Raw genomic sequence first — 70,782 nt, forward strand, 5'->3', positions numbered from 1 at the left:
GCATCTGTAAACTTTATTTAGGTACAAGTATTGTTCTAGCGCTTGTGTTTATTATTTTTGTAAAAATAAGATTTATTGATCTCATTAAATTGAGGTTTTATGTTCACATGAAATTCTAACTGAATTTGCTATTCAGCTGACAATTCCAACAATTTTTTGTATTGTATTTGCATGTAGAGAGCTGTCTACGCAACGGCCAGGGGGCATATGCTTCTCCTAGCACTAAGACCTCCATCCTATTTGAGCCAGAATGGCTTTGGTGCCCTCTCTCGCTCATGGTGAGGCCGTGCATGCTTGCCATGTTGTGGCTACGAAATCTCAGACTGAGTCGCTTCGGTCGGGCACTATTCAGGTACAACTCACTTTCCTCCACCATTGTTGGTTGCTGTGCATCACAGGCTTGACGAAATTTCATTGATGGTGTCGATCTTGCTCTTGCTAGACCCTCCTTGTTATAAATCATTATTGGATTCTAGCTAGGGCCTTAGGAATTGATAATTTCTTGATTGTATCGGTGAAAATGTAGTTCTTACAAGATTCTCATTGCCAAATTGTTATGGCAGCATGAGTGAAAATATGTTCCTTTTAAATGCTTAGATTCTATAGAGACCTCTGATGTATATCCTAAATTACTGTATTGTGTGCTTTTGTAAAATAAACTGTATTGATTCAATTTATATATTTAGTACAATGGTTTTGCTCACATCACAAATATCTAACAACAAGAGTGATTACTGAAAGCATAAAATATATTTCAATTTCTAGGCCGCTACATTATTTTGAAACATGAGCTTTTTTAAAACTGAGTGTTTGACGTAGCTTGTTATTGTCAAAATGAAATAGCGAGTATATATTTGTTGCTTTTTGTTTAGGAAAGTGAAAAAAACAAGATGCCGTTTGTATGCCAGGAATGGCATATGTGAACGACTCAAGTGGTAGTTTTTAGGGTAGGGGCAAGGGGCATTTTTTATAAACTGCCATGGCAGTTCTTTAATTTAGTGCAATTTTTTGAGAAACAGCCATCCACAGGATCTTGATTGTGCGGTTCTGTGTGTGTTCACTGGGACCTCATCACCAGCGAACGTTCGCCGGGTATTGTTCAACATGGCTCTAATGATTCAATCAAATTTCATTGCAAAGTATACTGGACCAGGCTTTCCTTCTTTCTAATGCGGTGTTAGTTGGCATTAAGTTGTGAAATCCAAATCCATACATTTACAGTTCTTGTTGTTCTAATTACACAAGTATTTTTACTTTTTTTTGTTAACTAATCTTCACACCGAACACCATCTCAGTAACCAGACCTGATATAGTACTTAGTTTTGGCATTAGACACAACAACTTTGACATTGACAATTTCCTCATATATTTAGTAGGACAATAAACTTGTCTAGCATTTCATTATGAGTTGCAGGCTCTGAAAATAAATGTATGTGCCCCCTAAATGATCAAACGTGTGGTTTTGGAATTATGCATGCTGACATGCATTGGCAATCATTATTTAACAGTATTCCTTTTCACTGAAATATAACCATGTAATGCTTACGATTTAATCTGGTTATCTAGACAACTAAATGGGTTAATGTTATGCTTAGTATCTTTTGGCATATGTAATGCATGGAAGGAAACCAGTGTCTTTTGATAGGGATTTCTGGAGGTAACACGCCTCTGACTGTATGCACTGAATTTCAGATGCTCTGTTTAGAAGATGTCTTCTTCAGTAGTATTACATATTTTTATGATTTCCTGTAACTTGCTGATATGGCACTGGTTTGCCGCATGGTGTGCTACAACTACACTCCAGGGGAATATTTGTTCAGAATCTTCAGTCTTGTAATTTTCTCCTTGATGACAATGACCATGCTGTGCTGGGGGATTTGGGATTCCATCCTTGCTGTTTGGACTTCCGCTGCCAAATCCAGATCTTATCCAAAGACTTGGGACTCCAAATTACATGCCCCAGAACATTGGCGACCAAACATCAGAGGCCCAATTAGTTACGAGACTGACTCATTGGGGTTTCGCTTGGAGCTTTCTTGAGATGTTCAGTGGCGTTCAGACTTGGTGTGCCAAATCACCAGATGAGATTTATCAGTCAGTTGTCCTGAAGAAAGAGAAACCGATGTTCCTGTACAATTTACCTACGGAGGTCGCTAATGTCCTCTCTGGCTGCTATGAGTATGAATTTCGGGATCACTCCTTGATGTTAGATATCTTACAGTCATTTGAAATGTAACATGCTAAAACTCTGTTTCTGCTTCTGCCTTGTTAACTTACATAATTTGGTTAAACTGCCATGGATGGGTGATTTTACCATATTTCATTTTCATATTTGCTTATATTATATTGTACAAACTACTAAGCATTATTGAAGTTTGTCACATGAAAGCATGGAACTGCTTTCTTAGCTGTGTCGTTTATAGTCATATATGGTCAATGCAGGTTTATTTTCCTCCAGAGTTTACTTTTACTATGTCCTGGTACTGGTTTTCTCTGCAGGTTTCTCTACATTAGCTTTGTGTATTCAAATTTTTTGTTCCTGACAAGAAGTGCATTGCACATGCACACTTATATGAACAAGCCTTACATGATTTGCTCTTTTACTGATGGACTGAGGAGGTCAGAGATGTATAACAGCCGTATTGATCCAAATGACAAGTACGGCAGTGCTAACCTGCTTACCTAGAATTTTACCACATCCTAAGACTTGCAAATCTGTATAATAGGAATGGCTAGCTGTTTTCTGGTCTACAACCGTGACATCTGGTGGCATCTCTCACCATGTCTGCACATAGTGTTTAGTCATGATTCTTGCATACTGTCGAGACTCGAGAAGGGCGTGACATTTTTTCCTGAACTGATTTCTAATTTTTTTTGCTTACCGGTTGAGCTCGGTTTCAACTCTTACCTGAGTAGTTGATAGGAAAGCCTGATGCAGGTGTATGGAAATTATGCAATTCCATGAGGTTTGGAGTTGTCCAGTATACTACTGAGGCCTACATATTTTGCTGATGCAGGTTGGAGGTGACACATGAACGCTGGCAACGCAAAATAGCAGATATAAAATAACTGCAGCTCAGGCCATGTAGTTCTACAACAACCAAGGAAGAAGTCCGTTTTTTAAGCCGACCTTGGCCAAGCATTTAAGCTTATATGGTTGCTCTCTATTTTTCAGAGGTGCGTGTACTGAGGACGCCCATGATTTAGGGCCAAAAATCTAGACAAAGTGACAAAACTTTGTACGAGACTTACTTGAAGCCAAGGAGGTCAGGGGAGGAGGACAACAAGGCTGGGGAGCGGAGGCGGAGACCGACGGGGAAGAGAATGATCAAGCATGTAAATCTAGAGCACAAGCTCGTGATTTATCAAGGGAGTGGTGCTGCCGCCGGATTAGAAAATCATATCTCACGTTAAGGTGTTTTTGTCTTTTGTTTCTGTACAAATTTGGTGCAGGCAAGTTTTTGATGATATATATAAGATGACTAGCATTATCTTTTTATTGAGTGCATGTTCTGGTAGCATTATCTACTTAGAAAAAATTGCTATATGCGTGTAGTGAATAATATCTGTAGGCGGTTTCCCACCTTGTCCCTTGCTAACTGTCATGCCGGTGTTGAAAACTGGCTCACTTAGAACGGGAGTCAGTGGACTTTGTGATCAAAGTGAGGGTTGAGAGTGAGCACGGGTTGGGGTTGGGATTTGCAACAGGAGCAACACAGGTACTATGGGGTACTATGGATTATGGTCACTTTTGTAAGTACTCTCAACAATGCTAGAAGCACTACTCCATGATTACAGCAGCACATTTACTATGATATAAAGTAAGATCAAAATGTAGCTGACCAATGTAGGCTCAGGAAGAAGTTTGTATTATACTTGCTTAAATATCGTGTGAATGAAGCTAAAAACACCATTTTCTAATATTGTGTGAGAATTGCGTAAACACAACAAGGAACAATAGATATTAATTTGTAATAGAATTTTAATTGGATCATCGCTCTATATGTATACATTGTTAATTTATCTCTTTTATCAATTTTACAAGTGAATTGGACTTCAATAAATACCCCGATTGTGCCCGTGCTATCTTGTCTCTGCATGCAAAATTGGACATGCGTTGTGTTTACATAATTTTAGCAAAATATTTTCGTAACACGTGACAAAGCACCAACATTCCCGTACTATCTTATCTCTATATGTGAAAATTTACATCCATTATGTTTATACAACTCAACAAAAATATTTTAAAAGCCCGTGGCAACGCACGGGCGTTCTATTAGTTGAGACTAAAATTCAACTTCTCGTGCCTAATCCCCTATTACACTCCAACGTGTAAACTCCCATTCCCTTTCCTCATTCTGGCCAAACAAACACTTGGTACTGGAATTGATATAGTGTAAATTAAACTAGTTTTCAGATATCAAACTACCAATCACATTTTACCTATCATGCGGTTGTGAGCAATACACAATCTCTACTTCTAATGAAGCAGTTGGTAGTCTTGCTTTCAGGTTTTTTTTCGTCCCACCACTTTCGTCCGGTTTTTTTCGTAGGTTAACCGTCGTAGATTTTTTCCGATGCTGGTTTCTTATTCACCGGTTTATTTACCCTTCAGCCCTTTCCTTGCAAATCAGCACTTTTCAAGCGTGCACACATTCACGGATCTAAATTTACTAACTTATCCAAATCAACCGATACCTTCCATTATTGTAAATTTCTTTAGGAAACAAATAATAGATTTTAAGGAAACAAATAAAAGATTTTAAAGACGCATCATATTTTACTAACAATCACTAAAATCAAATCTAAATTAATTAACCTTACCTTAAATCACTCAATCACTTTAATTAGAAAACATTTTCTTTCCTAACTGCACCCCGCTTAGTGTGCACATAACAATCCGAAGTAATTGGAGTCACATGATTACATGATTGAATCCATTTATTTAGAGCGACATGATTGCGTTCCGGGATGGAGGTCATGATTTCGTCGAGGTCGTTGCTGCCTCCTACACTCAGGGTGTGTCGCCGAGATCGAGGCGAGCATGAGGAGCTGTGGCCACCGCCATGGTCACCCCATCGCAAGGGATGGAGCACGCCGTCGGCCTACAGCTTGTGGAGATCATTGTTGCTCTTCAGGCCGCGTGGTGACCGGATCTTGCCGATGTGTCCCTCCCCGACGACCTCCTCTTCGCCCGGTTGGCCGGCATGGATCTCGCCACTACTGCCCTCAACTTCTCTGCCTCGAGCTCGACGGTCAGCCACCATGGATCCCCCAGCTGGAGGGTCACGTGAACCAGCCGTCCTCCCATGCTGCAGCGGCGAGAAGGTGACATGGCTCTCCGTACACGAAGAGTGGAGTTCGGTCAAGTACTTATATACTTGGCCTCTACTGCTGATCCATGTACATGGAGAAGAACAGACAACCGCTCATTCATGCTTCGTTCCACTCCTTCACGCTACATTACTGGAGGTGACATTTTCCTATCTCTCTATGTTGTAACAAGCCTGCCGCCTGCATAGTTAATGGATTTTTTATTTAAATGTATCGCTGCTTAGTGCTTTGTTGCAATTGTTCACCCAAGATTCTTATATATAATCTGAGCGTATGTAGGCATACTTAGCTTTGCTATTCCATTTTTTCTGGCGCATAGAAATAAGAGTATTGTCCAGGTTAGGTATTCAATTGAGTATGGTATTTGGATTACTATCAGAATGTCTTTTCTATGCATGTGATTTCTCACATCTGGTTATAATATTTGTGAAGACGTGCATTGCACGTGCACTTGGAAGCGGGCCCGTGGCCCGCGCTGGACGGCGCCGACGCCGACCCGAGCCACCTCGTGCGCGTATTCTTGGAGCTGTGGCTGGTCGATTTACATGAAATTAATTCCCTCAGTTCTGGTGGCAAATATAATACACATAATCCATATTGTTATGCACTAGCGTGTATATGTGAAATAGATGGATTATGGTCCCGTACCCAATAAGATGGATATGTGTGTGTGTTAGAGAGAGAGGGAGAGGGGGATAGAGAGTGAGGAAGAGGGAGGGAGAGTGTGTGTCTGTGTGTGTGAGGATTTGATGATAAAAAAGGTCGCCAATGTCGTAATATTGAACTCTTAAAGTTAATGTGGCCCCGTTGCAACGCACGGGCGTTCTTCTAGTATAGTGTAAATTCCTCAAAGTAAACTCCGTCTGGGGTTTCCAACCTAGCTGCTGCCACCAAAGCTTTTCTACATGCCACTGCCTCGGTATCCCTCCTCTTCCTCGATCGGCGGCCTTGTCAATGGTGAGAGGAGTGGGGACACACACATCTCGTTTTCTTTTCCTTAGATTTTTGTTTCTGTGGCGACATGAAAATGTGGTGGTGGCCATGGTATGTTGGAATAAGGTCTCCCCAGGCTCTTCCTACCTCGAGACTCCGTTTAATCTTGGCAATCGGCGTGTCTTTTAAAGAGAGTTATTTGATGTTGTAGTCTTGCAGCTGCTAATATATTTTTCTATATATTACATGGCCAAACTTACAAAAGTTTGAATAGGGCTTCCGAGTATTTTAAAACGGACAGAGTAGGGTGTTTGAATTCCTTGATAGAAAAATTGGTCAAAGACTCGCCTGTTGGAGAAGGAAGGGATTCTTTACTCCAACCATATTTTGTCGAAATTGCAAGCAATACCACAACAAAGCTCAGAAACCTTTCGATTTGGAGGGAAAGAAGGACCACATCGCTTCATTCATTTCAAGAAATTGCAACTGAATCTGACTGGCCACAAGAGAAACTTCTCTCTTTAACATGAGAGTGCTCCAGTGAGAGAACGAGCTATGCTCAGTTGGGCCACGGAAGAACAGTTGATTAACTACACAACTGCAAAATCGAGAAATGCTCAGGTAGAATTCACGAAACAAAATAGGAAATGGTCGCCCGCATTCTCCACATGGTCGAATTGGATAGATGCCAGGATGTGCTCCTTCAGTTCGTGTGTACACAGCACAATCTCAACTTTCAACTCTGCATTCCAGAAAACATGAACTTAGCATCAGCAAGTAGCCAAATAGTGATGTCATCAAGAAGTATGTGGGTCACAACAGCCAGCTAGGAGAATGTTCGGATGATCTCGGTTCACATCTGCAAACTCCACACACACAAACACTCCCTAAAAGAAGTCAAATAAATTACTGGATGTACATTGTGGGATGATATTTGCTCCTTCAAATTTATACATACTTCATCCAATTATATACATTCAGGATTTCTATTCAGAAACTTCTATTGTTTGTTCGTAACATAGCTAGCTAGTCAGCCGAGCAGATTCTCTTAAGAACCTTTTAAGTCTACCTTTCTATTACCTCCGTCCCGAATTACTTGCCTTAGATTTGTATCTGACAAATCTAAGACAAGTAATTTGGGACAGAGGGAGTATTATTTTACCTAATCTTCATCTGGGCCAGAAAATCCACACCATCACAATAGTTTATCATCACAGCACACATTTCAACTGATTTTGGGCCAAATGCATGAGAAAAGGCATACTCCCTCTGTCCCCTTTTACATGGCGTCCTTGTTTTGCATGATTTAACTTTGACCACTAATTTGATTATGTCTTATACTCCTATGTCATAAAGAATTATACCATTGGAAACTTTGTTCAAACACGAATCCGATAAAACAATTTTTGTAGAACATAACCCACTTCTGGTTAGTCAAATTAATTGTCAAAACTGAGTTTCGAAATGCATGTGTGGAGTATCTTGTTGTTCAATTACCATTTTTGGTGTACTCCAGCACTACTGAGATCTGGATATCATGCTACAAAAAAGAGATCTGGATAGTTCGACAAGAACATGTGGTTGAGAATCCAAATCAGGACTGGTGGACATCAAATATCATGCCACTTAGTATGTCTTCACGTCAACCCTCCACACATTTGGCTGAGACTCACTTCCTCACATCCAATTTTATAATTTGAATGAATAAAAAAAATGTATGACAAATATGTTTGCCTATCACAAAAATGCATTAGAAAAAATATCTATGTACGCCAATGCAACCCACAAATATAATGTTTGACATGCTACTTTTTCAACAAACTATACTATTACCAACCAGTACAAAAATACAAAATAGAAAAATATAAGATAATGCACCAAACATGTGTATCTTTTGATGAAGGAGGTCGGAACAGTGTTTGCTTCCATTTACCTAAAAAGTGTCCCAAAAATGCATAACAAAAATATACATGACGTCTGGTAATGCATGTAATCTTTGAAATGCAGATGCAGCAGATCTGACAACATTGTGCAAGCTGTGAAGTCGGTGGGAGTACCAACTACCCATGATGATGGCCCCATCGGTGGCACGAGTCATGTGACCGGATCAGGATGGGACAAGGTCCTGATCCGGTAAGGTTGGTCAGGGAGGCAGGAGACATGGGAGCAGAGGTTGGATGGCCAAAGACAGTTGCAGGCAAGGCTTGGGTTGGCAGGCAGAAATGGGCCGCCATTATTGTTGTGGCATTACGCCCGTTCATCGTTGGCCCTGCCCAGTCATGGGTTAAGGTTTTTGGTTGGGTGAGAGGGCTGTAAACTGGCGAGGCTAGGATGGGCAGGTGGAGGATAACACGTTCAGTGAGTGGCTTGTCAATCTAGAATCTCCTATCGCGATGTCCAGATGTCATGAGTGCACGAGTACACCTAAGGTAGTGATTGCACACAACACATCAAGTTAAAACAGATTGATTTCAAGCATGCTGATATGCGACGAGTTAAGAGAGAGAGAGAGACAATACCTTTGATGAGTCCATTAAATTGTTTCCCAAGTTACCAATATCATCTCGAGAGTCAACAACACCGTCAGTATGCTCCTCCTTATTCTCTGTAGCAGCTTCTTCCTGCGTGCCAAAATAACAATAAGCAATAAAAAACAATCACATTATGCAAATGTGAAGGTTAGAGATGCACCTTTGATGAATTGTTTTCTAGTCTGACATTACAAGTGCCCCTCATATCATCTGCACTCTTAGGATGCTCCTGTTTAGTGCCAATAGCACCTTCCTGCATGCCAAACAACAGTTATGTCAGATAGTGTAAGAAAGCAGTAGACCGCATGTGATAAGAAAATACTGAACAACCAAAATCATGAAAATACTATTGTACATCATATTGGAGTTTTAACCTTTATATGGCTAATTATCATCGATACAGACCTTTTCAGCAGTTCCTGCACCACTCCCTTGCACATGAACCTCTCCATCATTGTTATTACTTGGAGGGCCAATCTTCCCTGTATCAACACCGTCCTGAAAGTCACAACCAAATCAGAACATAACCAAGCAACAATCTCATGATCGATCAGTAATCATTTATGTTGTATGTTGCAGACCTTTGCTCCATCCCCATCACTTAATGCGGCCTCATTCATTCTACTATCAACATCCTCCTGCAATCAACAACCAAATCAGAATAACAAGCAGTAGTATCGTGATCTCGTCAGTGATCAACTTTGCACGCCAGCGTTACCTTCCTGTCATCATTCAAGGAGCCCTTCTTCTCCGAACCAACATCCTCCTGAAATCAATAACAAAACCAGATCAGCTGACCAGCAATCTCACCAACCACCAATAACCACCATTTTAACGTAACAAGGCGCACACCTTCACTGCATCCACGCCATCATTGTGCACACTATCAACATTCTCCTGCGATCAACAATTAAATCAAATTAAGTTACAGCACAAAGTCTCGTCAGTGAGCGACCTGCAGCAACGAATGGGCTGAGAACCTTTGCCTCCTGGGCGGTGGAAGCGGCGGCACTCGCCCCCTCCCTGGCGAGCAGCGCCTGGCCGAGCGTGCCGCAGGGGTCGATGACGATGCTGGGCAGCCGCTTGACGTCCCAGCCGAGCACACGGCAGACGGCGGCGGCGAGCGCGCGGTGCGCAAGCGGCCTGCCGCAGCGCGTGGCGTCGCGCGCGTGGTGCACGAGGCTGACGCAGTCCCGGAACCTCCTGGCCTGGCCCCTGCCCTTCCTCTTCCTCCCCACGCACCCCATGCACCGGAACTCCCCCTCCTCGTGGCTCCGCTCGTAGTACCCCCGCAGCCCGGCGTCCCGCTCGAACAGCCCCAGGAAGAACTCGGCCGCCGCGTCGCCGCCGTCCTCCGACTCGGACCCCTCTGACTCGTCGTCGCCATCGGCGCCGCGCGCGGAGAAGAACTCCTCGGCGGCGCGGAGCGCGTCCCGCTGCGCGAGCGAGGCGGGGGAAGGCTGCTGCTGCGGCTGCGGCCTGGGCGCGGGGGAGGAGGGGGCGGCGTCGGGCCAGGAGGCGGGGGATGGGGAGGCGGGCGGGGAGGGCGCGAGGGGCCAGTCGGCGCCGGGCTCCTCGGAATCCGCGGCGGGGCGCTCGGTCCTGCGGCGCTTCCGCTGGTTGGGGCGGGCGCGGGCGGGGCGGGAGCCTCCGGCGCTGGCGCGGGTGGCGCGGGAGCCCCCGGCGGGTCGCGCGGGAGGACCGGCGGGGGCGGGCGGGCCGCTGCGCCAGAGGGAGTGGAGGTAGAGCACCTCCTCGGCGAGGCGGCGCTCCTCGTCGGGGGCGTAATGCGGGGGGCCGGCGGGGTCTCCGTCGCCGGCGGCCGCGCGGCGTTCCCGGCTTCGGCGCGTCATCGCAGGCGGCGGTTCCTCGTGGCGAGCGGGGGATTTGGGTGGGCGGTTGCGCTCAGGGAGGGAGAAGAAGAGAAAGGGGCGGCGCCGCGGCGGCGGCTGAGTTTCTATTTTTGGTTGCGGGAGGAGCCCAGCCGCTTGGGCCGCCGAAAAATCATCAAAAGAATATCTCACAAAAAGATATTCCCTTACTACTTAGATTAACGAAAATGTTAACACCCACACGTGTGGGCGTTTGCACGTCGCCCACACGGCTCCATCACCATTCATTTTGCCATGTATGAATAGATGACATCAGTAAAAAAAATTGATTTTCGGCTTAAAAATGTTGTATCTCCTAAATAAAAAGGCGAACTAAAAATCCGCTTTCACCATTAAATCCGTCTCGACGAGATCTTCAAAACTAGACCCCATGTTGATGTGTTTCGACGAAATTTTTTTTTTGCCCAGAAGTTGCCATGATGTTTACACTGCTGTTGCCATACGGCTTAAACTAAAGTTGCCATGTGGCAATTTTAGTTTGTAGATCATGGCAATTTTAGTATTTTGATGATGGCAACTCCAGTACTTTGACCATGAAAATTATTTTTTGTATGAACCATGGCAATTTTACGTGCATGTATCATGGCAATTTTAGTTTATGGTTCATGGCAAGTCTAGTTTCTTAATTTCCCGTTTTATAAATGTCAAAATTTACTTCTAATGTAGAAGAAAATAGCTGAAAAATATCATGGCAACTTTAGTGTAAACATCATGGCAATTCATATGCAATAGACATGGCAACTTTTAATCCAATTTTTTTTTCATCAAAACATATCAACATGGGATCTAGTTTCGAAGATCTCATCGTGAGGGATTTAATGGTGAAAACGGATCTTCAATCGGATTTTTTGTTTAAGAGATAAAACATTTTAAAAACTGAAAATCCAAAAAGATTCCTACATGCATGCATGCAATGACGTGGCAATTTGTTTGCATTAGAGACGTGTGGTGCGTCTCCCTTCCTGCTACACGTGTGGCAGTTAGCGGCGTCCTAGATTAAAAAAATATTTACTGCGACACTCCTATGGCTAAAAAAATATCTTATGGCATCTTCGACAGCAACACGCAGATTTTCTCCGACATTCCTCCGAATAAGGATGCGGAGCCGGCCATCCAATGCCATCAGTCAAGGTCAATTTAAAATTTAAATATAGTTTGATCCATACAGCGCGCCGGGTCACACCAGCGCTGGATCGCATGCCCAATCACAACTAAAAGGAGGCAAGTATGCTTAGTTTTTACATGCCTGAATCCAAAAGAACATCTGTTCGGCAGTCCGTGCAAATTTATGCCCTGCCGGACCGGCAATCCCAGCCATCTGCTCACCGATCAAGGTGTCGTCGTCGGCGCGTAGGCAACCTCCGCGTCCGCGTCCACCTCCGCCTCATTGTCCGCCGCTATCAACTCATTTTTCTGCCACTGCAACATCTGGTAGCAGACAGATTGCATGATCATTCTTGCGTGGCATCCAAGCATCCAAATTCAAGGTCAACATATTGGTATCATCCGCATTGGCTGTGAATCTTCAACTTCTTTTCCTTGAGCGCGGCTTTCCTCTCTTTGATCATGGTCCTCCTCTCTTCGAGCTTGAACTTTTTGTCTGTCGCCTCCATCAACAATTTGAACCTCTCCGCATTTTTCTCCTCCTTGAGGTCTGAGCGCTTCACGCATGCCTCCTTCTTTGACAAGATGTCCTCGAGCCTCTCCATCAGCTTGCCACCGCACCTTCTCGCTTCACTCTTTCCTCCTCCAACTTTCTTTCCCCGTAAAAATCTTCTACCTTTTTTGGCGGTTCTTGGGTTGGGTCGGTAGGGTCACCGGTTTCTCCTCTGTGGCTTGGGCGGCGGTCTTGGCTATAAAAAGGTTCCACTTTGGTTGTCCATTCAACTTCAACCAACAATGCGTGACGGTGAAGTTCTTCTCCAACTTCTTGTACACCAAACAAGCACGAGAAGGCTACAAAGTGACACATTGTGAACAATGCATATCCGTCTAGTGAGCAACAAAACTAAGCACATCCGGCTAGCGATCAGCTTACTTGCTTGGTAATTTGTGCACCGCTAGGCCACCGTGCGATGAGATGCTTCATGTGCCCGCAATACTTGGACACGTCCTCTTGATGGTGTACCATCTATGGTTGAGGGACTTTGATTCACGGTTGCGGATGCCCGCGTCGGAGTAAGTGCTGAAATGTTTGTGTTCGTGGAACCAAATGTGAATGTTTTTTTCCAAAATGGTGTGTCCTTTTGCTCCATGCCATGGATCAGATCGAGGCTAGTGGCTAATCATGCATCACACGACAACTCGCCTTCCCGCATGTTGAAGCTTTCTCCCTCTACCCTTATTCTTCGGATCGCCGGCTGTATCATCCGGATATCATCGTCCTCGCCGTCCTCACCCTCCTCCTCCTCCTCCTTCCCCTCCTTCTGCTCTTGTCCGGTGGCCCAATGCTGCTCTTGCTGTGCGCCCACGCTGGTCTGGGTGTAGGACTGTTGCGTGACCGTCTGGTGTAGGACTGCTGCTGTTGGTAGTTACCAGACTGGCTGGGATCTAAGTCTTCCACACGCCCATCCTCATAGCCACATCCTCCTCAGTGAGGCGGCACGGGTGGGGTGGGAGTCTCTGGCGGGGGCAGGGGCGGGCGGCCCGATGCGCCAAAGGGAGTGGAGGTAGAGCACCTCCTCGGCGTGGCGGCGCTCCTTGTTGGCGTCGTATGCAGGGGGCTGGCGGCGGCACGCGCTGCCGCCTAGTTTCCCTCGTCGGCGGCTGCGCGGCGTTCCCGGCTTCGTCGCGTCATCGCAGGCGGCAATTCCTCCTGGCGAGCGGAAGATTTGGGTCGACGGTTGCGCTATGGGAAAGGGAAGAAGAGAAAGGGGCGGCAGTGCATGCGTTTCTATTTTGGTTGCGGAAATACTGTAGTACCAAAGAAAAAATCATCAAAGAGAATATCTCACGAAAAGATATTGGACCCTGACAAGTGCCATGAGTGTGGCACGAAGCAATTCCGCCCCTGACGTCTTTTTGATGACAATTTTAGTTAACTGAGGATGGCAACTTTAGTTATGAAGTATGACAATATTTTGTTTGGATGGCTAGTTTCGGTCTTTTTTTAGATTTTCTTTCTTTATAACAATTTTAGTTATATCTTTTTTTAGATTTTCTTTCTTTATGACAATTTTAGTTATAAAAACGTCGGGGCATTGTTACTTCATGCCACATTGTGTGACACTTACCATTTGAGAAGATGTCTTACATTGCCTAAAGAAAGATATTTTTACTACTCCGATAAGCATCAGAGCAGTAAAATTCAGAGAGGAACGAAATGCTTGAAACCTGCAGTGCCGCCGGTTCTGTAGGAAACGAACCAGTCCATCTTTTTACCTCTGCGTGCAAAAAGTGAGGTTTGAATATGAGACTTTTTCGCCTAATGTTTACAGCACGATTGTTCAGCATCTATCGGACCATCAGTTCACTTCTCAGTTCGTAGTCACCTCACCGGCCGTTGATTTAAAAAGCATCTTCATTTGCCCACCCTAGGCCCAGACTATCCAGCAGCAACACAAACTCATAACAACAGGCAAGCAAGCGAATTCAAATGAAACTTCAATGGAAACATCTATAACATTCATCAGTCTACAACCACACTTCCATAACAGATGTGTAAGTCGAACATCAGCAGGTCTCAGAAGAGAACACTCTAATGTCGAGGAGGAGACAAACAAGCCCCCAGTCCATAAAACAAGGTGCTTCAGCACAGTTCACGGAATTTCGTACGACATCAATCAGGTTGACGCAGAGGGGGCCTCGGCCATCTCTTGCTCGACGGGAGCCGCCTGGACTGGGTAGTAGTGGTAGTGCAGCTCTCCAACATCATCTCCGGACAGCTTCTTCCAGCCGTCAGGGCCAACGTAGTAGACTGAAATCGAAGCAAAAGAGGTAATAGTCAGGCAGAATACGTGAACTCAGGCAGGAGCAGATGTTCAAGAAGATCACACAAGTCCCGCTGTCCTACAGGCCTATCAAGATTCAAGAATGGATCAGGGCTTCAGCATTACTTGTTCAATGCTTTATTAGATCATGGATGCAACATAAACATATCAACCAAGGCAGCTTGGTTTAAAATTGTAATGATAACAGTATGTCCAGAATATATTGGTAAAGGCTGTTTGCTGTTATTACTGTTTGCTTCATAATGGCATAAGTAGACAGTTATGTAAAACAGGGTTATGTACAAAATTTCTAAAACAAATATCAGGACAAATTCCAAGAAACAGAATGCATACCACTAACACAGCCACCACTAGCTCCGTCACGGAATGTTGCATGGTAAATAGCCCGCCGAGCTAACTCAGCAGCTTCCTCAACTGACATGTTGAATTTGTAACTGAAATGTAAAGCACAAATATAAGGGGATGCAACTTCCAGATAATATGAGCAGCGAGCAAAGCAACATACTAGAGGTATTACAAAAAAACCTACCCCTCATCCAAGATACCGTAAGCATATAGAGAGCCAGAACCAACAGAGAATCGGCTTCCCTTGAGCCTTGCACCCTCGCTATCAACATAGTACAAGCCCGGACCCTACATCAAGAGCAAAACAGTTAAGACATAAGCATAGACCGTACAGGTTAAAGAGACTAATATATATGTCAAAGGGCGACTCACAGTTTCATCAAATCCAGCAATCATTGTACCGATTGAAAGTCCCATCCCGCGGTACGAGTAAAGGATATTAGCTAACGTCTTTGAAGAACCAGCAATAGAGATCCTTCGCTTGTTCGCAAGCTCATGGAGCCGGCACTGAATGAAGAATCTATTGTTAGTCTTACTATGCAGAGATGAGATGCAAGTAGACAAGCAGGTGTCGTTTTACCTTGACCCCCAAGTTTCTATGCCAAAACTGACAATCAGCAGCACCTCCAGCCATGGTTCCCAGCATGTAGGGATTAATCTCGATGATTTTCCTCACAGTTTGCGAGGCTGCAGGAAAAGAAATAAGCGGTCATGTAAAGAACAGAGATAAAATCTGATGAATGTTTAAGTGATAATCCTTGCATCAGACAAAAGCCTTCTACAACAACAAATAGTTCTTTCAGAAAGTCTTCTCAATGATAACAAACACGCAAGGGCAATTTTGCAGAAGGATTAGAGCTTGCAGAAAAATAGACATTATACAATAACCACAGCCTTCTATTTTCTTTCTCCAAACCACAAAGGACACAAATCAGTATGCACAAATGTTGGACCTTCAAATAAGCAGACTGAATTCACTGGTAAGCATTAGCAAAACTAATATATATTTTTGCATGATCTTAGTGTATCTCTACATCACATAGATTCACCAACTCTATCATTAGCAATTCTACTAGTCTACAGAGTACATCTCTTCTTAGCCACAGCAGATCGTTAGCATCCAACCTCAATCTGTGTCTTTGTATTCATCACATGATCCAAATGAATCGCCATAGCCAAGCAGAGTCACCACAACTGTTGTGTGGCTATGGCACTGCACTTTGCAGCTCAACTGTTGTGAGATTGTGCCTGTTTTTCTCTGCTGCCCACTAAACCTAAGCAGAAGTTCTTCACATCCTACTCAGGTTGATTTGAGATTTTACAAAAATATGAATCACTGCCCTGAATTACTTACTAGATACGAAGACCCACACCCTAGTGCACAAGAGTAAGCAAACACATCCCCAACATTGCTAATCACAAACGTGCCATCCCAAACAAAATCGCCCGACAAAGGGGCCAGATTCGGCGAGGAGATCTAAAACTCCCGGACCCTAAATCACGCATCCAGGCCGCGAATCGAGGCCCCGCGCGACCAAACCCTAGCACTAGCACCGGGACGCGGGCCCAGGGGAAAGAAGGAGGAGGGGGACTCACATATGTAGCCGCCCATGCTGGCCCGGGAGTCGGCGGCGACGATGACGCCCTTGTCGAAGATGAAGGAGAGCGTGGTGGTCCCCTTCTTGTTGTTCACCATCTCCTTGGTCGCCTTCTGGAACCCATCGAACTGCCACCGGGGAGAAAACAACAAACGGGATCAGACGGCGGCGGATCGGGGCGAGGGAGAAGGGGATCGGGGGAGGGGCTCACGCACGTCGTTGCAGGTGGGGAACTCGAGGGCGAGCTGGCCAGCGGCGTCGGCGGAGAAGAGGCCGCCGAGGTCGTCGCTGCCGGCGGCGGCGGCGCCGAAGTGGTTCTCGAGGGCGGAGAGGTTGGGAATCATCGCGTCGTCGGCGGGTGTGGGGGTGCGGCGGGGCTGAGGCGATGAAGTGAGCTTTTTTCTCTTTGGCCTCTCGGGATTTTCCTCTTCTTCGGTCTCCCTCTCCCCCCCCCTTTTCTTGCGGCCTAAGAAGATGAAGAGAGGCCTGGTCGCGGGCCTGCGGGCCTGCTTGTAGAGGGATTGGGCCGGGCTGCGTGCGCGCCCGACTTGTAAAAGGATAGATACTCACCCCGACCCAACGGGCCGGCCCACTTAGAACTGTAGTCGTAATATGGTTCTTCTGCGTTTTTTTTCTGGTGGCCGGTTCTTTGTGTTTTGTTTCTGTCCGTTATTTGGCCGGTTTTTGTTAGCTAATTTTAAAAGAAAACATGGAATTTTACTCTTCAAATTCTCAAATTATTTAAAAATTTGTGAACCTTTTAAAATTCGATGAACTTTTTGCAAATTCATGAGCATTTATTTATATTCACGGACATTTTTTTTCAAATTTGAGAGTTTTTTTTTCAAAATGGAGGACTTTTACTAATTCATGGTTTTTTATAATTCATGATATATTTTTGCAAATTTGATACCCTTTTCCAATTCTCTGAGAAGTCAACAGGTCAAACTATCATCAGAGGTTAAAAGGTCAAACCGTCAGCCGACACGAGCTAGCTTTAATGGGCCGGCTTGACCGAGCATGTGTGTGAGCGTCACTTCTCCTAACTGGCGCAAAAGGCGCTGATTAGGAAGTCCCGTCTCGGACAGTTTCGTGTGAAGAAGCTTCGTCTCCTTCTCTCTCTTTCCACTAAAAAGACCGCCCTGTCTATATATCGCCCGCAGCAAAAGGAACATCTGTCTGGCAAAACCTATTCGACGCATCAAGCGTAGCGTCAAGTTGGCGGGGTTTCACACATGGTTGTCCATTTTAGCTAGCGTGCACATCGGTGTTGTAAACCTTCTAGAAGGTATCTTTTGGCCCTTCTTTAGTTTTAGGAATTTTTGGGAAGGTTCTGGTCCATTTTGCTAGTTTTTTTTTCTGCTGTTTCTTCTCACTAGGTTTCATCAATTTTTATTTCTTTATTTTTATTTTCAAAACATTTCTTTTTTTGAAAAATGATGAGATTTTAAGAAGTTGTTTGAAAAATTAAAGACTTGAGATTGCATTCACTCCCCTTCGTGTTCGCTACTGTACCGGAGTGCTGCTCCCTCCTTTCTCACACGATGCTTCAAGTTCAGTCTGGAACGTTTCAGCATTCATTCATTCTTATTGGGTCAACCAGAGAAAAAAAAATGAGACCAACCCAAAGGCTAACCCTCATTGGCTTTTCTTTATAGGAGAAACTCCGTGAGCACCGCGCGTCCGTGTCGGGACTCAAATTCGGGTGGGCTGGCAGCAACCTCAGCTGCCCAGCCAACGGGTCGAGAAGCAGGACAAAAATGAACATGTTCCAGTGTTAAAAATGCCCCAAGTTTTCAAGATTACTAACATGTTCACACGCATGGGCTATAAAACTGTAAATTGTACGCGCCTTACTTCAGGCTGTCAACACGCTAAGCACAAAGCAAGCAACATACAGACCAATAACCTGTTGACTGATTCCAGGCATCGGTGTTCTGTTTTTTCATGCACATGAAGACCCATAAAGAGTACGCACAGATTCAATTTTCAGTACCACGTGTAGCCTTGAGGGTACGTGAGCGGTACATTTCCAGTACGACCTCTCAACAATACGGCGTAATATCATCTACTCCTAATACCATCTGCTTCCAACACAAGCCGAGGCAATCATCTGAAAATTGTTTTTTCAGTTACAGTTTCTGCAGGCACCCGCCTCTGCATCTGATTTGCGAATCGTATGCAACGAAATGTATCACTGATTCCGGTAGATCTGCAGCACAAATACATTTCTTCGTGAGAGATGAAGAACATATTCAGGCATCGAAACAACAAGCTGACAAGCAATTAACCTTCAGCAGTCAATTTATTGTTTTCTGTATCTTCGAACACTGGTAAAACCTCTGTGTTGCTTAGGAGGAAAACTGGCAAGCTCAAAGGTTCACTGATAGAGTACTAACCGTGGCGAATGCCAGCATCCAAGTCCAGACCTTACATGTTGGCAGGCAGACATGTCTGTTTCTCTCCCAGCGGTCGAGAAATCCAAACTGGCGAGGCGTCTCCACTACCAGTGGCTCCACAACTGAATCAACTCCAAAGGAGGTAGACTGAGCTACTGCTATGATAAGTGGCAACCCAAAACTGAATCAACTGCAAAGGAACCCCAGTGACAAGCGTTTGTGGCTCTCTATCACGACCTCCAAAAACAAGACTTGCAGCAAGAAGAGAAAACATGACGAACATGAAGCGAATCTGGAGCAACAACAGGAGTTGAATCAACTGCCTTTTATTGTACGAGTCTGGACTGAATAAGTGACGAGAAAAGCAAAACAAGCCAACAAGCCGAGTTCAATTAACTCTTCACTAATAAGACGATAAAAACAAAACAATAAGCTGCAAATGAAGAGACTAAAACGTAGAGGTAGTATTGTTACAAACAGTGCCAACTGAATGAACCCTACGTTGTACCGAATCTTGACTGAATGAAGGAAATGAGGTGCTGCATTTCTGAAAGCATATGCAGAAAAAATAAATAGTTCATCCTGAACAAGAACAACACGCGGAAGACAGAGCCTGAACATACGTTGGAGAGAATGATCCTTGCTTATCGGGAGCTGCAGCGGTACACGAATCAAACGAGATGCCGGTGCCTGCCTCGGCGCAATGAATTGTTTGTTGCCTATCGAAAGGCGACTGGTTGGATTACTAGTATTTGGCTCCCAAGATTTTATTCAAGGCCTGAAATTGAGAAAGTAAGAGGGATAAATCAAACAAGTATGATAAGGAGCATATTCAGGGAAAGAGATTTATTCATGGTTCCTCAGATGAGTAAACGTGACTTACCGGCGGCAAGGAATGTGAGCACTTATGTCGAATAGATTTCAATGGTGGGACGTTTTGGATGGGCTTCTGTTGCGCGCCTCAGCAAAGCCTTGGCTATATCCACCTCTTCATCGACCCCGTTAACAGTGAACCTATCACGCTGCAGAGTAACCTTGACATGCTCGAGAGAAGGGAGGTGGTTCATGCCACAGTCAACCTCACCAATCGCGATCGACCAATAAGATACCCAGAAATCAAGGTGTTGAACCCTTGGCATAGCTCCAGGTGGGAAAAGGCACGGCGCCGTCGGAAACCATCTGAACATGCAGCATCTCGCAGATGGGAATGCATCGGTCCTCACAACCAACCTTCCCATCACGCGTCTTGCACCCAGCCGCAGAGACCGAAGAGCAGGCAGCATCCCAATGATCTGAACGTCATCCCCTTGCAGTTCTTCCACATCTATGGCCAGGCTGGAGAGGTGAGGAAGCGACCTTGAATTGACCCACTTTGGAAGTCTGCATAACGACGAAAAGAAAAAGAAGGGGTCCCATGAATCAAAACTACGAAGGTTTGGAAGGGGTCGGCAGTTTGGGATGTACAGCCGGAGGTCGCTCCTATGTCCCCTGCTTCGCCGGTAGACGTGGTTCCGGCTATGGCATCTACGCCCGAGGTGCGCCTTGGGGGACGGGAGTCAGGGCAGGCGGTATTGGCTTCTCCCCCTCATATTCTAACGCCGGTGAAGCCGGCCACGTCAGGGCCCGCCAGTGCTAGGAGTGGGAGCCCGAGGCAGGTGGTTTCGGATCCCTCCCCTCAGGCCCTGGCGGTGACACCCGCGTCTCCCGTGACGCTGGGGGAGGGGGGGGGGGGGGGGCTGGGGCAGAGGGCCCCAGATATCCCATCCTCGTCTGCGGTCAGGAGGACCGCATCATCGGCGACCTCGACACTTCGCTCTGAGCCGGTGGTCGGGGCAGGAGGAGGGAGTGGGCAGGTGGCCCCAGTTGTCCCGTCTCTTGTCCCACCCGCCGGGCACTTGTCCGAGGGCACTGGGAGCCCGCGGCCTCCTCATTCTCGAGAGGAGGTTATTGCCTTTGGCGGGATCCCAGACCCGGTCTCGACGGGAAGACGGATGAGTGCTCGCGTTCGGGACCTTCCGGAGGTGGATGATATGCAGCAGCGGTGCGCTATGAGGGCGGCCAAGCTTCACGATGCTGCGAGCTCTGCTGGTATGTCCGTTAACATATCTAATTCTTTATTGCATTTTGCTCCTGAGGAGATTATTAATAATGCAAACCAATTAGGAGTTTCATTAGGCGCTACTGATAATGAAATTTCCAATTCGGTGAATGATATGTTAGATTTAGAGGCAGAGCGGGCCTTAGAGACTATTCGTAATCTTGCTGCGGTCAAACCCATGAACAATGAGGAGATTGCTGCGTTAGGGGTGAGAGTGCTAAATAATCTATGTGCGGATCTAGCATCTTCTAATCAGGAGTCAGAGGGCGAGGATGTGCCCTTAGATGATGTAGCTGGCGGTTCCGTTCAACCCGGTTATGAGGACCGGGTGACGGAGCTCACTAAGCCAAAGCGTAAGTGGAACCGAAAGATTTATCCTGATTCTGCAGTTCGGAGGAGTGCTAGAGTTCGGACTGCTAAAAAATTCCATGATGAACTATGAAAGGAATCTTTTGGAATAGCAGAGGTCTGAAGGACTTGGCTAAAAGAAGGTTTCTTGCTGAAGCTTCTCTGGAACATCGGTTAGATTTCATTGCTTTATCGGAAACAGGAAGAGAGAATTTTGCGCCGCAGTTTCTTTCCTCTCTTGTGGGAGGTATTGATTTCGACTGGCATTGTCTCCTGCCACGAGGTAGATCGGGAGGTATCTTACTGGGTGTGAGATGCGATTCCCTTGAAGTCCGAAGTGTAGTAATGGGTGATTTCGCAGTAAAGTTTTGAGTTAGGTCTAAAGTTGATGGGTTCAACTGGGCTTTGGTAGCGGTCTATGGTGCCGCACAACCCGAGCTTAAACCGGAGTTTCTAGCAGATCTTGTTTGGATCTGTGGATCCGAACAGCTTCCGATTCTGGTCGGGGGTGATTTCAATATCATTAGGAGGAGAGAGGAGAAAAATAATGATAACTTTGACGGCAGGTGGTCGTTTATGTTCAATACCATTATTGAAAGCTTAGATCTAAGGGAGATAGAGCTTTCTGGTAGAAACTTTACCTGGGCTAATGCTCTGCCAAACCCGACGTATGAAAAGCTTGATCGGGTTCTCGCCAGCGTGGAATGGGAACAGAAGTTCCCTCTTGTTACGGTGCAAGCTCTCACGCGGGGAATCTCCGATCACACACCATTGTTCGTTGACTCAGGGGAGCCGAACCATATGGGTAACAAAAACACCTTCTCATTTGAGATGGCCTGGTTCGAACGCGAGGGGTTCTTAGACATCATAGCCAGGGAGTGGGCCAAGGGTGTTGGAGGAAGGACGGCGGTCGAGCGTTGGCAGAATAAGATTAGGCATTTGAGGAGTTTCTTACGGGGTTGGGCTAAGCACCTCAGTGGGGTGTATAAAATTGAGAAGGATAGGCTTCTCTCTCTTGTACAGGCCTTGGATGTAAAAGCCGAATCCGCGATGTTGTTGCCCGCCGAGCTCCAGGTTAAAAATGAGGCGGAGAAGAGGCTGAAAGAACTTCTCCACGAAGAAGAATTGAAGTGGGCTTTGCGTGCCAAGGTCCGCAAAGTAGTCCAAGGGGACGCGAACACTCAATTCTTTCACCTCATTGCTAATGGTAAGCACAGAAAGAAGCGGATCTTCCAGCTAGAGCAGGATGAGGGCACTATTGTAGGTCAGGATAATCTCAAAACATATATTACCGAATACTATAGACAGTTATTTGGACCGCCGGAGGACAATTGTGTGTCCCTCGATGAGTCCAGGATCGAGGACGTGCCTCAATTGTCTGCTACTAATAATGATATCCTGGTTGCCCCGTTCTTAGAAAAGGAGGTATTTGATGCTATTGCACAAATGAAGAACAATAAGGCTCCCGGTCCGGATGGGTTCCCGGCTGAGTTCTACAAAAAGTGCTGGCACATTGTTAAGGGGGATCTACTACCGATGTTTCATGATTTATTCTCTGGACAGCTTCAACTATTTCACTTGAATTTTGGAACTATCACATTGCTCCCGAAGAAAACGGACGCTGTGAGGATTGAGCAGTTCAGACTGATCTGCCTCCTCAATGTGAGTTTCAAAATCTTCACCAAGGTCGGGACTAATAGGCTCACACAAATTGCGCAGTCTGTGGTGCAGCAATCCCAAACTGCTTTCATGCCGGACAGGAACATCCTTGAAGGGGTGGTTGTTCTTCATGAAACGCTCCATGAAATCCATTCCAAGAAATTAGATGGCGTAATTTTTAAGGTGGATTTCGAAAAAGCGTACGATAAGGTTAAGTGGTCATTCCTCCAACAGGCATTGCGTATGAAAGGTTTTGATGAAGCCTGGTGCCGACAGGTCGACTCATTTACGCAAAAAGGGAGTGTGGGAATTAAAGTGAATGACGACATAGGTCATTATTTCCAGACACATAAAGGCCTAAGACAAGGAGATCCGATGTCCCCTATCCTGTTTAACATTGTGGTGGATATGTTAGCAATTTTGATAGGACGGGCTAAAGAGAATGATCAAGTGGGTGGGTTGGTATCTCATCTGGTTGAGGGAGGTGTTTCCATCCTTCAGTACGCCGATGATACAATCATCTTTATGGAGCATGATTTGGCCAAGGCAAGAAATATGAAGCTAGTGTTATGCCTGTTTGAACAATTGACCGGGTTAAAGATTAACTTTCATAAGAGCGAGTTGTTCTGCTTTGGTAGAGCCAAAGACGACCAGGAGTCTTATAGGCAATTGTTTGGGTGCGAGTTGGGGAGTTTACCCTTCTCTTACCTTGGTATTCCGATTCACCATCGTAGGCTAACAAACAGAGAATGGAAATGCATCGAAGATCGATTTGAGAAAAAACTGAGCTGTTGGAAGGGTAAGCTCCTGTCATACGGAGGCCGTTTGATTTTGATTAATTCGGTGCTCACGAGTATGCCTATGTTTCTCTTATCTTTCTTTGAGGTCCCAGTTGGTGTTAGGAAACGACTGGACTTCTATCGGCCGCGTTTCTTTTGGCAGGGTGATGAACTTAAAAGAAAATACCGGCTTGCTAAATGGGACATCATCTGTAGACCGAAAGACCAAGGGGGTCTTGGTATTGAAAATCTTGAAGTTAAGAACAGATGCCTTCTTAGTAAGTGGTTGTGGAAGCTGTCTTCCGGAACGGAGGCCACGTGGGCGCAGATCCTCCGCAACAAGTACCTCCAGACTAAAACATTGTCCCAGGTCGCAGTCAGGCCGACTGATTCGCCTTTCTGGAAAGGACTAATGAAAGTCAAACAATCTATGTTCAATAGGACGAGATTTGTTATTGGAAACGGTACAAGTACACGTTTCTGGGAGGATACTTGGCTTGGTGAATCACCTTTAGCCATTCAATATCCGTCTTTATATCGGATTGCTCAACGACGTGAGGTGTCCGTGGCAACGGTATTCCAATCTGTCCCCCTTAATATTCAGTTTCGATGGTCGCTAGCGGGCAATCGATGGGAAGAATGGCTTCATCTAGTTAGGAGACTGATGGAGATTCAACTTTCTCACCATCCCGATATTTTGCGCTGGAAGTTGACTAGCTCTGGAGTATTTACAGTTAAATCAATGTATATTGATGTTATTAATTCGAATGCTATTCCAACTTCCAAGTATGTTTGGGCTGTCAAAGTTCCTTTAAAAATTAAAGTGTTCATGTGATTTGTCCATAAACAAGTTATTTTAACAAAGGACAACTTGATTAAACGCAATTGGACAGGACCTACTAGGTGTAGTTTCTGTGATCGGGATGAGACGATTGAGCATTTATTCTTTGATTGCCCGTTGGCCAAAGTTCTTTGGCGGACGGTCCATATTGCTTTTAATATTACTCCACCGACCTCGGTCAATGCTTTATTTGGGACATGGCTTAATGGGGTTGAGCCTGAAGTAGCAAGACATATTCGGGTTGGAGTTTGTGCTTTGTTATGGGCTATCTGGAATTGCAGAAATGATTTGGTTTTTAACAGAACATCACGGATTCATTCTTTGCAGGTTATTTTCCGAGCTACGGCACTGATCCGTTCGTGGTCGCTACTCACTCCGATGGAGGCCAGGAAGCATTTGGTTACTGGATCTATCCGCTGGGAGATGGTAGCTCGGGATATCTTCAACCGGTTTGAATGGCGGTCATGTAATAGGATAGGCAATTAGTTTCCCTATCTATTTTTAGCCAGCTGGTTGTGGCATCTTTTTCCGGCTAGTCTCTGTATCTAGCCGCCTGTCGCTCTGTGTGAGCGGCATTTATCCTTTGCTTTTTGTTTGGCCGGAGACTGTGGAACCTTGTTGGCACCTTTTGTTATTTGGTTAATAAGATGGCCGTATGCATCGTTCTGATGCAGAGGCCGGGGAGACCCCCCTTTTCGAAAAAAAAGAGACTTGATTAATATATCAATCAGATCCTCGTCCATGTTATCACAGTTAATACTGAGTGTCATAACCTCTGTCAGATGCCTCAACTCTTCCACAATATGAGAAGATGAGGATAAGCCTACTCGTTCCAGCACTTCAAGGGACATCAAGTTCCCCATTCCTTTTGGCAGCCTCAAGCCACTATCGACAGATAGGCATATCAAATTTCTTAGTTGAACAATACTTGCAGGTAACTCATTTATTCTAGTTCCTTGTATGTCCAGTATCTGCAAAAGCTGCAGCTTGCTTATGTCCACTGGGAGTTCGTGAACATCTGCACCCTTGAGCCCTAAGTATCTTAGGTGAATTAAATTCCGAACATACTTGAGGTTGAGACCAGAGCTACTTTCATGGCTGCCACAATTTCCAAGATCCAGCACACGTAAAAAATGGAAGCTTGAGAGAGATGGCAACCAATCACAAGCAACGGGAGAAAAAACAGCAAAGGTCCTCACTTTTGACAGGCTGGTGCTATCAAACTGATGATTTTGAACCTTTGCCTTGATATTATGAAGTGATAATCTGCGAAACTTCCTTTGCAGATTAGGTGCATGGCACTCAGCATTATTCAATATGAAGATAAAATTTTCCGCACTTGACAGTGAGCATATAAGGTCAAGCACCACATCATGTATACGCCAAGTTACTACCGTTCCTTCGTCATTGATTTTCGCTGGCTGGATCAAGCTCCTATTCATGAGCTCGTTGAAGTAGCGCTCTCCGATCTCAAACAGCCTGGTTTCTTCTTTGTCACATTGGATAAACCCTTCAGCAAGCCACCTCCATATCAGCCAATCTCTCTTAATCTCAAAGTCTTCAGGAAAGATGCTTAGATATAATAAACAAGGCTTCAGATGGGATGGCAAATCATAATAGCTGAGTGATAATATCATGTTCATGTCCTTCACAATATCACCTTGTGTAACTCCACGGCCAATCGAATTGTGCAAATGCATCCACTCATATTTTTGCTTTACTCGTTGATTACTAGCAAGTAGGCTAGCTATTGTAATGATGGCTAATGGTACACCACCACATTTCTTCAAGATGTCTCTTGATACTACCTGCAAATCTTCTGGACATTTGTCCTCGCTTTGAAATATTCTTCTATGTAAGAGTATTCGCGAGTCTTCATCAGAAAGAGGTTTCATTCTATGAATCGTGTCATCACTGGAAGAGAGACATGCTTCAGACAAACTCACATTGCGGGTTGTTGTGAACATTGTGGTCGATTATGGATTATGTAATGTTGTCCTGGTTAATGAACTCTGACTGACTGTGATTGGACTATTGTGTTTGAACATGGACTGACCATGATTTAGTGGTTGATGTTTGAAGTTGTGGCCCTATTCTCTGGGTTTATAAGGCTCCTGTGCATTTCTAGATCGCTAGTTTGATTGAAATATGTATTATGTCACATTGAGTTCATATGCGTTAGAAGTTAACAGTGATATTTTTTTGATATGTAACTCACATTTCATTAGTTCAATTTGATTATCTGGGACGTATGTGCCTAATGAAAAAACGGGAGAGGGAGAGCGGGCGAGTTATATGGTTGGCTGCTGTGGGAGCCAAGGTTTTTGCAATACAGAATTGCAGTGGATTTCTTATGGTTGGCTGCTGGCGGCAAAGGCATGTCAGCACTCAACAGTCATGGATGTGAATGGTCGGACATTTTGGATGGGCTTGTGCTGCGCGCCTCAGCCAAGCCTTGGCTGTCTCCATCTCTTCATCGCTGGAATTCTCATGCTCCAGCCAAACCACGACACGCTCGAGAGAAGGGAGGTGCTCCATGCTGCAGTCAACCTCACCACTCGCGATCGACAGTGCGGAGACCCAGAACTCAAGGTGTTGAACCCTTGGCATAGCTCCAGGTGGGAAAAGTCTTCAGGAAAGATACTTAGGTATAGCAAACAAGGCTTCAGATGCGGAGGCAAATCAAAATAGCTGAGTGATAATATCCTCTTCATGTCCTTCACAATACCACCTTCTGTAACTCCACGGCCCATCGAACTGTGCACGTGCATCCATTCTTCTTTCTGCTTTATCCTTTGGTTACTGACTAGAAGGCTAGCTATTGTAATGATGGCTAATGGCACACCACCACATTTCTTCAATATCTCTCTTGATACTGCTTGCAAATCTTCTGGACATTTCTCTTCGCTTTGAAATATTCTTCTATGGAAGAGTATCTGCGAGTCTTCATCAGAAAGAGGTTTCATTTTGTGAATCATGTCATCACTAGAAGAGAGACATGCTTCAGACACGCTCACATTGCGGGTTGTTGTGATTACCCGACTATGGAGGTTGTTTTTATACAAAGCACAATTTATAAATCTCCATATTTCTTCTTCCCATATATCATCAATTACGATGAGGTACCTATGCCAATAATTTTGATAGCATTAGTTGTCAAGTCATCTACATACAACTGAATTTTGTAACAAGGATAAACTATAAGGTACTAAAGCAAACCACAGGATTATATAACCACTAAGGATATGCATGCAAAAATATTAAGAAATGCAACAGAAATTGCTTAAAAGTATACAGGACTGACAAAAATAAGGCAACTGTGCAAAAAAGAAAGAAACCGAATTTGCTTAAAAAGAAATGGAATACTACAGATATAAAAGTATAACAAATAAGGAATGAAGATATGAAACTCAGTATACATCTCACTACTTCACACATTTCCGAAATGTATACAAAAGGACACAAGCACTACGTGATGAATACCTCTTATCCACAAGGTAATCACTGATTTGCTTGATGAGTAGATTTTCATCCCGTGTTGTATTATGAATGTCACTGAACTTTTCGTTGTCAAGTTCATAGAGTAAGTCCTTGAAAACTTTTTTGATATCTGGGTTCTGACCCACTGGGACAAAAGCCACACGATCAAATTGGGCTTTGATCTTCTCATAGACTGCTTTGGTGAGTGTTGTCTTGCCTAGCCCACCAACACCAACAATAGAGATGGTCTTCAATTGCTCCTTGGAACTCCCGTCCTCACAAATCAGTGTTTTGATAAGCTCATCCCTTGTGCAGTCAACGCCAACAAGCTCCCCTACATCTTTGTGCAGAGCTAACACACGAGGGTCAATGGTAGCACCATTGCTAGTGCTACGCATGTCAAGCTCATACTTTTTACGCAGCCCCACCAACTCCGTGGCAAGGTCCTGAGCTTCTTTGATGGCACTAGAGATTTGATGAAGTGCTTTGCCATTACCAAACAATTTGGTGGTCTTCTTGAGGAACTTCTTGACACGATTCCTCATGTTCGTTGGCTTGCTGCATGGACCCTCATCCACACGCACCAGAAAGTCGTCAACAGCGTCTTCCATGTCGCAAGAGAGGTCTCTCACCTTGCCAGCCCAAATCCGGACCGGCTCCTGGAGCTGATCCAGTGGCACCTTGCCAACCTCACGAAGTACGGCGTGTATCATCTCCAGTTCTGTACGAAGTGATTGTACACCTTTCTTTACTCGCTTCTCCAGGTTGTATTCTCCGGCGAGCAGCTCACCGAGCTTACGGAGGACAGGGCTCAACGCCCCAGCAGCGGCCTCCATACCTCGATATTTTATTTGTCTTTGCTCTCTGATCTGCACACCGCTATAGCATTGTCCTTGGGTCGAAATTCTGTAATGCAAACATGATGGTTTTCAAAAGACAGAATGAGCAAAACCTGAACCTGATTGGTTGGTGAAAGTGACTGTAAACATAGCGCATATGCATTGTTTCTTTCCAACGCAGAAGCAGAAGCAGAAGATGGGTACCTTGAATAGCAGCTCCTTCAAATCCAATTTGCAGCAACCCAAGATGAACTACTGGAGAATATAGATCCAATTCTGCAAATAATACATTCATGTCAGAATCAGCAAAAAATCATACTAACTGTTTTCAGAGAACCACCGGATGAGCAAAAGATAGACATTTGTGTTTTGTGAAAGTAACAGCTCGTGGTACTACTAATTTGTTTGGAAAAGCATGATCTGATTTTGTTTGGAAAAACTAGATATAGTACTAATTGTTTTCAGATACTAATTTGTTCGGTAAAGCATGATCTGATTTTGTTTGGAAAAGCTGAACAGAGTGAAAAGAAAAAATGCAGCACCCCTCAGAACATGGATAGATATACTAGGCTCTGGCCACTGACCATTTTTTTCTCTTTGCTTTATTTTATCTTATTCCTTTTTCTTTTTCCTAATGTACATATTTAAACACTTTTACTGTAATATAATTATACAGTAAAAGAAATACTAGTAGCAAACAAGAGATTAATAAGGAGGGGAGAAACAGATGGAGCAAGATCTGACCCTCCCCTTGCTCTGGATCTACACGCACGGCCGCAGTGGGAACACAATCGTTTCCACTTCTCAGGATGAGCAAAATCTGAACTTGTGACAGAGGGCAAAATAAAAATAGAAAAAGGGCATCACCTGGCTTGGCTCAATCGAAGAAGAGCATCCTGAAGAACAGCGAACAGCAACTCTTCGCCTCTGCTGAGCGAACGTTGAACAGATCGAGCTCTGCAACATGAAAACCACAAAGAATGAAAAAGAGGAGAGAGCTGTACGCTAACTAGATCCAAGGAAATGTATGGAACAGAGGAGGAAGGGGAGGGGACGAGTCGAAGGAAATGTATGTACCTTCGACGCCGTCGCCGCCGCAGATTGTGGGGAGACCCACTGTAGTCTAGTCGCCGCAGAGAACAACGAGAGACCAAGGAAAGAAGCGGCAGCAAGTAGCACTAGCAGTGTGGATACGACCGGCCGGAGTGATTTGTGGTCGTCTCGTCTGTGTGTCCGTAAGGTTTGCGTTCATTCAACACACCGAGGCCAGCTCCACCGCGCGACCTCCGCCCTCGTTCGTTTGGGATAAAATGAACGAATAGCGCGGCCAGCGCACGGCCTTAAATGGACAAATGTCCGAATTTCGTCCGTTTTTGACCCATCCTCAGTCCAAATTTGTGCTCGGTTTTGGGTGAAACGGACGCGCGCGGATGGTCTGGACGCACGCCCTTGTCCCCCCGTTGCCCGCCTGTCGGGGACACTAGCAGTCCCTCCGCTCCCAACGCTTTCACCCTCTCTCTCCCGCCCCGCCCCGTCGCCGGCGCCGCCGCTATTTTCCGGCCGCCTCCTCACCGCGCAGCCCCCGGCCGTCCCTACCATACCATGTCTCGACATGGCCGCCACCACGCCCGCGCCTTGGCCGTAGTTTTGGTCATCGATCGGAGGTTTGGCCGTCGCCGTCTTTGCTGGTCGCAGAGGGGACAGGACCGTCGACGACGCACCACGGCGTCCTCAGCATCTTCCGACGAGAGCTCCACAGCGGCCAGTAGCCGGCCGGCAACCACCCCTGCTGCGTCGAGGTGATCATCGCGGCCTCTTCGCCACCACGCCCGCAAGGTGTTCGGCATTTTGCCCACAAAGGTATGGACAGTGAAGACGAGTTTTTCTTCCGTCACTTCCTTTGTTCATCGGACGATTCGTCGTCGGATGATGAAGATATTGTGGTGGCTGCACTGGTCGTTCACGACCACATTCAACGGCAGCTTCCTCGGTACAGGGGGTCACTCCCTGGCCGTGCTCCCAACCTGAACCGCAACAGGGAGAGAGGTCACGTCCTGCTCTATGCTGATTACTTTGTCAACACCCCTCTCTTCAAGCCGGATAAATTTCGTCGCCGTTTTCGAATGGCTAGGCATGTGTTCAATCGTATCCGAGAGGGAGTGGTTGCTCATGACCCATACTTCGAGTGCAAGACGGATGCCCTTGGCAAGCTTGGATTCTCCTCTTACCAGAAATGCACCGCGGCCATCCGCATGCTTGCATATGGAATTCCAGACGATCTGTGGATGAGTATGTGCGTATGAGTGAGACAACATGTCTGATGTCAATGTACAAGTTTGCCAGGCTGTGATCGAGGTGTTTGGCCCAGAGTACTTGAGGCAGCCAACTGCCGCTGATACAGAGAGATTGTTGACGATCAACGCAGCTAGAGACTTTCCAGGCATGCTTGGGAGCATAGATTGTATGCACTGGGAGTGGAAGAACTGTCCATTTGCTTGGCAGGGCCAGTACAAAGGGCATGTCAAGGCGTGCACTGTCATATTAGAAGCGGTGGCATCACAGGATCTTTGGATATAGCATTCTTTCTTCGGCATGGCAGGTTCTCACAATGATATCAACGTGCTGCAGCGTTCTCTAGTCTTCGCGAGACTTGCAGAAGGCCACTCCCCACCTGTCAACTTTAAGATCAACGGCCACCATTACAACAAGGGATACTATCTAGCAGATGGTATATATCCTCAGTGGTCAACTTTTGTAAAGACAATCTCGAACCCCCAAGGTGAGAAGAGAAAGAGATTTGCCCAAATGCAAAAGAGTGTTAGAAAGGATGTGAAACGTGCTTTTGGTGTGCTTCAATCCCGGTGGGGTATCGTTCCAAACCCTGCACTATCATGGGATGAAAGGAAGCTTTGGGAGGTGATGACTGCTTGTGTGATCATGCACAACATGATCGTCGAGGACGAGGGTGATGAGAGTATCTTTGACCAAGGATTTGACTATCAAGGTGGAAATATTGAGCCCCTGCATCAAAACCCGGCCATATTTGAACAATTTGCCCAATTCCATCATGAGATGCGTGATTGACACACTCATTTGAATCTTTAAAATGACTTGGTTGAGCACGTGTGGAATCACATTGGCAACCAATAGATGTATTGGTCCATTTTATATTTAGTCAAGACAATTTCGATTTGGTTGTAAAACTATTTTATTAAAGACAATTTCAATTGGGTTGTAAAATTATTTTAATTTTCAGACAAATATTTGGGTTGGAAACTAGTTTTGATGAAAATTTGGACATTTTTGGCCCTGGCGGACAGAATGGGGCAAAAGGATACGTCCGCGTGCTGGGTGCACGGCCATCGCAGGAGACGTCCGGACACGACTTCAAATCTATATCCAAACGGACAAAATCCGAACAAAACGGACGTTCGTTTGCAGTCGCACGGTAGAGTTGGCCTGATCTACTCGTGGTGATTTCAAACACACATGGATGCATGCACGTGATGCCATACACGCCGATGCATGCACCGAGTCAAAAGTTGTACAGCCCATCACGTGCACGTACGTGGTTAGGCGTGTACGGCACGTGACGCCGTCACCCAATGCGTGCACCATGTCGGCCGGGACTAAGTATATACGTACATTTTTTACTCTAGAGTACTTGTCTGGGTGTGTGGGCGGTGGTGTATAGGCGCTATGTGTGCGTTGCTCCCAAAAGGTTCATGGGAATAAAGAATCTAGTACGGCTGATCATAGTAGGGAGTAATTTAGACTAGTAATATACATATATTATTAATCTATGTTACTATTTTTATAGTGGGTAATAACATATGTGTAGTGTTATGCATCATCTTATTTATTACTTTATAGTCTCATTTTGCATTGGAAACCGCTATATGATGGTAACATATTATATTACTCCATTTGTCTTTTTCTTCATTAATTACCTGAGACATCATCTTTTTTGCTTATGTGACATGTATGTTACTATCTATGTTACTTCCACTATGACCAGCCTACTAGTAACGTGCAAGCGGGCGTTGGGGCTTGCATGTAGCGCTTGTCCGCACGCCTAAGTGCATGATGCTTGCCTTAACCCATGGATTAGAGCACTACTTTTGAGTTTATAGTCCGATTCACTATGCATCACCCGTCACTAGGCATTAGTTAACCTGTAAATCAGTCCGCTAGCGACTCAGTTGGTCGGCGGTAAGAACGGATCTGGTCGCGTCATCGATCTATGTAACGTGATTGCATATGCATAAACTACTCCGGATTAGCGTACACAAGTACGAAATGTGATACAATATAGGAAAAGAGAGATGCATTGTTCTTATCAAGAGAGAAAGAGAGAGAGAGGGAGGGAGGAGAAGAGAGAGACATGCCCTGTTTAATCAAGAGACAAATTCTATTCTAGAGTAAGCTATGCTCTGTCTGACGAATCCAATGCATTTGCTTTTGTGAAACCACTACGCCAGGAAACCCCTTCGTATTTGTTACCATTGAAAGACACTAACACCCTGTTGCTGCTACTCGCTCTGTAACTTTTAAAAGACGTTTTTAGAGTCTATAGCAGTGTCTAAAAACGTCTTATAAAAAGTTATAGAGGGAGTGCTATACCATTGACGAGCAGCGAACACCTCATCAATATGTGACTGGATGCATCTCAGCTCTAGCAAATGTTGGGTTTGTAGTGTCCAAAAACAAGTCTGCCACTTGGTACAAGTTTCGATGCAACTTAGTTCAGCTGTAACCGATAGCCAACATAAGTTAAGTGTATGTGTTTCTCAGCTTTCCACAACTTGTTGATTATTTCAATGCATTCAAGATGAAACATAAAGTGGACTCAAGGCATCGAAAAATCATACATATATGTCAGCTGTAACAATAGCAAACATAAGTTAAATGAAATGTATGTGATCTTCAGCTTTCTATGACCTGTCCAAATCATTCAAGATGAAAGATAAAGCTGACTCAAGCCATGGAAAGAACATACAGATATATCAAATTGATTTTTTAATGATATATACATTATGTAAAACCCATGAATGATGCAGATATCGATGTGTTGGAGGTCAGGGTGCTCGATAATTTTTGTGCGGATCTTGTATCATCCATTCCTGGGTCAGAGGAAGAGGATGGCACTCTTGAGGCTGCGGTAGTTCGATCCACTGAGCCCGGTTGTGAGGACCGGGTGGAGGATCAAAACAAACCTAAAAGCAAGTGGAAGCGGAAGATCTACCCTGCTTCAGCGGTGCGTAGGAGTGCTAGGATCCGTACTACTAAAAAAATTCATGATGAAATATGAAAGGAATCTTTTGGAATAGCAGAGGTCTGAAAGACTTGGCTAAAAGAAGGTTTCTTGCAGATGCGTCTATCGAGCATAGATTGGATTTTATTGCTCTCTCAAAAACTGCTAGAGATAATTTTTCGCCCCAGTTTCTCAGTACTTAATCGGGAGGTGTCGATTTCGATTGGCACTGCCTGCCTCCGAGAGGAAGATCGGGTGGGATCTTACTAGGAGTGAGATGCGATTCGCTGGAAGTCCAAAGTGTAGTGATAGGAGATTTCGCAGTTAAGTTTCGGGTTAGGTCGAAAGCTGATGGGTTTAATTGGGCTCTGGTGGCGGTTTATGGTGCCGCGCAACCCGAGCTCAAACCAGAGTTCTTGGCGGTTCTTGTTCGAATTTATGGCTCTGAGCAGCTCCCAATTCTGGTTGGGGGTGATTTCAATATCATTAGGAGGAGAGAGGAAAAGAACAATGATAACTTCAACGGCAGATGGTCGTTTATGTTTAATACCATTATTGAAAGCTTGGATCAGAGAGAGATAGAGCTTTTGGGTAGAAAATTTACCTGGGCTAATGCTTTGCCAAATCTGATGTTTGAGAAGCTGGATCGAGTTCTAGCGAGCGTCGTATGGGAACAAAAATTTCCTTTGGTAACGGTCCAGGCACTCTCGCGTGGAATTTCCGATCACACATCTTTATTTGTGGACTCGGGTGAGCCACCCCACATGGGGAACAAAAACTTCTTTTCATTTGAGCTGGCATGGTTTGAACGAGAAGTCTTCTTGAATCTGATAGCCAGGGAATGGGCTAAGGATGCAGGAGGTAGGACTTAGGTTGAGCGATGGCAGAATAAGATAAGGCATTTGAGAAGTTTCTTACGTGGGTGGGCTAAGCATCTTAGTGGGATTTATAAGGTCGAAAAGGAAAGGCTCCTTACACTTATTCAGTCCCTAGATTTAAAAGCCGAGTCCACAATTTTGCAAGCCACGGAGCTTCATGCTAAACTGGAGGCGGAGATGAGGTTGAAAGAGCTTCTCCGTGAAGAGGAATTAAAGTGGGCGCTGCGAGCTAAGGTTCGCAAAGTTGTTCAGGGGGACACGAACACTCAATTCTTTCACATGATCGCTAATGGCAAGCACAGAAAAAAGAGGATCTTTCAGCTTGAACAAGATGAAGGAACGATTTTAGGACAGGAAAACCTAAAATTATACATAACCGAATACTACAAGCAGTTGTTTGGGCCTCCGGAGAATAATTGTGTATCCCTGGATGAGTCCAGGATTGAGGATGTGCCTCAATTTACTGCTGATGAGAATGATATTTTGATTGCCCCGTTTTTGGAGAAAGAGGTGTTTGAAGCCATTACACAGATGAAAAACAATAAGGCTCTAGGGCCGGATGGATTTTCGGCGGAATTCTATAAAAATTGTTGGCATATTATTACGGGGGATTTGCTACCAATGTTCCATGATTTATTCCCTGGACAACTTCAGTTATTTCACTTGAATTTTGGAACAATAACATTGCTTCCTAAGAAAACAGAGGCTGTGAGAATTGAGCAGTTCAAGCCGATCTGTCTTTTCATTGTTAGTTTCAAAATTTTCACCAAGGTTGGGACTAATAGGCTCACGCAGATTGCGCATTCTTTGGTGCAGCATTCCCAAACTGCTTTCATGCCGGACAGAAACATCCTAGAAGGGGTTGTGGTCCTTCATTAAACGCTCCATGAAATTCACACGAAAAAACTAGATTGAGTTGTTTTTAAGGTGGATTTTGAGAAAGCATACGATAAAGTCAAATGGCCTTTCCTTTAACAGGCCTTGCGTATGAAAGGTTTTAATGAAGCCTGGCGATGCCAGGTAGAATCGTTCACGCAAAAAGGGAGTGTTAGAATTAAAGTGAATGACGACATATGTCATTATTTCCAGACACGTAAGGGCCTGAGACAAGGGGATCCGATGTCTCCTATTTTGTTCAACATTGTAGTTGATATGTTGGCAATTCTAATAGGAAGGGCTAAGGAGGCTGATACGTCTCTGTCATATCTATAATTTTTGATTGTTCCATGCCAATATTCTACAACTTTCATATACTTTTGGCAACTTTTTATACTATTTTTGGGACTAACATATTGATCCAGTGCCCAGTGCCAGTTCCTGTTTGTTGCATGTTTTTTTGTTTCGCAGAAAATTCATATCAAACGGAGTCCAAACGGGATAAAAACGGACGGAGGATAATTTTGGAATATTTGTGAAATATGGGAAGAAGAATCAATGCGAGACGGTGCTCGAGGGGGCCATGAGGCAGGGGGCGTGCCCCTGACCCTCGTGGGCCCCCCGTAAGGCGGTTTCTGCTCCTCTTTGGCCGCAAGAAAGCTAATTTTTGGAGAAAACTCTGGGCGAAGGTTTCAATCCAATCGGAGTTACGGATCTCCGGATATATAAGAAACGGTGAAAGGGCAGAATCCAAGAGCACAGAAACAAAGACAGAGACAGAGAGACAGATCCAATCTCGGAGGGGCTCTCGCCCCTCCCATGCCATGAAGACCAAGGACCAGAGGGGAAACCCTTCTCCCATCTAGGTAGGAGGTCAAGGAAGAAGAAGGGGGGGGGCTCTCCCCCTCTCTTTCGGTGGCGCCGGAACGCCACCGGGGTCATCATCATCATCGCGATCTTCACCAACACCTACGTCATCTCCACGAACATATCCATCACCTTCCCCCCTCTATCTACAGCGGTCCACTCTCCCGCAACCCGTTGTACCCTCTACTTGAACATGGTGCTTTATGCTTCATATTATTATCCAATGATGTGTTGCCATCCTATGATGTCTGAGTAGATTTTCGTTGTCTTATCGGTGATTGGTGAATTACTATGATTGATTTAATTTGCTTGTGGTTATGTTGCTGTCCTTTGGTGCCCATCATATGAGCGCGCGTGTGGATCACACCATAGGGTTAGTTGTATGTTGATAGGACTATGTATTGGAGGGCAAGAGTGACAGAAGTTTCAACCTAGCATAGAAATTGATGCATACGGGATTGAAGGGGACCAATATATCTTAATGCTATGGTTGGGTTTTACCTTAATGAATGTTAGTAGTTGCGGACGCTTGCTAATAGTTCCAATCATAAGTGCATAGAATACCAAGTCAGGGATGACATGCTAACAGTGGCCTCTCCCACATAAAACTTGCTATCGGTCTAGTAAAGTAGTCAGTTGCTTAGGAACAATTTCGCAAATCCTACCACCACTTTTCCACACTCGCTATACTAACTTTATTGCTTGTTTACCTAAACAGCCCCTACTTATTATTTACGTGCACTTTATATTCTTGCAAACCTATCCAAAAACACCAACAAAGTACTTCTAGTTTCATATTTGTTCTAGGTAAAGCAAACGTTAAGCGTGCGTAGAGTTGTATCGGTGGTCGATAGAACTTGAGGGAATATTTGTTCCACCTTTAGCTCCTCGTTGGTTTCGACACTCTTACTTATCGAAAGAGGCTACAATTGATCCCCTATACTTGTGGGTTATCAAGACCTATTTCTGGGGCCGTTGCCGGGGAGTCAAAGCATGGGGTGAATATTCTCATGTGTGCTTGTTTGCTTTATCACTAAGTAGTTTTTATTTTGGGTTCTTGTTTTCTACCTTTAGTTATGGGTAGGAAACGCAAAATACCAAAAAAATTAGTTGTACCTACTTCTACCTCTTGAGCACCGAGTTGGTTTTCCCTTGAAGAGTAAAGGGTGATGCTGTAAAGCAGCATAAGCTTTTCCCTCGGTTTTTGAGAACCAAGGTATCAATCCAGTAGGAGACCACGCGTGAGTCACCTCGTACCTACACAAACAAATAAGAACCTCGCAACCAACACGATAAAGGGGTTGTCAATCCCTTCACGGCCACTTGCAAGAGTGAGATCTGATAGAGATAATGATAATAAGATAAATATTTTTGATATTTTTATGATATAGATTAAAAGTAAAGATTGCAAAATAAAATAGATTGGAAACTTGTATGATGGAAAATAGACCCGGGGGCCATAGGTTTCACTAGTGGCTTCTCTCAAGATAGCATAAGTATTACGGTGGGTGAACAAATTACTGTCGAGCAATTGATAGAAAAGCGAACAATTATGAGAATATCCAGGTATGATCATGTATATAGGCATCACGTCCGTGACAAGTAGACCGACTCCTGCCTGCATCTACTACTATTACTCCACACATTGACCGCTATCCAGCATGCATCTAGAGTGTTAAGTTCATAAGAACAGAGTAACGCCTTAAGCAAGATGACATGATGTAGAGGGATAAACTCATGCAATATGATATAAACCCCATATTTTTATCCTCGATGGCAACAATACAATACGTGCCGTTTCCCTTTCTGTCACTGAGATCTAGCACTGCAAGATTGAACCCAAAGCTAAGCACTTCTCCCATTGCAAGAAAGATCAATCTAGTAGGCCAAACCAAACTGATATTTCGAAGAGACTTGCAAAGATAAACCAATCATACATAAAAGAATTCAGAGAAGATTCAAATATTGTTCATAGATAGACTTGATCATAAACCCACAATTCACCGGATCTCGACAAACACACCGCAAAAGAAGATTACATCGAATAGATCTCCAAGAGAATCGAGGAGAACTTTGTATTGAGATCCAAAGAGAGAGAAGAAGCCATCTAGCTACTAGCTATGGACCCGAAGGTCTAAGGTAAACTACTCACACATCATCTGAGGGGCCATGGAGTTGATGTAGAGGCCCTCCGTAATCAATGCCCCCTCTAGCGGAGCTCCGGAAAAGGCCCCAAGATGGGATCTCTTGGGTACAGAAGGTTGCGGCGGTGGAAATAGGGTTTCATGGTGCTCATGGATGTTTTCGGGGTATGTGAACATATATAGGAGAAAGAAGTAGGTCGGTTGAGCCACGAGGGGCCCACGAGGGGGAGGGCGCGTCTAGGGGGTAGGCGCGCCCCCTGCCTCGTGGCCGCCTCGTTTGTTTCTTGACGTCCACTCCAAGTCCTCTGGATCACGTTTGTTCCAAAAATCACGTTCCCGAAGGTTTCATTCCGTTTGGACTACGTTTGATATTCCTTTTCTACAAAACACTAAAATAGGCAAAAAACAATAATTTGGGCTGGGCCTCCGGTTAATAGGTTAGTCCCAAAAATATTATAAAAGTGTAAAATAAAGCCCATTAACATCCAAAACAGATAATATAATAGCATGGAACAATCAAAAATTATAGATACATTGGAGATGTATCAAGCATCCCCAAGCTTAATTCATGCTCGTCCTCGAGTAGGTAAATGATAAAAACAAATTTTTTGATGTGGAATGCTTTCTAGAATATTCTTCAATGTATTTCTCTCTATTGTGGCATGAATGTTCAGATCCGAAAGATTCAAGATAAAAGTTTATTGTTGACATAAAAATAGTAATACTCCAAGTATGTTAATCAAGCAATTATGTCTTATCAAAATACCACAGCCAAAGAAAACTTATCGCTACAAAGTCATATAGTTTGGCCATGCTTCATTTTCATCAGACAAAATGCTCTCATCATGCACAACCCCGATGACAAGCCAAGCAATTGTTTCATACTTAGCCTTTTCAAACTCTTTCAACTTTCATGCAATATATGAGCGCGAGCCATGGACATAGCACTATGGGTGGAATAAAATGTGATTATTGAGGTTGTGTGAGAAGACAAAAAGGGAGAAAGTCTCACATTGACGCGGCTAATCAATGGGCTAATGAGATGCCCACCGATTGATGTCAATGCGAGGGGTAGGGATTGCCATGCAACGGATGCACTAGAGCTATAAATATATGAAAGCTCATCAAAGAAACTAAGTGGGTGTGCATCCAACTCGCTTGCTCATGAAGACCTAGGGCATTTGAGAAAGCCCATCATTGAAATATACAAGCCAAGTTCTATAATGAAAAGTTCCCACTAGTATATGAAAGTGACAAAATAAGAGACTCTCTATCATGAAGATCATGGTGCTACTTTGAAGCACAAGTGCGGAAAAAGGATAGTAACATTGTCCCTTCTCTCTTTTTCTCTCATTTATATTTATATTTTTTGGGCCTTCTTTTTTCTTTTCTTTTGGCCTCTTTTCTTTCCTTTTTTTATTTTTCGTCCGGAGTCTCATCCCGACTTGTGGGGGAATCATAGTCTCCATCATCCTTTCCTCACATGGGACAATGCTCTAATGATGATCATCACACTTTTATTTTCTTACAAGTCAAGAATTACAACTCGATACTTAGAACAAAATATGACTCTATGTGAATGCCTCCGGCGGTGTACCGAGATTGCGATGAATCAAGAGTGATATGTATGAAAAAATTATGAACGGTGGCTTTGCCACAAATACGATTTCAACTACATGATCATGCAAAGCAATATGACAATGATGATGCGTGTCATAATAAATGGGACGGTGGAAAGTTGCATGGCAATATATCTCGGAATGGCTATGGAAATGCCATAATAGGTAGGTATGGTGGCTGTTTTGAGGAAGATATAAGGAGGCTTATGTGTGATAGAGCGTATCATATCACGGGGTTTGGATGCACCGGCGAAGTTTGCACCAACTCTCAAGGTGAGAAAGGGCAATGCACGGTACCGAAGAGGCTAGCAATGATGGAAGGGTGAGAGTGTGTATAATCTATGGACTCAACATTAGTCATAAAGAACTTACATACTTATTGCAAAAATCTACAAGTCATCAAAACCAAGCACTGCGCGCATGCTCCTAGGGGGATAGATTGGTAGGAAAAGACCATCGCTCGTCCCCGACCGCCACTCATAAGGAAAGCAATCAAAGAACACCCCATGCTTCAAATTTGTCACATAACGTTTACCATACGTGCATGCTACGGGACTTGCCAACTTCAGCACAAGTATTCATCAATTTCACAATTACTCAACTAGCACACTTCTAATATTACCACCTTTATATCTCAAAACCATCTATCAAGCATACAACTTCTCTTAGCATTTAAAATTTGTAACCAAAGTGAATTACCATGCTGTTCTAAAGGACTCTCAAAATGATATAAGTGAAGCATGAGAGATCAATTATTTCTATAAAATAGAACTACCGCCGTGCTCTAAAAGATATAAGCAAAGCACTAGAGCAAAAATTATATAGCTCAAAAGATATAAGTGAAGCACATAGAGTATTCTAATAAATTCCAATTCATGTGAGTCTCTCCCAAAAGGTGTGTACAGACAGGATTATTTTGGTAAACTAAAAAGAAAAGACTCAAATCATACAAGACGCTCCAAGCAAAACACATATCATATGGCGAATAAAATAGCTCCAAGTAAAGTTACCAATGGACGAAGACGAAAGAGGGGATGCCTTCCAGGGCATCCCCAAGCTTAGGCTTTTTGGTGTCCTTGGATTTTACCTTGGGGTGCCTTGGGCATCCCCAACCTTGGTCTCTTTCCACTCCTTGTTCCATAATCCGTCAAATCTTTACCCAAAACTTGAAAACTTCACAACACAAAACTTAAAAGAAAATCTTCGAGAGCTCCGTTAGTAAAAGAAATTAAACCACCATTTCAAGGTACTGTAATGAACTCATTCTTTATTTATATTGGTGTTAAACCTATTGTATTCCAACTTTTCTATGGTTCATAAACTTTATTACTAGCCATAGATTCATCAAAATAAGCAAACAACACACGAAAAACAGAATCTATCAAAAACAGAACAGTCTGTAGTAATCTGTAGGTTTCGGATACTTATGGAACCCTAAAAATTCTAAAATAAATTTCTAGACGTGAGGAATTTACCTATTAATCATCTTCAAAAATAATTAACTAAATAGAACCTTCCAATAAAAATTGGCAGCAATTCTCGTGAGCGCTAAAGTTTCTGTTTTTTACAGCAAGATCAAAAAGATTTTCCCCAAGTCTTCCCAACGGTTCTACTTGGCACAAACACTAATTAAACACAAAAAACACAACCAAAACAGAGGCTAGATAAATTATTTATTACTAAACAGGAACAAAAAGCAAGGAATAAAAATAAAATTGGGTTGCCTCCCAACAAGCGCTATCATTTAATGCCCCTAGCTAGGCATAAAAGCAAGGATAGATCTAGGTATTGCCATCATAATGATAAGGTAAATCGCGAAAGCTCATCTCATACTCCCTACGTTCAGCAGCAAGCTTTCTTTGTGAAAAGCAAAAGTAATCAAAAGGGCTAAATTTAATGGACAAAAGTCCACAAGATCGAGCTCGGGAGGTGTTGGTTCCTCCTTTGGCCCCTCATATTGCACAATCAATTCATCATTATAAGCATTCTTTTGGCAAAAAGTCATGAGCCTTTGTTTAAGGGAAAAACCTAGCCCATTGTTCTGGATGGCAAAATTATCATTAAGTTCAGAGATCCTATTAACAAGAGCATCAGTAGGAACCTTTTTTCTAAGGTTTTCATTAAAAGCAACATGATCTAAAGATCGTAAATGCATAATGTCTTCTTGATAGAAAAGTATCGCTTCTATGGGAGGACAACCAGCATCCACCCTATAATGCGCAAAAATTTCATTGGCTTCTTTTATTATAAATCTGAACTCATGAGCTAAAAAGATGGTTGCTGCTCGCTTAACAGAAGAATGCTCAATATTAGAAAATTCTAGGAAAATCCTTTGTATGGAAGGATGCATATGTAAAAATTGTCTTCCGAGTTAAACTATGAGCAAAGATATAGCATCTGCGAGACTACTAGTTTTATGACGGATAGATCCACTCATGGTGGGCAAAGCACCGACACAAGTTAAGAAATCTTGAATAACTCCCTTCCCAATAATATTACCGCTACCAATGCGAAACTTTTTAGTGTGCGAAATAATAGGATTTTCAAGAGGATCATCAATAGCATCAAAGTTTTCCATATTATTATCCTTATCAATGATAACCTCCCCAGTTTCAGACATGATGGCAACACATTGCAAAAAGAACAAGCACACAGAAGGCAGGAAGGAAAAAGAGGCGAACGGAAAAAGAGGGCGAATAAAACGGCAAGGGTGAAGTGGGGGAGAGGAAAACGAGAGGCAAATGGCAAATAATATAATGCGAAGGATAAGAGTTGTGATGGGTACTTGGTATGTCTTGACTTGGCGTAGATCTCCCCGGCAACGGTGCCAGAAATCCTTCTTGCTACCTCTTGAGCACTGCGTTGGTTTTCCCTTGAAGAGGAAAGGATGATGCAGTAAAGCAGCGTAAGTATTTCCCTCAGTTTTTGAGAACCAAGGTATCAATCCAGTAGGAGACCACGCGTGAGTCACCTCGTACCTACACAAACAAATAAGAACCTCGCAACCAACGTGATAAAGGGGTTGTTAATCCCTTCACGGCCAGGCCACTTGCAAGAGTGAGATCTGATAGAGATAATGATAATAAGATAAATATTTTTGCTATTTTTATGATATAGATTAAAAGTAAAGATTGCAAAATAAAATAGATTGGAAACTTGTATGATGGAAATTAGACCCGGGGCCATACATTTAACTAGTGGCTTCTCTCAAGATAGCATAAGTATTACGGTGGGTGAACAAATTACTGTCGACCAATTGATAGAAAAGCAAATAATTATGAGAATATCCAGGTATGATCATGTATATAGGCATTGTTGGAAATATGCCCTAGAGGCAATAATAAATAGTTATTATTATATTTCCTTGTTCATGATAATCGTTTATTATCCATGCTATAATTGTATTGATAGGAAACTCAGATACATGTGTGGATACATAGACAACACCATGTCCCTAGTAAGCCTCTAGTTGACTAGCTCGTTGATCAATAGATGGTTACGGTTTCCTGACCATGGACATTGGATGTCGTTGATAACGGGATCACATCATTAGGAGAATGATGTGATGGACAAGACCCAATCCCAAGCATAGCACTAGATCGTGTAGTTCGTATGCTAAAGCTTTTCTAATGTCAAGTATCATTTCCTTAGACCATGAGATTGTGCAACTCCCGGATACCGTAGGAGTGCTTTGGGTGTGCCAAACGTCACAACGTAACTGGTTGGCTATAAAGGTACACTACGGGTATCTCCGAAAGTGTCTGTTGGGTTGGCACGAATCGAGACTGGGATTTGTCACTCCGTGTAAACGGAGAGGTATCTCTGGGCCCACTCGGTAGGACATCATCATAATGTGCACAATGTGATCAAGGAGTTGATCACGGGATGATGTGTTACGGAACGAGTAAAGAGACTTGCCGGTAACGAGATTGAACAAGGTATCGGGATACCGACGATCGAATCTCGGGCAAGTATCGTACCGCTAGACAAAGGGAATTGTATACGGGATTGATTAAGTCCTTGACATCGTGGTTCATCCGATGAGATCATCATGGAACATGTGGGAGCCAACATGGGTATCCAGATCCTGCTGTTGGTTATTGACCGGAGAGTCATCTCGGTCATGTCTGCATGTCTCCCGAACCCGTAGGGCCTACACACTTAAGGTTCGGTGACGCTAGGGTTATAGAGATATTAGTATGCGGTAACCCGAAAGTTGTTCAGAGTCCCGGATGAGATCCCGGACGTCACGAGGAGTTCCGGAATGGTCCGGAGGTAAAGATTTATATATAGGAAGTGCTATTTCGGCCATCGGGACAAGTTTCAGGGTCACCGGTATTGTACCGGGACCACCGGAAGGGTCCCGGGGGTCCACCGGGTGGGGCCACCTGCCCCGGGGGACCACATGGGCTGTAGGGGGTGCGCCTTGGCCTATATGGGCCAAGGGCACCAGCCCCAAGAGGCCCATGCGCCAAGAGAAGAGGAAAAGGGGAGAGTCCTAAAAGGGGAAGGCACCTCCGAGGTGCCTTGGGGAGGATGGACTCCTCCCCCCCTTGGCCGCACCCTTCCTTCGAGGAAGGGGCAAGGCTGCGCCCTCCCCCTCCCCCTTGGACCTATATATAGTGGGGGTAAGGGAGGACAACCATACCTGAGCCCTGGCGCCTCCCTCTCCCTCCCATGACACATCTCCCTCCTCCCGCAGCGCTTGGCGAAGCCCTGTTGGAATCCCGCTACTTCCACCACCACGCCGTCGTGTTGTTGGATCTCCATCAACCTCTCCTCCCCCATGCTGGATCAAGAAGGAGGAGACGTCGCTGCTCCGTACGTGTGTTGAACGCGGAGGTGCCGTCCGTTCGGCGCTAGGATCATCGGTGATTTGGATCACGATGAGTACGACTCCATCAACCCCGTTCTCTTGAACGCTTCCGCGCGCGATCTACAAGGGTATGTAGATCCACTCCTCCCTCGTTGCTAGATGACTCCATAGATTGATCTTGGTGACACGTAGGAATTTTTTTGAATTTATGCTACGTTACCCAACAGGCATCACGTCCGTGACAAGTAGACCGACTCCTGCCTGCATCTACTGCTATTACTCCTCACATTGACCGCTATCCAGCATGCATCTAGAGTATTAAGTTCATAAGGACAGAGTAACGCCTTAAGCAAGATGACATGATGTAGAGGGAGAAACTCATGCAATATGATATAAACCCCATCTTTTTATCCTCGATGGCAACAGTACAATACATGTCGTTTCCCTTTCTGTCACTGGGATCTAGCACCGCAAGATTGAACCCAAAGCTAAGCACTTCTCCCATTGCAAGAAAGATCAATCTAGTAGGCCAAACCAAACTGATAATTCGAAGAGACTTGCAAAGATAAACCAATCATACATAAGATAATTCAGAGAAGATTCAAATATTTTTCATAGATAGACTTGATCATAAACCCACAATTCATCGGATCTCGACAAACACACCACAAAAGAAGATTACATCAAATAGATCTCCAAGAGAATCGAGGAGAACTTTGTATTGAGATCCAAAGAGAGAGAAGAAGCCATCTAGCTATTAGCTATGGACCTGAAGTTCTGAGGTAAACTACTCACACATCATCGGAGGGGCCATGGAGTTGATGTAGAGGCCCTCCGTGATCAATGCCCCCTCCGGCGGAGCTCCAAAAAAGGCCCCAAGATGGGATCTCTTGGGTACAGAAGGTTGCGGCGGTGGAAATAGGGTTTCGTGGTGCTCCTGGATGTTTTCGGGGTATGTGAACATATATAGGAGAAAGAAGTAGGTCGGTTGAGCCACGAGGGGCCCACGAGGGGGAGGGCGCGCCTAGGGGGTAGGCGCGCCCCCCTGCCTCGTGGCCGCCTCTTTCGTTTCTTGACGTCCACTCCAAGTCCTCTAGATCACGTTTGTTCCAAAAATCACGTTCCCGAAGGTTTCATTTCGTTTGGACTCCGTTTGATATTCCTTTTCTATGAAACACTAAAATAGGCAAAAGAAACAACAATTTGGGCTGGGGCTCGGGTTAATAGGTTAGTCCCAAAAATAATATAAAAGTGTAAAATAAAGTCCATTAACATCCAAAACAGATAATATAATAGCATGGAACAATCAAAAATTATAGATGCGTTGGAGACGTATCACCTACTACACCAATGGTTGAAGAACCATTCAAAATGTATCACACTTCTAAAGCTTTTTACTTGGATCATCTTCGATCCCTTTGTGCTCGTGCTGAAACCCCAACTAGCTTAGTCGAGGGCAAATCTTTAGATGAGCATGCTTGTTATGTGCGACACCGCTTATCTCAAAAAGGGGAACTTTTACTGGATCAAATTCATCGTTTGCAGTGTTATGCTTGGAATTTATGTGAAATATATGATGTTACTTGTTGTTCTGAAAACCCTAAGAAACACCTTCCGTACCAATGTGTGTTTAGCGATAATGGAATCGTATCTTCGTATGCTAAGGGTGTTTATATTTACTATGATGTTCAACAAATTGAAGAATTTGTTGCTTTTAAGGGTGCTTATGAAATTGCTTCTTTGATTGAAAAGTATGACGCTACTCTTTACAAATCTGAAAATTGTGCCATATTTAAATATTATTATGATAATTATGCTTCTAATGCCTATGTTAAACCATATGCTATCCAAGAAGAGACTAATATTTTGCAGGAGTCTATGGAAGAAGGAATTGATGAAACTGTGAGCTCATTGGATGAAAAAGATGATGAGGAGAGCAAAGAACAAAAAGAGGAAGAGCGTATTGATCACCCGTGCCCACCTTATACTGAGAGTAACTCTTCAACTCATACATTGTTTAATTTCCCTTCGTGCTTACCGAAGGATGAATGCTATGATGATTGTTATGATCCCGTTGATTCTTTTGAAACATCCCTTTTTGATGATGCTTGCTATGCTTGTGGCCAAGATGCCAATATGAATTATGCTTATGGAGATGAACTTGCTATAGTTCCTTATGTTAAACATGAAATTGTTGCTATTGCACCCACACATGATGGTCGTATTATCTTTTTGAATTCTCCCAACTACACTATATCGGAGAAATTTACCCTTATTAAGGATTATATTGATGGGTTGTGTTTTACTATTACACATGATGATTTTGATAGATATAATATGCATGTGCTTGCTGCTCCTACTTACAATTATTATGAGAGAGGAACTATATCTCCACATCTCTATGTTTCCAGTATGATAAAATTGCAAGAAACTGTTTATACTATGCATTGGCCTTTACTTTGGGTGCATGAATTGTTCTTTTATGACATGCCTATGCATATGAAGAGAGTTAGACTTCGTCATTACATGATAAATGTTACTTTGTGCTCACTAATAAATTACAAATCATTGTTAATTAAAATTGGCTTTGATATACCTTGGGATCCGGGTGGATTCATTACTTGAGCACTATATGTCTAGCTTAATGGCTTTAAAGAAAGCGCTGCCAGGGAGACAACCCAGAAGTTTTAGAGAGTCATTTATTTCTGTTGACTGCTTTCATATAGTTAAAAAAATAAAAATAAAGAGGGGAACCCAAAACTTTTTCAAAAAGGAAAGTGAAAGTGAGAAAGACAAGCATGGTTGAAGTGGGGAGCTCCTTGAACTTTTTTCATGCTCACGGAAACTTTGTGAATCTTCATTACAGAAATTTTTCAACAAAAATAATTATCCCCTTGTAAAATTCCATTGTATTATAAAAATAATGAGACAAGGTTTCCCTTTAGGATGTTTTAGATTACTTGTTGGTTTGTGCGGTGCAGGACAGAAACTTCAGCTGTAGTGCGAGATGTTACATTTCTTACTGGAACGTCAAACGGTTCTAAAACTTTTTGCACTGTCTTTATATACAAATTGTTTATTTTTCTAATTTTGGCGGAATTTTTGGAGTAGCAGAACTATGGTGAATGTTCAGATTATTACAGACTATTATGTTTTAGACAGATTCTGTTTTTGATGCATAGTTTTCTTGTTTTGATGAAAATATCGATTTATATCAGTGGATTAAGCCATGTAAAAGTTATATTACAGTAGCTACAATGCAAAAACAAAATATGAATTGGTTTTCAACAGTAGTTAGAGTAGTGATTTGCTTTATTATACTAACGGATCTTACCGAGTTTTCTGTTGAGTTTTGTGTGGATGAAGTGTTCAAAGATCGAGGATGTCTTGATGTGAGGAGAAGAAGGAGAGGCAAGAGCTCAAGCTTGGGGATGCCCTGGAAGGCATCCCATCTTTCTTCAACAAGTATCGGTATGTTTTCGGATTCGTTTCGTTCATGCAATATGTGCAAATCTTGGAGCGTCTTTTGCATTTAGTTTTCATTTTTCTTTTATGCACCATGCTGGTATGAGATAGTCCTAGGTTGATTTATAGAATGCTCTTTGCACTTCACTAAAATCTTTTGAGTATGGCTTTATAGAATGCTTCATGTGCTTCGCTTATATCATTTGAAGTTTGGATTTCCTGTTTCTCTTCACATAGAAAACCGCCATTTGTAGAATGCTCTTTTGCTTCACTTATATTTGTTAGAGAGTGGGCATATCTTTTGTAGAAAGAATTAAACTCTCTTGCTTCACTTATATCTATTTAGAGAGTTGACAGGAATTGGTCATTCACATGGTTAGTCATAAAATCCTACATAAAACTTGTAGATCACTAAATATGATATGTTTGATTCCTTGCGATAGTTTTGTGATATAAAGGTGGTGATATTGGAGTCGTGCTAGTTGAGTAATTGTGAAATTGAGAAATACTTGTGTTGAGGTTTGCAAGTCCGTAGCATGCACGTATGGTGAACCGTTATGTAACGAAGTTGGAGCATGAGGTATTTATTAATTGTCTTCCTTATGAGTGGCGGTCGGGGACGAGCGATGGTCTTTTCTTACCAATCTATCCCCTAGGGGCTGCTACCTCTTGAGCACTGCGTTGGTTTCCCTTGAAGAGGAAAGGGTGCTGCAGCAAAGTAGCGTAAGTATTTTCCTCAGTTTTGAGAACCAAGGTATCAATCCAGTAGGAGATCACGCTCAAGTCCCACACACCTACACAAACAAATAAGAACCTCGCAACCAACGCAATAAAGGGGTTGTCAAGCCCTTCACGGCCACTTACGAGAGTGAGGTCTGATAGATATGATAAGATAATATTTTTGGTATTTTTATAATAAAGATGCAAAGTAAAATAAATGGCAAAGGAAATAACTAAGTGTTGGAAGATTAATATGATGGAAGATAGACCCGGGGGCCATAGGTTTCACTAGTGGCTTCTCTCAAGAGCATAAGTATTGCGGTGGGTAAACGAATTACTGTCGAGCAATTGATGGAATTGAGCATAGTTATGAGAATATCTAGGTATGATCATGTATATAAGCATCACGTCCGAGACAAGTAGACCGAAACGATTCTGCATCTACTACTATTACTCCACACATCGATAGCTATCCAGCATGCATCTAGAGTATTAAGTTCATAAGAACAGAGTAATGCTTTAAGGAAGATGACATAATGTAGAGGGATAAACTCATGCAATATGATATAAACCCCATCTTTTTATCCTCGATGGCAACAATACAATACGTGCCTTGCTGCCCCTGCTGTCACTGGGAAAGGACACCACAAGATTGAACCCAAAGCTAAGCACTTCTCCCATTGCAAGAAAGATCAATCTAGTAGGCCAAACGAAACTGATAATTCGAAGAGACTTGCAAAGATAAACCAATCATACATAAAAGAATTCAGAGGAGATTCATATATTGTTCATAGATAAAGTTGATCATAAACCCACAATTCATCGGATCTCGACAAACACACCGCAAAAGAAGATTACATCGAATAGATCTCCAAGAAGATCGAGGAGAACTTTGTATTGAGATCCAAAGAGAGAGAAGAAGCCATCTAGCTAATAACTATGGACCCGTAGGTCTGAAGTAAACTACTCACACATCACCGGAGAGGCCATGGAGTTGATGTAGAGGCCCTCCGTGATCAATACCCCCTCCGGCGGAGCTCCGGAAAAGGCCCCAAGATGGGATCTCTCAGGTACAGAAGGTTGCGGCGGTGGAATTAGGTTTTTGTGGTGCTCCTAGATGTTTGGGAGGTATGTGGATATATATAGGAGGAAGAAGTACGTCGGTGGAGCAACAGAGGGCCCACGAGGTTGGAGGGCGCGCCCAGGGGGTAGGCGCGCCCCCCTACCTCGTGCCTTCCTCCCTTGTTTCTTGACGCCCACTCCAAGTCTCCTGGATCACGTTTGTTGAGAAAATCACGTTCCTGAAGGTTTCAGTCTGTTTGGACTCTGTTTGATATTCCTTTTCTTCAAAACCCTAAAATAGGCAAAAAAAATAGCAAATTGGGCTGGTCCTCCGGTTAGTAGGTTAGTCCCAAAAATGATATAAAAGTGTAAAATAAAACTCATTAACATCCAAAATAGATAATATAATAGCATGAAGCAATCAAAAATTATAGATACGTTGGAAACATATCAAGCATCCCCAAGCTTAATTTCTGCTCGTCCTCAAGTAGGTAAATGGTAAAAGAAGAATTTTTGATGTGGAATACTTTCTAACATATTTCTCAATGTAATTTTTCTTTATTGTGGCATGAATGTTCAGCCGAAAGATTCAAGATAAAAGTTTAATATTGACATAGAAATAATAATACTTCAAGCATACTAATTAAGCAATTATGTCTTCTCAAAATAACATGGCCAAAGTAAGTTATCCCTACTATATCATATAGTCTGGCTATGCTCTATCTTCACTATAGAAAATATTTAAATCATGCACAACCCCGATGGCAAACCAAGAAATTGTTTCATACTTTTCATGCCATCTGTGGTTCCTACTCTTCTCTAGAATGGTCGACTTTAAATCTGTATTTTTACCATTTAATAATTTTCCTGATTTTTCTCACATACATATTCTTATTCCCAAAAATAAACATTTTCCATAATTTAAACTTTGGTTCCTAATTATTTTTGCTGTTAATTACAACATGTGGTCATCCCGGGAAAGTATCCAATACTCACAGCCTTCGGGTACTTCCAGTACTCCAATTTTAAAAAACATATTTTGAATGTTCTAAAAAATTTGAAAAAAATTGTGAATGTTCACAATGAATGTGACTACAAGCCCTAAAAATTTCAGATCCAAACTCGAAATGTACATTGAGAAACAAAAAAAAGAAATCCAGATCTAAATAGTGTCAATGTTGCTTTTGTCTCTTCTTTACACTATTCATGCTAGATTTCACGTTTTTGTTTCTCAATATGTGTTTCGAGTTTGGATCTGAAAATTTTATGGCTTGTAGTCACATTCGTTGTGAACATTCATAATTTTTCTCAGAATTTTTCTGAAACATTCAAAATATGTTTTTTGACATTGGAGTACCGGGAGTACCCAAGGTTTGCGAGCACCAGATACTTTCCCTGGTCATCCCTTCTTTCCGGACCATTGCATTGACTCACAGCAGCCAGCTAGCTCTGAATTCAGATTGCACTCACTCCCCTGCTGCATGTGAGCACTGCTGCTGCAGTGCTGCTCTAACAGAAATGCTTCAAGTTCAGTATGGAACGGTCAATGCAGCAACCTGACTAGTAACAAGAATGCTTACATTGCTTCAGCATCCGTCAACTCTCAGTACCACCTCCATATGTTCATTCTTGTTGGACGGGACACCAGCAAAAACAGGCCTCAGTGTTAAAATGCCTGGGTTTTCCAGGTCAACCGCGGTGTTACATTCCCAGTACGGCCTCTCTCAATATTAGCATAATCCACCATAGCTTCGAACACTTCACACCTATCTGCGGCGTAATATCATCTAAAATACCATTTGCTTCCAGCACGAGTCGTCGCAATCATCTTCCGAATGAGAAATATCATCCCGTTCTTCTTTTTTCATTTCCAGTTTGTGCCGGCACCTGCCTCTGCAACTGACTTGCGAACCGTCTACAACAAGATGTATCACTAATTCCTTGTAGACCTGCGACACAAATATATTACTTCGTGTGAGATGAAAACATATACAGGCATCGAAGCAACAAGCTGGCAAGCAATCAACATTTAGCAATGAATTTATGGCTTACGGTATCTTCGAATATTGGCAAAACAACCTTTGTGTTGGTTAGGAAAAGCTGGGAAGCACAAGTTGCTCAAAAGTTTACCAATAGAGTACTTACCTAACCGTGGCGAAAGTCAGCATCCCAGGTGTGAATCTCACAGGCTGGAGGGCAGACATGTCTGTTTCAAGCTGTCTGCGACGTGGGCGATCACACCGGCACCCGCATTGTGAAGCCACTCATTCTTAACCTGCATTGATACATACCATGTATTTTGAAGATGATGTATTCGAGCAGAAAAATGTATGTCCTCAGGGGACTCTTGGGTGTGCACATATACATACATGCATGTTGTTGTGAGCAGAGTAAGGCCACATTGATGCATGGAAGTTCACATCTACTTTCTTCCAACCCACTCTCTGCAACCCACGAATCATCTCCTCTGTTTTCGAACAAAGAATTGATTTTCATATGTACAAAAGGGAAGAAATGCAGTACATACAGGTAGCACAAAATTCCTTACCCTCCATCATCTGGTGATATTCCTGGGTATTTTCCATGTTCGGTGTACTTTGTGCAGCTTCTTTAGCTCTGGCTGCCCGCAAAGGAAAATGGGGACCGTCGGACGACACAGGCGAACAGTATTCCACATTCACAATGTACTTGTAGCCATCAACTGAACGATGCAAGGGCTGCGTACAGGAAGCAAGTAAGGAGTTACTCAAAATATGACACCCCGAACCCAGTTTAGCAGCTGCCACTAAATCGCACTGGAAGTAAGGTACCTTTCTAAGGTCCAATTCTCTCCTTATTGAGGATGTTTTCCAACCAACCATATCTGGCATCCGAGGCTCAGGAAAACAAGAAAACAGAAATATTCCCTTTGCACATATATTACAGATCAAAATCAAGAAATAATTTCATATGGAGGATACGGTCATATGAAACATTAGCATACAGAATGCGGTTCTTAAAAGCTGCTAGTGCAGATCTGTTGAGATGAAGAAACATTATTTTCTACTAGAATAAGTTAGCCTCTAAAGGATCTGTCCTCCTCACCTACATGAACTTTTTGTCCTCGTGGTCAGATGTCATTAGTAGAAGGAGAGGTGGCTTGCTAGGTTCGCCATCAGTGAGAAAGAGTTGAGCACCAGTGCGTCCGACAATGAAGGGTGCCAAAGGTGCTGCAAGTTTCTCTAGAATTGACAGCCCTTGAAGAAATGGAAGCTGATAATCGCCAAAGGGGGTAAATTTGCATGAAATCAATGCATTCTCGATATTAAAAAGCCTGAGTAATATCACTATTTTCTCAGTGAGCAATTGCTTGTATGTTTCACCAGAAGTTTACTTAGATGGCTTTGGCACCAATTAATGATATACCTGTATACCACGATGTGTTGGGTCTACCTCACAAAATCCTTAATACATTGTTAAAAATTGCTCAAGCCCCAAAACAAAGCTTTTGCTTCCAAGGCAACCAAGATTAGATGGGAAGTTAAAAAAGGTTGACAAATGTAATTTAATGTGTGTTGGACACCCACCTGATTTTTTCCTCTAACACCAAGATGTGGGGTTGCCAATGTAATAAAATTAGTTGGCTCCAACCCAGCAATGGCACCTAATCCTGAAGTGCGTGATATTTCAGATCCTCCACTTGTCAGCATGACACCAGCACCACTTCCAGTTTCTTTTGCTTGCTGTGAATATAGTATAGAAATAGCATATCTAGCAAACAAACCACCCAAAGAATGTGCTATGAAGGAAATCTTTTTCAAGCCGGCCATCTTCTGAACCACGTCCAAGACCTGCTTCCATAGGGCAATATTATGCAAGCTTCTAAGCAATCAATACATCAACAGCAGAGGACAGTCTCTACCACATACTTCTTTCGCTAACCTCCTTCCAGCTACATTGATTCCGTCAAAAGATTTGGCGTAGATGTTTGATGAACTAGCTGCAAGGAAATAGTTTGCTATTTTATGGCTAACAATTTTATGTGCTGCAGTAAAGCAGTGGATGCTAATTTCATCGCTTAACTACAATGTCCTTTCTCTATATAGATGAAGAGTTAAAATGCACACATACCATAGATGAAGAAATTATCACCAAGCCTCTTTTTCAGCACTGCTTCCCCATATGTCCAGTCACTGGGGCTATAATCAACAGAGAATGAAGAAAAACTATCAGTAAAAACCACCAATAAGTACAACTTAAACATTATTGAGTAAATTGTGCCAAATGTAAATATACCTCTATCATTTTGCAAAGCTTTTACTATTGCTTATATGGACTTTACAAATACAGGTGTGTACTTTGAGTTCTGACAGTTAAGTACAGATGTATGTCATGTGATTTACTCATCAAAGTTCACATTTACACTATGAAAAATTATGGTGCATCTCAAAATCCTGAATCGTAATGTCATACCAATCAGGCTAAAATCTAGGCCAGGTAGAAAGGAAATTTGTAGCCAGTAACAACGAAATTAAGTTCTCGAGAAAGAGATGCAGCTTATCCTATTTTTATAAACTACTGGAGTAGTAAGGTAGGACTAGGCTGTTACCTTGCCATGATACCATGAACCAGAACAATGAGATGTTCTGGTCCTTGCTTGCTTTTGGATGCTTCCACGGATGAACACGATACGGGAGAACCCCTGCCGGTGGACATTGGGTGGGAACAAAGGTATTTCGTGGTGTTCAATCCTGCATAACACAGAGTAATGTCAGAGTTTCAGCACACCTTTTCTTTTTTGACAGTAGAGTTTCGGCGAAAGACTTCACCCCCCATTAATTTGCCCCGGGCATCGGCTTCACTCGTTCAGAGAAACTGAAACGAAGTTCGCACCTTGGGTTGGATCCAAGAATCTCTGCGCTCGTGGGGAACAAACTACCGAAACGAATCCCATCAGACCAGACCACCAGTCGCTTGGGCACTTGAAGAACTACCGAATCTTAGCACCGCAGCTACGAAATGATCCGGCACACCCCACCCGCGACCCCAAATTTCGAAAATCTCTCATATTCCCCCCCGGTTCGATCCCGAACCAACGCCATAGATTTTTCTTCAACGGAGCGGTAAAGAAGCTACGGCAGGGACTTTGGTGAAACGGATCCTGGGAGTAGAACGTACCTGATGGGCCGGCGGCGCCGCTCCGGGGACGAGCGTGGCCGGGAGGGGAGGGGCGGGGGCGCAGGCGGCGGCAGAGATGTGAGCGGTCGTGGTGGCGGGGAGAGCAAAGCGTGGACGCCATCCCGCGCGCGCGTAAGCGGAAGTTATCGCCGCCGACGCTCGCGAATCGAGGGAATGCGGCGGCCGACGAGGGGCTGACGCGCGTGCGGACGACGCGGCGGTTTCGGCGCTCGGGTGGGATACGGCGTCGCCGCCGTCCGTTGGATTCGCCGCGGACGGCCGGCGGCTCAAACGGCTCTACATCCGATAACTCTCCGTCGATTATTTTATTTAACACAGTATGGACTACAGACGCGGGTGTCATCATGAGATTTTTACATAGTTGACGGAAACGTCTCCTTTCACCGAATATGTATCCAAAAATTTTAAAATAAATTCAGGATAAATGCGAGCAGCAAGATTCGAATTCTAATGGATTGGGATACCACTGTTCTCAGCATATTGTCCCACACACAGTGTAAAACCTAAGGTAGCCTGATCACAAACCAAACATCCCCATATTTTTTTCTAAGAGACCACCAATTTTATTGATTACTCGACAACATTATGCAGAGTTTCCCGAATGTAGTCCGGAACAGAAAAGAAAACACATGGACTAGCTGAATACATACAAGTTATAGCTAACAAATGAGCAACAATATTCAAATGCCGACGTACGAGCTTGAAGATCACCGAATTGAAGGCAGCGGCCGCATTTTTACTGTCAGAAACCACCGTGCCAATAGCAGAACGATCAATTCCTGAAGAATGAATTATGTGCACCAAAGATAGACAATCTGTAGCAAAGATAATATCATGTACTTGCTTTTGCAATGCCTCATGAACAGCTCGTATAAGAGTTATAGCCTCCGCCATCTTCGGCATGAGAACACCAAGAACCGGGTCACTGCAGGCCACTACAAAACGTGAGGCTAGGGGACATATCCGCGATGATGGACCTCGCGGGCGATGACGAGGGGTGGCGCGCGCAGTTGACGGAGGTGTGCGGCTGGTTCCCCAGCACGGAGATGTTGGTCAACCACGCGCATGGCCTCGTCAAAGTCCTCACCGACGCCGAAAGAAAGCGCGCCTTCCCCTACGGCCGCGGCGTCCCACCGGCTGTCCTACTCGTGTGGGCAATGCGAGAGGCCACGCTGAGCGAGTCCCCCGTTCAGCGCGCAAGGTGGTGGATGTACCGCTCCACCACCATGACGCTGCGGCCAGATTCAGCACGCGTCGCGCCGAGGGCGGACCGCGTCGACGTCGAGCTCGCTCTCCCTGCGCCCGTCAGCCCGGACTACAAGGTCCGCCACGTGTCGAAGCTAGTGCTGCCGTTGGGCTGTGACGTCGTGGAGGACGACGTGGAGGAGGTACTGGTCATCCCTGATGACCATGAGGAGGGCGAGGAGGACGCTGTGCAGATGGTAGCACCGGTCGCGTCGAGGGTGGCAAGACAATGCCCATCGACGTCGAGCTCCTTCCCCTCCTCCCTGACATAGTGAAGGTGGAAGAAGAGGAGGTGGCGCAGGATCAGGTGGCGCAACTGTCGAACAGAACGGCGGTCAAGAAGAAGGCTTCTCCGTGTGTGGTGCGCCGCTCACGCCGCCTCAAAATTCTGAAGAAGTGAAGATGGGCACAGTTGCTGAAGGAGGAGGAAGCTGCTGGTTATCTTAAGTTAGGTATGTTGTTATATGTTTCAGCATATAAGTTAACATTATTTTGGGTTTGATGTTGGTTAGGTATGCTTTTATATGTAAGCATGTAAGTTATGCAATTTGTACGGTTTGATCGGGTTCTTTGTGGCTGAAGAACTGAATATCTACTGCTCACCCTAAGTGCCAAGTTCAGTTAAATTTCTGAATATTGAATATGTACTGTTGCTTTGCTTCAGTGTTGCATGGAAGCTGCTAGATGTTGCTCCTATGTTACAACAAGACAATGAACTGGGCTGCTGCATAAATCAGTAGTGTTGCTAGGTGATGTGCTCATGTGCACCACATACCAAATATAGAACATGTCAAAAGTGCATTGTCTGTCAAATATAGGACATGCCAAAAGTGCATTGTCTGCCAAATATAGAACATGCCAAAAGTGCATTGTCTACCAATCATGATGGCCCCATGTTATTTATGCTACAATCTCTGTTACACTTTGCCCATAAATTGAATAGCAAATAATTCAGCAGCATTTCATCATGTCAATTACAATGATGTCAATAACTTTATGAACAATCTACTTGCTAACTATGACAGCAATCATAATGGCAAGCATGCCAAGATACAGAAGACCTCCAAATCCTAAAATCATATCCCTATAGAGCAATATCTCCTTGTGCATCTTAACCATTGCCCTCTTTTCTTTCTCATTCCTTTTAATTTCAGCTTCATATTCTGTAATCTCAGTCTCCAGTTTCTTGTTCTTCATGGCAAGATACTTAATGACTGACTTTGCTTTGCTATCCCACTCCCCATCAACCCATTCAACATACTCAGAAGTGATATCATCCTAATTAAATCATGAGCAATTCAAGTCGTTTTATAACTGAACTTGTCGCTCCAAGCGTTAAACACTGAACTTTTTTGCAGCTTGACCGCAATAGCAATACTAGTTTGAAGATCATGCTCACTAGACTAACCTCAAACACACATCCCCCGAGTGTGCGCTGCCAAAATTGTCTGCATCTACGCAGACACGACCATTAGGAGTTTCCTGATGACCACATAGATGGAGCTTGTCATGGCCACAGGTGATGAATTATGGGCGATAATGCTGGGATGTAAAGAACAACGGTAAAGAACTTACCTTTTTGCCACCAAAGTGTAGCACTGAAGAAACCCTAGCATTGGGTTCTCCCGGCCCGCCGCCGCCCACGAAACCCCCGTCCCCTGTTCCACTTGATCCGCCGCCGCTGCCTCCTGTGCCACTGAATCCGCCCCACCTGCTTGCAGGACCCAGGGTTCGACCTAACTTGCGGTCGCCACCGCTCTTCTCGCCGCAGCCGCAGCCGCCCGACGCCCAGCTCACTGTCATGCTTTCACCGTCGAGATTTGGAGGCGCAAATAGAGAGGGAGGGCTAGGGATTTGGAAAGGGAAACGAGAAAAGGGGAAAGATCGATGTGAACCTGGCAAAATGGGCTGGTGTAGCGCTGCCGGGAAGATAGCCCGCCTGTGGGGCCCCTCATGTGGTTAGATGGGCCATGCCTGGCATTATGGTGAGTACACAAAAAGTTAATTATACATATAATAAAAAATGAAGGGTTTGTAAAACAAAATATAAAAACATGATGGCTGATAACACGCGATAGAGCCAACGAGCTGACATGACTAATTTTGATCAGTGTAATATTACATTTTGGCTCGATATATTTACTTATCTACCATGACTACTTTTCATAATCATGTGATGAGGGGGAATTACTAGGAGATTATGCAAGATGATGACATGCAGATAGCTAAGGCAGAAGGCTAAGCTTGGTAGAGTTTTAAAAATAGTTAAGATTGTGAAAATTTTAATATGAAACTTACGAGAGCAGTTGAAGAGAAAAATAGACTATTATAAAAAATGGAGAACGAGAAAAATATTAAGCAAGAACACTTGATAAGTGAAGCCGTGAAAAATATAATTATAAAAAATTGGAAACAAGAAAAATATTAAGCAAGAATAATTGATAAATGAAGCCAAAACTTTATTGGTACGACCAAATTGTCTTCTCCGAGCGAATGTTATGACCGAATTGTCTTGTACGAGCGAATTGTCTGATAGACACATACACATGCATGTGTCACAATATTCGAGATGCCCTGTTTATTACATAAAAATGATAGAACCCCTAAGATAATCATGCCGTCGAAACCTTTGACCAGACTAAATCCAAACCACTAAAACTTCAATCTTGCATGCCGCATGAATTCTTCAGGCGCGCCTCTTATTCTTCACACACTCCATCGAGTTCGAAGGTGACATAATCAACTCTGCGACGAAACGTCTTCTCCTTGCGTCAACGGCGGCCTGCAAAAAATGACATAAAGGTTACATGAACCGAAGTTGCTACACCACCATAGTAGCTAGTCTACAAATGTAAATAACAGCATACCTATGTAAAAGTGCGGGTGATTCGGTCCCCATCCCAATTTTCTAGACATTCTGTGACAAAAAGGCCACAAGAGTTCCTGGTACATATGCAAACATTAGCGATGGGCAATACGAACATGTGTGTTGTTGTTTGATTGTGCATGATGTCCTATTAACTCACCCATCCTCTTGCTGGGGTATGTCATACTCCTTGATAGGCCACTTACTTACGTCCGGATATTTCCCTGGTGTAATAAGATTTGCCTCACGCATATCGTGTGCTATAGCCATTCGCTATAAAGAGGATAGTGTTAAAGAACAATCATAAACAATATGTAAGAGCAATGGTACAAATGTTGGTTACATTACCAGTGCTTTAACAGTCCTCTCAGTCAGCTCCAGAGGATAGAGCGAATCGAGAACTTGGAATTCTTTCTTGATCATGTGCATGACCACGGTCATCCAGTGGCTATTGTCGATATTCAACGCGATATACGTCTACAGTGCAAAAAACCATTATGTATCAAAAGAAATACTTGATGAACTATCCTGTAGTGATGAATCACAAACATTACGTACCTTATCACGCACAGTATACTCTTTCGTGACTCTATTAACTGCTCCAGCTTTGGTCAGAGCACTATCCATGTTGCAGCTCAATGGCAATGGATCGTCATGTGCGATAGCACGATCTACAAGGAATTTGGACCTCCACGCTGGACAGAGGTAAGGATCATGACCAACACGCAGCTCCAAATGTCCCATATAAGCATCAATAACCTGCATAGAATATCAATGCATTACATGTTGAAAGTTGAGACATAGATTATTGAGCATTTAAAAAACAGGACATGCAAGTACTACTTACATCGCCCGACAGCCATCTATGAGCTAGTACTGGTAGAATCCTTTCGGAAGTCAGAGTTATGCCACGCCCTTCACTGTAGTAAATTTTTTTGTTCTTGTTCTTCTCAGTGCTAGCAGCTAACTCGACAAATGAAACAACTGCATCAATTATTTCCGGCGTCAACTCATCTGCCACAACCTCTGGCACATTATTGTTCGAAAATAGAGCTGCATGAAATAATATGAACGTCAACAATGGTGATCATATGCATTGGTACTAAATAAAAAAAATTAAGAATGTTAGTTACGATACCTCTAGTAGCAGTACTAGTACCAGAGGTTCTCTGACCACGGCTGGTACGCCTGCCGGGCTTGTCAAGTGCGTAGGGGGATTCAAATTTCTTGGGAACGGTCCGCTTTCGCTTACCAGACATAATCTCCTCATCCTTATCGATTGTTGCACCCTTTTTTCCATTCGCCTTAGCCATGAACTTGCTGACAGAAGATGGAAAAATGTCTATGTTCGATGAAGGTGCTAGAGTAGAAGTACCAACCACCCAAGGGTTTTTCGGTGTACCCCCACATACATCATTACGCTTAACAGGTGAAGCTTCCTTGTGTCCATTCATATTCGGTGGGGTTTTCTGTTTGGCAAACTAAATCGTGTGAACATTTCTGGACGTAAAAATATTAAACGAGAAAATTATAGACAGAAAGATAAATACATAGTACCTCAGGTACGGTTTTATGGTCGGGAAGCACTATATCAGGCTGTGTCATGTCAATGATCGGCTGTCCATCACTGTCCATGTCTTCCTTGTACAAGAATTCCTTCTTTTCATATGGACCATTCTCGAACGAATCCACTTCGTCCGGATCATTCTCGGCGGATGGCACGGCAACAGCCGGCTTGTACATGACACTTGCTTTGTTCAACTTCTCCAACAACCTCTGCAATAGAAATATAAACTTAATAATGCTAGCATGGTTTAAAACAGCAAACATATTGTAAACTATAAAGTTTGGGTGTGATACCTCAGCAACTTGATCAGGGATTTGCCTCATCTGGGTGTGTATGAAGTCCATGCACCGCTTCATTAGAAGCTCCATCAAATCTTCCGACAATGCGGCTATCGTCGACTTCTTTGCGTTTCCAGTTGCAGGCTTGGTTTTTGGCTTCATGGTAGGCGCATTATTTGGGATGTTGGGCTCCTGAGCCCTATACTCCTGGGTGATATTATTTTTGATCTGCATGCGATATTCAAGTACATGTGATCAATAAAAAATAAATATTATTAAGTTACAAAACATTTAAGAAAGACGAAACACAATGACTTACCCTGACGTTACCACGGTCGCGCCCATTGTCATAGTCGAACCTATCTCTCCTAGTGGTTGCACCTTCTGTCCAGTTCCTCATAAGAGGTTGTAAGGACAAGTTCTGATTATAGGCGCATTCGCCGTCGACCGGTTGCACCTTCTCCCAGTACAAGTACTACAAAAAAAACATAAGGATTTAGAGTTAGTAAACTACATCACATAAAAATGCAATGATCTGATAATTGACATTATGCAACAGGTCTCATATGTGTACCAGCAAGAGAGCCAAATTGCCTTTCGGCCATTGGCGGAGGTGTTTGCCTTTCTTCACTATGCGAAGGCAATCAAGGAGAACACGCATGGTGAAGTCATTCCAGTTAATCTTTGAAATACGTTTCACATCTTCGACCAAAGCGTAGTACTGCTTTGGCACAATCTTGCTCAACATGGAAGCAATAATTGTTCCTAACAGGACAAGGACTACTTTGCGAAGGAAATCATTGTCCGTGGCTTTACTTTTAATTATGTCCTCAATAAGATTATCTATCACTATGTTTTCTGATGTCTTACTGAGAAATTGTGGCGGCACCCGCTCCTTCATGTCCTCGCCTTCTTCAGTCAGAATGTCCGAAGCAGACATTCCTTGGTTCTCGAGGTTAAAGATGCACTCGACATCGACCGCACCGAGAGTCACCTCCCCAACCTGCTCTTGTATAATGAATCTGCCCGTGCTGGCCTGAAAATTCTCAATCATATACCTAATCAGTAGGGTACGCATCTTAATAGCTGGTATCTGCAGCATGTTGCGCAATGTTGTATCAGCCACTCTAGCACGTTGGCCGCTCGATAGAGCTGCAACAAGCTTGCACCATTTCTCTACGGCGCATACCATTTCTCCATTCAGCTCGTCCATCCTGTTGAAAGAAAATATATAACTTCATGACATTAGCTAACACTAAAGCAAAAATAACAATAGACATGCAAAAATATAAAACTTTCTGGCAGTAGCTAACACTAATGCAAAAATAACACTAATGCAAATACAAAACTATCACCATATATAATGCAACATGCAGCCAAGTGTGTGCTGACATGAGGCAAAAAAAATAACTACAATTGGTAATTGAATTTACTTGCATCTGATCAAGTTCTTTGAGTATCAGATAAATTATATAATCAATAAATTTAATATGGTCAACTGTTACTAATTCGTCTGGTTGTCTTATTAACAGGGTGACAAATTGTTCAGCTGTAACTATAAACTAGAGTCTATAGCAATGGTACCTATTTGAGGTTCATCAACACCTAATGCTAATAACTCTTTAATGTTCTATGTGCACAACAATATAATTGGATCGTGTGACAAAAATATAATTGGATCTTGTGACAAAAAATGTATTGCATCATGCTTCTCGAGAAACAACATCTTATTCTACCATGCTATGAAAGAACCAAAGATTGTTTTTATCTACGCCATCTGGTCAGAACGCATCTAGTCGAGTTCATACTAGTTGAAAATATGTGGTAAACCTAAGTCCATCAAAGCAACGAGACGGAGGAAGTAGCTTGCTATGAAGGCGCGAGTGAAGGAGGACAATTTACTTGATCGGTCGACGGAGATGAAAGAAGTCGGCGATGCGTTCTGGACGTAGTTCGTCGAGGTCGGCCTCCACGTGCGGACGACCTTGATCTTCTCGGGGTTTTTGTGGCGTGTGGGATGCGGCGGACGGAGCTGTCGACGCCTCGCCGGCAGGAGTCGATCTAGTCGACGACATGTGCGGGGAGGAGGAGATTATATACGAGGTCGACGCCTAGGTCGTCGTAACTTCCCTATGGCCAATCTCGCGATCTATATTTTCCTCCGTTGAAGCGAGGCTGAACGTGCTCCTCAATCATAGGGATTAGGAACATATGGATTAGCACGATCCCAGAAATGTGTAACAGAACGGCAACTACTCCCGTGATCGACGTGCGTGTGATCGACGTGCATGGAAAGCACAGCGTCGTGGGCCCCACAATATGGATCCGACACTTATTTGCGGTCTGGGCCGGTCCACCTACCTGCATTGTTTCTTCCCTCAAAATAAATATCATTGGTTCATCCTTAAAAAAACTCTTTGTGACACCTATTAGTTATTGTATACTTGTATATGTTCAATATCTCTATCATTTCTATAATATTATACATGGATCGAGTGTCGGAAATGAACGATACTTGTCATGCATGCATGCCATGGTCATCGTATAGGTTACGCATAATGTTTGGGATCATTTCGTGAGATCGTAGGTTACGCATAAACCACTTTCAGACCTGCCCTCCGGCAGACCCGAATGGTCCTGCTTGTACATGGTGCATGTGGAAGCATGCATGAGATGACCCCAACTTTTGAGACCATGTGGGCTTGGCCAATGTGGTCCCCCAGGCAAGGTGTGCACAAATTCGGACACAAAACGCACGTTGCGTCACGTGGGGGCAGTGTTGTAGGGTTTTGTCGTCGGAAATACCCTAGAAAATGCATCGAGTGTCGCAAATGAACGATACTTGTCACGCATGCATGGCATGGTCATCGTAGGGTATGCATGAAGTTTGGGATCATTTGGTGGGACCGTCAAGGAAAACCAATTTCAGACGTGACCTCCGGCAGACCCGAATGGTCCTGCTTGTACATAGTGCATGTGAAAGCATGCATGAGATGACCCCAACTTTTGGGACCATGTGGGCTTGGCTAATGTGGTCCTCCAGGCAAGGTGTGCATGAATTCGGACACAAAACGCACGTTGCGTCACGTGGGGGCAGTGTTGTAGGGTTTTGTCGCCGGAAAACCCTAGAAAATGCATTGAGTGTCGCAAATGAACGATACTTGTCACGCATGCATGCCATGGTCATCGCAGGGTATGCATGAAGTTTCGGATCATTTGGTGGGACCGTCAAGGAAAACCAATTTCAGACGTGACCTCCGGCAGACCCGAATGGTCCTGCTTGTACATAGTGCATGTGGAAGTATGCATGAGATGACCCCAACTTTTGGGACCATGTGGGCTTGGCCAATGTGGTCCCCCAGGCAAGGTGTGCATGAATTCGGACACAAAACGCATGTTGCGTCACGTGGGGGCAGTGTTGTAGGGTTTTGTCGCCGGAAAACCCTAGAAAATGCATCGAGTGTCGCAAATGAACGATACTTGTCACGCATGCATGCCATGGTCATCGTAGGGTATGCATAAAGTTTGGGATCATTTGGTGGGACCGTCAAGGAAAACCAATTTCAGACCTGACCTCCGGCAGACCCGAATGGTCCTGCTTGTACATACTACATGTGGAAGCATGCATGAGATGACCCCAACTTTTGGGACCATGTGGGCTTGGCCATTGTGGTCCCCCAGGCAAGGTGTGCACGAATTCGGACACAAAACGCATGTTGCGTCACGTGATGGCAGTGTTGTAGGGTTTTGTCGCCAGAAAAACCCTAGAAAATGCATCGAGTTTTGGAAATGAACGATACTCGTCATGCATGCTTGCCATGGTCATCCTAGGGTGTGCATACAGTTTGGTATGAATTGGTGAGACCGAGAAGATAATCCTGCTTCTAGTACATGGTGCACGTGGAGGTATGCATGCGAATGTCCCAACTAGATTTGATTTAATAATATTTCAAGGATCAAACAGAAAATAAAATTTATAATTAGGAATGAAGAATTGAAATAAAACAGAACATTTTATCAGAATGAAGAAGTGCAATAGAAGATAACATATTATCTTACATTTTGAAAATATTTCAAATATAAAGAAGAGAACAAATATTAGAATGAAGAAGTGAAATAAATCAGAACATTTTATCTTACAAACTAAAAATATTTAAAAAAATAATAAAGATAAGAAATATTAGAATGAAGAATTGAAATAAAACACAACATTTTAGTTCATATTTCGTAAATATTATCAATATACAAAAGAGTACGAACAAATGAAATAAAACACAACAGAATTTGGCATTTTTTTTAATTTTAGTAAACACTGTTAGAAATAATATAGAAAAAAAAGAGATTTGATTTTAAATATTAGAAATATAAACAAGAAAAGAAACAAAGAAAATATAAAACATATCAGCGCGCCGGTAAGCCTGCCCTGGGCCAGCCCGCCCGAATTGGGCCCAAGGCGGAGCCGCGCAGGGCACATTGCAGCGCACAGCCGTTGGGTGGTGGGAGTTTAGTCCCACCTCGCCAAGCGAGAGAGCGCCGCACCGGTTTATATACCCGACTGCGACTCCCCTCCCAAGCTCCTATCAATTGCAGGCAGTACATTGCCTAACTCTCGTCCCCTCTGCCCCGTGGGGCCTACTAGCAGCAGAGATATTCTGCACCACGGGCCTGCATCCTGGTCCATGCACGGCAGGGTTCCTAGTCGTATGCAGGCCGTGGAGTATGAATTCTCCTGCTCTGGTAGGCGGGCACTTTTTTTTGGCATATTGCCATGTGTATTGATCTTTAAATCACACACTAAATTATACACCTGCTCACTTGCATTCAATACACATTTTTTTGCATATATGACAAGTAAATGTTTTGACTTTCAAGTCATCTAATATATTTTACACATGCTCACTCACATGTAATACACATGGATATTAATTGGATTTCAACAAAAATGAGGCCGTGGTGTATGAATTCTACTACCACATTATATCATACATTAGGAAAGACAACCATGAAAAGTGAAATATGAGACAACATTATATCATACATTATTTAAATTTATAACTGTCAGAACAAAGAAAAGAGGAGAATATAGAAAACAGAAGAACAAATTTGAATGAATAAGTGCAATAAAAGACAACATATTATCTTACATTTTGGAAATATTTCAAATATAAAGAAGAGAACAAATATTAGAATGAATAAGTGAAATAAAAGATAACATATTATCTTACATTTTGGAAATATTTCAAATATAAAGAAGAGAACAAATATTAGAATGAAGAAGTAAAATAAAAAAGAACATTTTATCTTACAAACTAAAAATATTTAAAAAATAATAAAGATAAGAAATATTGGAAAGAAGAATTGAAATAAAACACAACATTTTAGTTCATATTTCGTAAATATTATCAATATACAAAAGAGTGCGAACAAATGAAATAAAACACAACAGAATTTGGCATATTTTTTTAATTTTAGTAAACACTGTTAGAAATAATATAGAAAAAAAGAGATTTGATTTTAAATATTACAAATATAAACAAGAAAAGAAACAAAGAAAATATAAAACATATCAGCGAGCGGGTAAGGCTGCCCTGGGCCAGCCCGCCCGAATTGGGCCCAAGGCGGAGCCGCGCAGGGCACATCGCAACGTATAGCTGTTGGGTGGTGGGAGTTTAGTCCCACCTCGCCAAGCGAGAGAGCGCCGCACCGGTTTATATACCCGGATGCGACTCCCCTCCCAAGCTCCTATCAATTGCAGGCAGTACATTGCCTAACTCTCGTCCCCTCTGCCCCGTGGGGCCTACTAGCAGCAGAGATATTCTACACCACGGGCCTGCGTCCTGGCCCATGCACGGCAGGGTTCCTAGTCGTATGCAGGCCGTGGAAAATGAATTCTCCTGCTCTTGTAGGTGGACACTTTTTTTGGCATATTGCCAATGTGTATTGATTTGATCTTAAAATCACACACTAAATTATACACATGATCACTTGCGTTCAATACACATTTTTTTGCATATATGACAAGTTAATATTTTGACCTTCAAGTCATCTAATAAATTTTACACATGCTCACTTACATGAAATACACATGGATATTAATTGGATTTCAATAAAATGAGGCCATGGTGTATGAATTCTCCTCCCACAAGCATGCCATGGTCATGGTACGCTGTGCAAAAAGTTTGGGATCATTTGGTGGGTCTGGCAAAGAAAACCTCTTTCAAACTTGCCCTCCGGCATACCCAAATGGTCCGGCTTGTACATGGTGCATGTGGGGGCATGCATGAGATGACACCAACTTTTGGGAGCATGTGGGTCACCATGATCAAGAAAGTTTGTGTGATTTGGAGGTGGTGGGAAAAATCACATTTTTTCAAAAACTGGCTTAAGTTAGACCAAATGGCCCCTCCGAAATGCGGTCATTTTTTCGACCACCTCCAAATGACCTCAATTTTGGCACACATGATCTATTGCACAAACAAAGGTGGGTTTCGAAGGTTTTATATTTTTTTGAATTTTTATTAATTTATAATGCCCTCTAGACTGACTGGTCAAAACATCGATCTATACCTCAGGGGGGCATTGTAAAATATTCTTTCTATATTTTTGATTTTTTTTTGAATTTATAATGCCCTCTTATATTTGTTTACTTTTTTAATACCCTCTTATTTTTTTTGAATTTTTTATTTATAAAGCTAGGTTTCCAAGATGGCTAGGATGGCCCATACTTTTCCTTTTGTTTATTTTTTCCTTTCCCTTCACTTTACATAAAAATTACCTGTGCACTCAAAAAATAACATAAAAATTACATGACTCCTCAAATAATAACATACCAACAATTCAAAAGGTATTTTTTATCAAACACATCATTTTGAATATTTATATTTTCTTTTCTTATAAATAAGTGACATTTTCAAAATTCTAATAAGTAGGGTAATATAACTTTATTACAAAATAAAGTAGATCTTATTTCAAATTCCTTTTTTTGCACACATTATTTTTAACTAGTATTACATTACTCTTCTAAATTTACATTTAATTCCTTCACACTTTGATGATGGAATATTTGCTCTCTAATTGCAATATAGGTTCAAATGATGGAACATTTGATCTTTTTGCTTATTCAAATTATGCGTTGATGGAATGTGTGAGGATGAACAATTATCAGTAACTTTACTAAACCCCATGTACTATAATTCATGATAGCCATTTTGGAACATTGCCACATTCAATATTTGGTATAATTGGCACATGGGCACAGCATGTTGCACTTGCCCACAGCATAGACAAGTGTTGCAGCATGTCTCAAGCAACACTGAACCGCCATTTGTGATCATTGCACCATCGAAACAACAACTAAACATGAAGGAAGCATTCACCACCAATAAAGTTAAGGCCACATATATATAGATATCATTCTAGGCTACCACCACAGGTAGCAGGCAGTTCACAACAGATCCAGTTCAAACACACAATACATTACATTACATTACATTAATATAGCTAGTTTCCAAGCAGTTCAGACCCAGATGCAGCTTTCCAAAAGTAAAACATCATCAAATATACTGATGATGAGTACGGCTTCCAGCTTCCGATGATCAGCATGATGTACGACTAGAGGTCAGGGTTTCTCAGGACCTTCAGGAGGGCAGAATGCTGACCAATGATCTTGTAGTCATGACTGGAGATCGATGTAGCCCGGCAATGTTCCATCGGATGCTCCAATAACCCAGATCTGGGCTTGAGCTTGCTGCAGTAGGGGCAACGGTACTTTTCATTCCTCCAGTTGTAGTACTTAGCTGGTCCTTGGGCCCTGATCTTCAACACCTCCTTCTCTTCAAAGGACTCGACATTCCCCTCGACCACATCATCTCCATATTCATACTGCACACATTAATGACTGACATTAATACATTATGCATTCAAAAACTATAAACACATAATACTAACTCAATGTAGAAATAACATTTCAACTAGGCCTTACCTCGTACGACTCATCTTCATCAGACTCATATGGGTAGAACCCAGTCTTGTCCCACTTCCTCTTGTTGCCCACAAGATCCTCCTCCTCCTGCTATATTGTCAAACAAGCACATCAATTACAATGAATTGAATTGCAGTTCACAGAATGTCATTACAAACAAAATTGTTAATGTGAACCACATTGGTATGTTGCAAGTGACCAAATGCTTTCCTTATAAATACATAATCTAAGCAATCAATCAACAGACAAATGATGTCCTTCATAAATGCTAATGAAAATGCAAGCTGGATTCTTGACATTCCCTAGATTAACCCAACACTTTTCTTTTGAGGGAATTCCCCCCCCCCACACACACACTACTTAATGGAAATATATAGTATATTTTGTTGCTAGGATCCTGCCTTGGAATGTTTACTTCACACTTTACATATAGTATATACTAATTACAGAAGCCAACTACAAATTTTAATATGTTTTTGGGATAATGCAGCAAAGCTCCTACACATATTAACATAATGCAGTAGTTAATTAGGTACAACTTCAACTATAAATCCATACGTCTCCAACAAACATCTAAAATTTCATTACTTACCTAAACAACAACAAATTATACTATATATGAATCTTGTATCATCTAAATCAATTCATTGGCACATCTTAATTATTGCATTCCAAATCAAATATGTTTCCATCCAGTATCATTGAACCACAGATCAAATCAAATAATCATAAATGTCAGCAGCATTGAACTACATATCTAATAATCATATGACATCTATCTGACCTTAAATTCCCCCTTAAATAAGGTATTCAACCTCATACTAATTAAATTCTAACAAGCAAAAATTCAACTACTAATCTAATAAGCATCTGAAAAAACCCCAAGATACTTTTATCTCTGAAGCAACGGCATTGCAGAGGATGTTCAATGCTGTCAATA

General features: G+C 43.3%; 6 protein-coding genes across 26 annotated transcripts in view; 1 reads left to right on the forward strand and 5 right to left on the reverse strand.

Moving 5' to 3' along the window:
• LOC123148438 (uncharacterized) overlaps nt 1-3,632 on the forward strand; it is a 5,765-nt gene extending 2,133 nt beyond the window's left edge. For 4 of the 20 annotated variants that reach the window (XR_006473859.1, XR_006473864.1, XR_006473868.1 and 1 more), the window contains exons 5-6: nt 178-352; nt 1,805-2,426. Coding sequence is in view for 1 of the 20 variants with exons in the window: in XM_044567871.1 (XP_044423806.1) it covers nt 1,955-2,232; nt 2,500-2,658; nt 3,018-3,069 (489 nt within the window). In the remaining 19 variants the exon portion in view is untranslated. The other 16 variants (XR_006473871.1, XR_006473869.1, XR_006473873.1 and 13 more) reach the window with 16 other exon arrangements.
• A 3,041-nt stretch (nt 3,633-6,673) lies between these two features.
• On the reverse strand, nt 6,674-10,782 carry LOC123148436 (uncharacterized). The gene is made up of 8 exons (XM_044567865.1): nt 9,779-10,782; nt 9,651-9,695; nt 9,517-9,564; nt 9,380-9,436; nt 9,204-9,296; nt 8,959-9,051; nt 8,787-8,888; nt 6,674-7,009 (listed from the first exon to the last, which is right to left on the reverse strand). The coding sequence occupies exons 1-8, from the start codon at nt 10,649-10,651 to the stop codon at nt 7,004-7,006; spliced, it is 1,317 nt and encodes a 438-aa protein (XP_044423800.1). The 5' UTR covers nt 10,652-10,782; the 3' UTR covers nt 6,674-7,003.
• Nucleotides 10,783-14,280: 3,498 nt separating this feature from the next.
• Nucleotides 14,281-17,038, reverse strand: LOC123151086 (proteasome subunit beta type-5-A). Its single transcript, XM_044570868.1, has 7 exons — nt 16,799-17,038; nt 16,582-16,711; nt 15,566-15,672; nt 15,358-15,492; nt 15,170-15,273; nt 14,974-15,074; nt 14,281-14,606 (listed from the first exon to the last, which is right to left on the reverse strand). The coding sequence occupies exons 1-7, from the start codon at nt 16,925-16,927 to the stop codon at nt 14,473-14,475; spliced, it is 840 nt and encodes a 279-aa protein (XP_044426803.1). The 5' UTR covers nt 16,928-17,038; the 3' UTR covers nt 14,281-14,472.
• A 7,934-nt stretch (nt 17,039-24,972) lies between these two features.
• LOC123153041 (disease resistance protein RGA5-like) lies at nt 24,973-26,913 on the reverse strand. The gene is made up of 2 exons (XM_044572360.1): nt 25,395-26,913; nt 24,973-24,976 (listed from the first exon to the last, which is right to left on the reverse strand). Exons 1-2 carry the CDS (start codon nt 26,672-26,674, stop codon nt 24,973-24,975), a joined length of 1,284 nt encoding a protein of 427 aa, XP_044428295.1. The 5' UTR covers nt 26,675-26,913.
• Nucleotides 26,914-26,998: 85 nt separating this feature from the next.
• Nucleotides 26,999-30,321, reverse strand: LOC123151083 (disease resistance protein RGA5). The gene is made up of 5 exons (XM_044570866.1): nt 30,104-30,321; nt 29,894-29,983; nt 29,231-29,302; nt 28,191-29,093; nt 26,999-27,833 (listed from the first exon to the last, which is right to left on the reverse strand). The coding sequence occupies exons 4-5, from the start codon at nt 29,021-29,023 to the stop codon at nt 27,152-27,154; spliced, it is 1,515 nt and encodes a 504-aa protein (XP_044426801.1). The 5' UTR covers nt 29,024-29,093; nt 29,231-29,302; nt 29,894-29,983; nt 30,104-30,321; the 3' UTR covers nt 26,999-27,151.
• A 21,236-nt stretch (nt 30,322-51,557) lies between these two features.
• LOC123151085 (putative lipase YDR444W) lies at nt 51,558-56,197 on the reverse strand. 2 transcript variants are annotated; one of them, XR_006475485.1, is made up of 13 exons: nt 55,885-56,197; nt 55,316-55,457; nt 54,838-54,905; nt 54,636-54,706; nt 54,294-54,557; nt 53,816-53,979; nt 53,688-53,743; nt 53,538-53,590; nt 53,276-53,444; nt 53,097-53,194; nt 52,873-53,002; nt 52,308-52,676; nt 51,922-52,231 (listed from the first exon to the last, which is right to left on the reverse strand). XR_006475485.1 is itself a non-coding variant. In XM_044570867.1 (12 exons), exons 1-11 carry the CDS (start codon nt 56,003-56,005, stop codon nt 52,910-52,912), a joined length of 1,299 nt encoding a protein of 432 aa, XP_044426802.1. In that variant the 5' UTR covers nt 56,006-56,197; the 3' UTR covers nt 51,558-52,676; nt 52,873-52,909. The 2 variants fall into 2 exon arrangements, 1 of the variants encoding a protein (XP_044426802.1); XM_044570867.1 differs by having other exon boundaries at nt 51,558-52,676.
• Nucleotides 56,198-70,782: the final 14,585 nt, after the last annotated feature.

Source organism: Triticum aestivum, chromosome 7A, assembly GCF_018294505.1.
Source record: "Triticum aestivum cultivar Chinese Spring chromosome 7A, IWGSC CS RefSeq v2.1, whole genome shotgun sequence".
Classification (NCBI taxonomy): Eukaryota; Viridiplantae; Streptophyta; class Magnoliopsida; order Poales; family Poaceae; genus Triticum; species Triticum aestivum.

Excerpts from the sequence above, each read along its gene's own strand:
- LOC123153041 (XM_044572360.1), bottom strand. The coding sequence starts at position 26,674 with ATGTTCACAACAACCCGCAATGTGAGTTTGTCTGAAGCATGTCTCTCT.
- LOC123151086 (XM_044570868.1), bottom strand. The coding sequence starts at position 16,927 with ATGATTCCCAACCTCTCCGCCCTCGAGAACCACTTCGGCGCCGCCGCC. Across the intron at positions 15,493-15,565 it reads ATAGAAACTTGGGGGTCAAG|TGCCGGCTCCATGAGCTTGC; the intron begins GTAAAACGACAC and ends TTCTTCATTCAG. Across the intron at positions 15,075-15,169 it reads TACGGTATCTTGGATGAGGG|TTACAAATTCAACATGTCAG; the intron begins GTAGGTTTTTTT and ends TTTACATTTCAG.
- LOC123151085 (XM_044570867.1), bottom strand. The coding sequence starts at position 56,005 with ATGGCGTCCACGCTTTGCTCTCCCCGCCACCACGACCGCTCACATCTC. Across the intron at positions 54,906-55,315 it reads GTTCATGGTATCATGGCAAG|CCCCAGTGACTGGACATATG; the intron begins GTAACAGCCTAG and ends TGTTGATTATAG. Across the intron at positions 53,195-53,275 it reads ATATCACCAGATGATGGAGG|AGGAGATGATTCGTGGGTTG; the intron begins GTAAGGAATTTT and ends GTTCGAAAACAG.
- LOC123151083 (XM_044570866.1), bottom strand. The coding sequence starts at position 29,023 with ATGGAGGCCGCTGCTGGGGCGTTGAGCCCTGTCCTCCGTAAGCTCGGT. Across the intron at positions 27,834-28,190 it reads GATTACCTTGTGGATAAGAG|GTACCTCATCGTAATTGATG; the intron begins GTATTCATCACG and ends TTATTGGCATAG.
- LOC123148436 (XM_044567865.1), bottom strand. The coding sequence starts at position 10,651 with ATGACGCGCCGAAGCCGGGAACGCCGCGCGGCCGCCGGCGACGGAGAC. Across the intron at positions 9,297-9,379 it reads GTGATGGGGATGGAGCAAAG|GACGGTGTTGATACAGGGAA; the intron begins GTCTGCAACATA and ends TGTGACTTTCAG. Across the intron at positions 8,889-8,958 it reads TAGAAAACAATTCATCAAAG|GAAGAAGCTGCTACAGAGAA; the intron begins GTGCATCTCTAA and ends TTTGGCACGCAG.